Genomic DNA, 61,566 nt, shown 5'->3' on the forward strand with positions numbered 1-61,566 from the left:
CTTCTTTTTTTTTGTCAACTACAAAAGAATATGATTTTATTTTGTTTTTGTTTTGTTTCAAAGGAGGTAAACTAAGTTAGAAAAATCATTAAACAGTAACATTGTATATTGTTTTTTTTTTATTTTGTATGCATTTTTTTAACTAAGGTACATTATTTTTTTATTATAATAATAATATTATCTTGTTTTTATTTCTCGGCCTTTTTTGCTTCAAAATGTTGTTAGCAAATTTCTTTTTGTTTTTTTTTTTATTTTGCATTATTTTTTTCAATATTTAGTCTACAATGAGGTCTACACTGCTATGCGGTGTTTGAGTGTTTTTTTTTTTTTTTTTTCATTTTTATTTATATATAATATATTTTTTTGTATTCTTTCTTCTTTTCCTTGATAGTTTATTGTTTTTAAGCGGGTCTTGCAATTGTTGTTTTTTTTTTCTTGAAAAGTGAAGGGCTGGGCTGGAGTGGTGGGTAAAGGCAAAAATTACAGCAGTATTTGTTTAGAAGAAAACGAGACAATTGGCTGAGGAAATAAAGAAGGGGACAAATAAAAATTATTTTGAAAATAAAAGAGTAAATGTTTCCCTGCATTGCACTTCATACCAAATTATCGAATTAATACAGATAAAATGATTTTGAAATTAGGAGTGATTTTGAAAAACTGCTCTTAGTAGGCAAGAAGTAATAAAAAGAGTTGGAGTGACAATTTGGCAACTGATCTGACAAAATATAGGTGTAGAAATGTTCCCTCCTGCCGCACAACCTAAAACAAATGTTGCTTCAGTTGAGTTTAAATCAGATTCGACCAGGATATCAATTCTTGTTCATTGAAAAGGTGAAATAAAAACTTTTATAACATCCTTGTGTATGCACAATTTTATTATATAGTGTGTTCCAGAACCCCCTTTGTGAAACTATGTTGTACTAGTTGTACAATTTTTTTCTTGAAAAACTTTCTGGCAAATCAAACCCAAATGGTAAAAAATATTAGCATGGTTGCAAGCTTCTGATTGGCTGAGATGCTTATTTTGGCAAATCAGAGCGAAAATGCTCTCTTTTACTATTTCCACCATTGAAAGGTACGGGAACGCAACAAACATTAAAAAAAATTGGATATCTAATTTTTTTCGACGCAACTTTTTTTCAAAAAATTATTTTTAACTGTCGTTGATTTGAGTAGAGCTGATGGACATGACGGATTTTAAAAACTAAGCAATCCATTTCAAATTATTAGAAAACAAGTATTCAACGTGAGTAATTTTACGAATGTGTTGACGAAGTTGTTCGGATATTCAACTCATACATTCCCGTGAACATTTTCTTTTTCCCACACACATGCTGTTGGGTCTGGTCTCATTTTGGTGGACTCTGGTTTAAATTCCTCATTATGATACAACATTCCTTCCTTGAAGTCTTTAATTCCAGCGATAGAAAACAATTTCTAAATCAAATAAGAATTTTATGTCAGTATAAGCCTGAAGACATTTGTGCCACAATATGATGGTAATGGCTATTTTAGATTTGTTAATGGCTGGAAATCCGAGGCCCTCAAAAGACGTCATATTTCAGGCTATAAATGTGAGCTATAAGAACATTTTTTGCAAGAAAGTCAAGTGTGGAACTAGTCTTTTTTTTTTTTTTGTAATAATTTTTGACATGTTCCAATTTTGGCTGATCCAAATTGAAAATGTTTAGTTAAAAAATTTTCCCATTTTTTTGCCAATCAAATTGTTTACATTGTTGTTTTGAGAATCGGAGATGTTTTTTTCTTTTTTTTTATTTCGAACTACAATTTTTCAGATGAAATTCGAAACATTTTATTTAAAATTCAAGAATTTCCTTTAATTGAAAGTTGAGAATTCCTTTTGTATATCGTAATTTTTGTATTCAATTTGTTATTTGCGACATTTTATTTTCGATTCGAGAATACTATTCGTTATTCGTAAAATTTAATTTTAATTTCGAATTATTTCATTTGTAATTTAAATTTCATTAGAAATTCGAAACAATATATTTTTGTATTGGCTTCATATTTGCTTTTTCGAATTACAAATAAAATGATTCGAAATTCAAATAAAATATTCGCTTAAAAAATATTCGAATTACAAATGAAATATTTCGAATTTCAAATGGAATTTTACGAATAGCAAATGTTTATCTCAAATTACAATTGAAATATTTCGAATTACAAATGGAAATTCTATTGGGATTTTTCGAAATTCTCGAATTTAAAATGAAATTTTGCGATTTACAATTAAAATGTTTTGAATTGCATTTGAAAATGTCTTGGAATAATTAGCGGGAAAGAAGACCCTGTTGGGCTTGATTTTATTGAGTTATTTCAAAATTTCAAGAAAGTCCAAATAGGGCATTTTAAAAATTCATTTCGATCGATTTTTTTTTATCGAATCGAATAAGATAGTTTATTCTCAGTTCGAATCTGGCTGCTATATTCGCCATTTAAGTTCAAGGCCTATGTAAGGTCGGCCAGTAAGACCATCTGTAGTGGAATTCTTTGTTTTTTTTTTTTTTTTTTGAGTTGCCGAAAAAAATTCGTAAAATTAAAACGCTTATAATTTCGGTAATTAACGAAATTTGTCGGTTAGTTACCGATGGAATCAAAGTAGTCTCTAAGACCTGCCGATTGATACCAATGTTGTCAGCCTTAACTTGATTTTTTTTTTTTTTTTTTTTAACAAAATGTTGAATTTCAATTTTAAAGATTTTTTTGTCACTAGCTCAAAAAATGAGGTTGCCATCAAAAACATCATTTTAATTGAAAGAAAGTCAAATTACAAAATTTCTAGAACGAATAAATTTATTGTCAAATTGTAGTCTTTTTGACTGACCTTATATGGGCCTTGTTTTGTCGTCTTAGTTAGTTTTAGTCGTCCAACTGTGGGTAGAAAAATTGTTCAGATCTTTTCTTTACGCCTAAAGCTTAACAAGGAAACACATGGGGCAGGAGTTTCTAATAGACCATTTACATATAAATCTCTACGTGGGTTAACCTGAAAATTCATCACCCACAATTGATTTAATTTTTTTTTGCTATAATCTAATTTATTTTGATTTCTCAATTAATTGGGTTAACCCGAAAAATATAATTAACTTCCGGAAAATCACTGCCTTAACTACTGTGTAAACCTGGGATAACGAAATACTAGATACAAGTTAGTTCCTATTATTAAACAAGTAAGCAAAGGCTACAGTCGAGCGGGGCCGACCGTTGAATACCCTACAACACTATAATAAACGATACAGTTTATATAGGCAAGATACTCGAAAGAATTCCACAAGATATTGTGACAAATAATAAAAGAAAACCATCAGGTTTCGTTCTCTAATTTTCGAATAATAGCAACCTTAACTAATTTGCTTATTTCCAATTTATTGGTAGATGTTGCACTTAAATGGTCTTCCTAGATCTGGAACGAATATTTCCCAAAGACCTATAATCTCTCAGAAGTGGCAAAAGATTAACATTGATTATTGGTTTTTGACTAAAACGCATCTATATGAGATACAGTGATTTGACTATATTCTTCAACGAAATCAGCGCTAACGAAATAGTCAGAAGTGCGAAATCTCCAAAAAGTCACTGGAATGGACATTTTCGTGTTTTGTCTATAAAAGTTGGCAAACTCCTTCACACATTGAATATTTTTGATGGCCATCCAAAACTGCTTGGTTTTTGCAATGTCCGGTAATCCCCATTCAAATGTGCGTGAGGATTGGGCGGTAATTACGACCTCCTGACAATTTTGCAGTTTTTTTGGTCCATTTCAACCCCTAAATATATGGCGATCATCTCCAAAAAGGGTAGGCTTCTATTCTGACCCTCATCTGATCCCCATGCCAAATTTCGTTAGGATCGGGCCATAAATGCGATCTGTATATGATATCCTGATATCGTAACTACTTAGTTTTGTTAGCTGTAGAAATATTACCAAATGTTTAATTCAAAATGAAAATATGCCAAAAATATGACAAAATTGAAAAAATATGAGAAAATTTTAGAAAATCAATATTTTCATCTTTAAAGAGATATTTTTATGCGATTTTTTTAGACGTTTTTCCTTTCCTGCCAAGAGGCCATTCTGAATTAGTGAGAACTGTCGAAATCAGTTCAGCCGTTCTCGACATATATGAGATCTTTCAAGCATATCTCCTTTGATAGACATATATATCGCACATATTTTGCTATATATCCGATTTGTTGGGTCTTAACATCAATGTAAAGGTCAGAAGTAACCTTGACATGGCTTTGTGATTTCCTCAGGATATAAAATATTCCCGATTTAATGAAAATTTTTAAATTTTTCAACAAAAAAGATATGGTCTATTTTACCCGCTAAATATTATCCGATGACCACCCAAATTGGTAGGCTTCTTCCCCGTCCTAAACTCTAGCTACATGCGAAATTCCGCGTCGATTGGTCTATAATTGCGACCTGTATAGCTACTGCAAAATCCAAAATTTTTTTAGTATTTGGTCCATTTCAACCCCTAAACATTTGGCGATCATCTCCAAAAGAAATAGGGTTCTATTCTGACCCTAGCCCCACCTCCATTCTAAATTTCGTTAAGATCGGGCCATAATTGCGACCTGTAGAGTGATTACAAATTAACATGGACAGACGGACAGACGGACGGACGGACATACATAGCTAGATCGACTCAGCTCGGCGAGCTAGGAAGATCCATATATACTTTCCTATGTGGGAAATCAGTATTTCGTGGTGTTACATAATTTTTGGCCCAATCAAACTTATAATACCCCCAACACATAGTGTTGTAGGGTATAAACATTACATTCGAAATAATGTACGATTTTCAATCACAAAATTTTACAATTAACAAAATTTGAAAATATTTATTTTTCTAATTCGTGTTCTGTTTAGGTTTTACTGATTTTTCGGGGATTGGAAACTGCAGGCTCTGGAAAAGAATGATTCTGAATAAACAATTAAAACATAGTTAATTGTTCGAAGTGAAGATTTTTACATTGGTACAATTGATTTTTAAGGTGAGAATACATAAAATGCTTTTTTGAATGGCTTAAGTCATCGACTGTCTTCTTCCTTTTTTAGACTGACTTAGTTGGATGTTGACCCTTTGCTACTTTGTTGTTTTCCGAAGATGCCAGCCGATGACTTAAGCCATTCAAATAAGCGTTTTATGTATTCTCACCTTTATTTAGTTACCTCAGTCCTTGCCCATTTGAGTAATAAGGTCGTATGTAACTGTTAACCTAGTGACTCAGGTAAGCATTTTCGTACCGCATGTCAAATTTTAGGTTGCAATCTAATGTGTTCTGATTTCTGTGAGATATATTATTAAAAGGTTTGAATGCAGGCAAGAGAAAAAGTAATTCTTTTTTCGAAATTATTTATAATAGTCGTAGTATTCTCTAGAAATCTGCACGAAGAAGCCTAAAGGGAATGAGGAATCCGATTTCATTCTGGGCTTTGTGTTTCGTATTGCCGCAGCTAAATCAATGTCAAGCACTTTAAAAGTACTGCCATCTAATAGTCAACCAACGACGAAATCCTAAATCCCCCCCTTCTACTTATGTTTTTAACGAAAAAATACGAACGAAAATGTCAGAAAAACGGAGGAACTCTGTTTCGGACAGAAATTGTATGCGTATGTTAGGGAACATCAAGATTTTGCTGACGCATCTTGCTGGTCCGTTTCCATTAAATGTTTTCTCGACATTTTTCAATTTTATTTTACAATTTTTTTTTTATAAATTTTGAATTTATTGGGGTTGCCACAACCATCACAACTCCTAATGAAATTAAATAGAAAATTTTAAAAATATCAAAGCTTTTTGAGAATGGACGAGAGCTTCCAAAATATTTGCAAAAAATTAAAATGAAAGGAAAAATCAATAAAACAACAACATCGACTGTCGTTAAAAAGTTACGGAATAAGCCAACTGACCTTTGGACTCCTCTGTGTACCTTTCTAGAGATGTTTTCACATATTTTTGAAATAAAAAAAACCAAATCAACTAACAAAAGGGGCACATAAAATGAAAAGGCTGCTTCTTTAATTAAATTAAAACCGAAAATGCCATAATTACTTATGTCTCTTTGGGGAATATTGATTTTGCCATAGCATAACACTCGCTTAAAACTTCTTCTCATATTTAAATATGGATTATTTATGTGTCTGTTTCGTTCTGATATTCAAGGAAAATAAAAAAATATCTATCAAATCTGCCAGTCACCTAGCCTAACGTACCATGTTTCATTTTCACAATGGCTGTATGAAGATGTGAAGAATTAAACCAATACTCTTAAGATATTTGTTGTTGTTCTTTTGTTTTAATTAATATATATATATTGTATAGCTCTTGATCTTTTTCCTTTATAATAGTATATTTAATAATTCATTTATTAAATAGGTTTTGTATTTGTTTTCATTTTGTTTTTCTATGTAGTTTTCTTTTTAAGTATTGTTGTTGTTGTTGTTGAAGTTTTTCTTTATAAGACGACAAACCAAAATTAAAAAATAATTAAAAATTAAAAGAAAAAAAATCTAAAATAAAATATTTAACATTAACATTTCTTCGCACGTTTTTTTCTTTTTTGAGGAAAAAAAAATAATCATATATGTATGTATGCATGTAACAGTAACAGTAGTATACAGTTTAAATTAAACTTATAAGTGTAATTGTGTTGTTTGAGGTTATAACAAGAAATTTTAACGTAAACAAATTATAATAAAATAGTGGCTGTTATTGTTGTTTTAAAATTTTAGAAATAAAACTAAATGTAAGGGGGGGGGGGGAAGAAAAAGTACAAGGTGGGATATTTGGAGTTGTTTTTTTTTTTTTTTTTTGCTTTGTAGAAGCTATATGATGGGGATAGAGGATGTTTGGGGAATAGTTGGGGTAAGGGCCAGAAGTATGGTTACAAAGTATTTCAGTTTCGGGTCTCAAAAGTTAGGAAATTTTCTAATTTACAAAAAAGTATACAAGTTAAGAAAGTTTTGTTGTTGTTGTTTTTTGTTCTGTAGTTAAGTGGCTCTAAATATGCGACAGATGTGTGTGTGTGTTTAGTTATTACGATTTTATTCAAAGAAATGTAATCATTTACACATTAAATTTCCCGATTTCAAATGTGTACAAATTTGAATTAAAATCATAGATTTTGAAAAATCCAATTAAAAAAATTTTGCATTTAATGTCTTCTCCAAGTCGAGTAAAATCACAAACGATAAATTGGTCAACAAAAAGAAGTCACAAGATTAACATTTTGAATGTTTCCAAACACGTTGAGAACTATAGATAATAATCTAAAATTAAGAATTAAAATCAAATATTCAGTTTTGTAAAATCTTACATTTCTTGAAAAATCATAAAAAATTACAAAAATTACAACTGAGGCTTTCTGATTTTGTTTTACAACATAAAATCGCATGGTTTCTTGTATAGATTTGAATTTGTTTTTATTTTATTATATTAATTTGTAATTTATGTTGTAATTTCAATAAAACATGTTTTTTTTTAACAAAAAACGCAGGTGGTGTTGTTGTTGTTGGTTGGTTTCTTGGTTGGTTTCTTGGTTGGTTTCTTGGTTGTTCTTTGTTTTTTTTTTTTTTTTTTGTATTACTCAACTACATATTTAGTTTTCTTGTTCTTGTTGTTGCTGTTGTTATCATTATTCGTTTAATTTTTTAATAGTATAGGTATTATAAATCCAGACAGAAAAGAAGTGTTGTGGTTTTTGTTATTAGTATACATAATTTATGTAAACCATAGTTATTTTCTTGTGTTTTTATATGAAGAAAGAAAATCAGCATTACACATCCTGGAATTTAGAGAGACGTGCACGCAAGTCCATGTTCTCCTGTTTAAGCTGTTCCACCTCTTGGTGTAATGTGGCATTCTAAAAAAAATAAAAAAATCATGAATTCCAAAAATAAACCTCATCAACTTGACATTTCCACCTACCTCCTTTTCCAAATATCGCGCCCGCATGGCAATTTGATTTTCCTTTTGACGGCGTGCATCGCGTGAACGTTTGGCAGCAATGTTGTTCTTTCGTCGGCGAGCCCAGTATTTGTCATCCTTGAGTTCATCTGGAACAAATTGTTTGCGTGATTTTTTGATCATGGGTTGCGGTTTGAGCTCTTCATCAGAAAATGCTCGTGTGCGCGGATCGAAATCTCGCCCCGATGATGCAAAGGAAAATGCTGGAATATCAAATACTAAATGTTAACAATGTTTCACAAACTGTCCATTGTAAACTAAAATTATCGGAGTTTCAAAAAAACCAAACCAAACAAACAAAAGAAAACATAAAAAAAACAATTCAAAGAAAAATATAACAACGCAGGTCAAAATGAAAAAATCTAATAAATTGGCAAAATATATTTTATTTCCAGATCCTCCACAACAAGAATTTATGTTTTCTTCTAAAATCCAACATTTTGTTGAGGACACAATAGTAAATCTGCTATGTTTTTATAACGTTAATATAAATAGTGTTCTCCTAATTGTAAATTGTACTTTTTTCCAGCGAATTTTTTTAAAACATAACTCCTGGAATAACAAATTACATTTCGAAACTATATATTACAGATTTTGGAAAACATTGTAACATAAAATAATCCTTTATTTTCGATACCATTGACGTAGCCGATCACAGTTCCAAGCCATTTTCTAAATATTGTGTAATATTGGAAACAGTACCAAGTACCCAAAAATTAATTTCGAAACCATTTCGGGGTGGTCCAAATAACAAAATATTGAATCCTCCTTGTAAAATATTCAAAACTTTCAAAAAAGAAACCATTTCGGGGCCAGTCTCCCAACACCGAACCTTGCGTAAGTCCCTAAAGGAATAAATGGCTTGAGAACTAAAACTGCATTTGGGGGGGGGGGGGACCTTAAATTTCTCAGGTAAGATGAAAAAAATATGGATAATCTTGAACATTTTATGTTCTGTTCCTTAAGAAACCAAAATACTCAATTACGGCCAAATCGCATGTAAATGCCTCAAATCGGACCGTTATGGTACATTTTTAGTGCCAAAATAAAAAAAAACGTTTGAGGACCTATACTATTTTTGAGTGGTGTATAAAAAACCTTTAAAAATATAGGCTGTGAAATTCAAACTCTTTTAAGGTTTGCTCAGTTGCCCTAATACCTCAGATTGTAATACCCTAGATCGTTACTGTAAAAATTAATTATTTTGCTAAAAGCGCAGTTTTAATATAGCGTGCATTGAAGAAAATGGCAAACATCTCGTGTTTGTGGGAATCTTTACTCAATTTGCGTCTTGCGAGAGAAAAATACTCGCCAGTGGGAGTACTCGAGTTTTGCAAGATAGTTTACTCACCACTCTTTTGTTTACGAAAGATAAAAAAATCTCAGTAAATATAAACTTAAACTTGTTTCCATAAGTCAAGAAGAGAAAAAAACAGAAAGATTTTGTGTACAAAAACAACAAAGCAAAACTGCAAGCAAAAATATCCCGGAGGTGACTTCGAAGTCACATCTAGGCGATAGAAATCATCGCGGCTGATATCGCTTTATCATCGTGGAAATTATATCCTTCGGGAAGAAATGAACCATGTCCGCCATAGCTTTAAGCGAGACTAAATAGCGAACACACCGTTACTTCTAATAATCACGGAAATCAATTCCTCGACAGTTATTGGAAGTAAAAAAATAATTTTATTATTTTTTAATTTTTGTATTGTTATTAGTACTTTTTCAGAGAAAAGCGAGTATGCTACTATTTGAGTCACAGTCACGGTCAATATTTGCATATGCTTCAATCACAAATTTATATGGCCTGCTCTATCGATTTTAATAAAGATCTCATGCATTTTTATAAAATTTGAGCGTTTTTGTCAACAACGTTTCTGTCTCCTAATTTTAACAATTTTGAAAGTTTCAAACGATTTCTTGATGTTTGAGGTTCCCTGAGATTACAAGCTTCAGCCTTCCTGCTGAAATGTAGGTTCACTGCCATGCCCAGATACTCCTCACTTCCTATATTCTTCAGTTTTGGCCAGAATTTCCAATCAAAATTATTCCAATTAGGCATCTTGGAATTAAAATGCGCCTTAAGGTGTGGGCAGCTTGAAGTCTTCGCATGGCATATTTTGTGAAATATTATAAAGGGATACCAGAGCCACACGCTAATCCTGCCGTCGTTTTTCCCTTATACTTTGACATTAATATGTCTGGTCATGATGCCAAGCTGCTCATGTATTCACACCTTTAAGAATGTTTTTTTTTTTCAACATCGGTCAAGCTCTCGACATAGGCCCATATAGCGTGACCTGTCGATCTGTAATGTTTGGAAGGCTCCAGCCCCTACTGGTGCTCTTAGTGGCCGGAATTTTTATTGATAACATTTTTTCCAACATTTTTTTTAATTTTATTATTTTTTATAGCACACAATTAGGCGGTTTTCAGAATTTGTATACAAAAATGAAGAACTTTGTGTATACAATGCGATAAATTCAGGCTCGTCTCATAAAAATGAGGATTTAAAATGCTAACGCCAAATTACCAATAGCACCGAAAATTTTCAGTCTTCAAAAAATGTAGCCCATCAATGAGCTACGCCAATAACTAGCAACACATTACAAAAAGATTTGGCCGAGAGAGCTAATGCTACTTGAAATCGTCAGCAAAGGCAAATTTTTAAACCTAAAAGAAATTTAAAAATTTAAAGAAATTCTATTAAAATATTTTTTACCTTTCATTTAGTTTCAAAATTCTGGGGAGCGTCTAAATGTACAAAAATCACATTGCATATAACTCAAATCGGGCCTTTAAAATTTGTACACATTTCGAGTCTACCTTCAGTGCTGACACACACGATTTTTTTTTTGTGGGAAATGATATGTCTATATTTTCTGACTAATCCTAGCGAACATTTAAGTTTCCATATATTACCTAATAATTTTCATCCTTAACCTAATAAAATCGCTCAAAACTTAGAATGCAGCTTACTACATGTTTGTTTAGTTTTTATCCAAAGAAATGTTCAAGCTATCTATTTTCAATATTTCAAATAATCGAAAAATAATTAAACTGGCCCTGAATTTTCATTTTCCAACCAATAACAGTTTATACATCAATTTTAACATTTAGCATTTGATGGATTTCAGTATAGTCTCTTTAAATATTTTATGTAAATAATTATTAGATATTTTACAAGAGCAATAAAACATTGCAGGACTCCAGAATAAATCGTCATGAAATTATAAAATTATGGAATTTATATTTGTTTTTTTTTTTAGTTTTGGTTAAAAATCTAATTACTATTGTGTCCATACCAAAATGTAGTTCAATTCAAAAAAATTTTGCAAATTTTGTTCCACAGAAATGTTAGTAAGAAATAACTATTTTACAGGGATTAAATTGAAAATGTAATTGGGGCAAGAATAAAGGAAAGGAAACCAAACAAAAGTAAGTAAAGGGAGGCGGGGTGATCAATATCATTATCTACTCTAGCGGTAACCTGGTGTCTTTTCTTTTGCTGTTCTTTTTTTGTTCATTTTCTTTGCGTTGGTTGGTACTCACTTGACTCAGCTGGTGATGGTGGATTTAAGGTATCCGGACTTATGCAGTCTGACGGTGACGGCGATCGTTCACGTTTTGTTGTTATGTGTCCGAGTCCCAGGGACAGACCAGCTGCATGACTTAGGGAATCTGAACGATGACCCAAACTACTCGAATGACCCAAATGGGTACCAGGCAAGCCATCAGGTATATTGTTCTCCGACAGAAATTCATCTAAATCGGCATACTGTGCCAAAACGAAAAGAAAATGCATAGCAAAAATGTTCGATTTAGGATATGTTTGAATGTTTGCGTGTGAAATAGATATATATATTTTCAAATAAAAGTGTTTGTGAAATAGATGTTATACAAATACAACATGGGTGGTCAAGTTCACTTTTCGTTGTCCACATGGTGTGAAAAATTATAAAAAAAAAAAACAAAATAAATGCCTATTCTCAATATATAGTTCTTTTTGGTATTTGAAATCAAGCCAGAAGAAATTATTTTTAAGAATCAATGCGCTTATCCAAAAAATGCAATTCTTTTTTTTCTGTAATTTCCTTTAAGCATCGAAGTGTATTTTTATATAATTACGGGTGTTCCTTCCATTCAAGTCTTGATTAGTAAAAATTCTCCATTAAACATAGAGAGAGAAAAAGTTGCAGCTATATTAAGCTTGAAAATTGGCTATGTCTGCCCAAAAATTCGGGGTAGCAACACATTTTCTAAAGAATTGTCTCTTTTCATGAAATTTGGAAATCCAAATATTAAAGGATTTACAAATTTCATGAAAAGTATTTCTATATAGACTCGCCCTGGCATAGGGCACTTTCGAGTTTCTTAAAACGGTGATTGTTATCAGGAATTTCAAATTGTCGGTGTTCAGAAAGCTTTCAGCTTCTTTGGACTAAAGAGAAGTTTAAAGGTAAAAAATTAGCTAGTCTTGATTACTTATTGAGAGATTCTGATAATATTTTGAAAATATCAGCTTTAATGCATGGAAGCCCTTCATATGCTCAAGGCGGGCTCGTAGTAATGACCCGATAATTTTCATAAGGAAATTTGGCTGAAGCGAAAAAACACAGGAAGTCGGTGGTTTTACTTATATAGCCCTCTTACAGGAAAAAGAATACCGGTTTGACCCAATTATTATACCCTACACCTCGAAACATACATTTTACACCCCACATAGTATATGTCGATGTCGGATAATCTGTCCCTCTGTCCGTCCGTGGAAATCATTCTAGCTTTCCAACGAAATTAAGTAGGTTGTTGAGATTTTACTCAGATCTGTGTTAGGTCTGCAGAAATTTTGGTATTGAAAAGTTTTGAATTGCCCCCATTTTACTCAAAATATTAACCCAAATTTGCTGTAAATTGACAGCTGTTTTCTCATCATATAAGAGACGTCGTTGCATAGAACTGTCAATATAGGTCTATGTTCTGGTATAGTCTCGGTATTTTAATTATTTATGTCATACTTTACCCCGGAAACATTTGAAATTAAAAATTTTAAGTTTCTAATGGATACAACATTCAACGACAGAAGATTTCTAAAAACAGGTCCAAGTCTTCGTATAGCCCTGCTATAACTGTACCTCACTATATTCGGTATTTCGATGACATTATTCACGAGAGTTGTATCAAACTTCGTATTTAAAATTTCTAATAGGTACTCGAGCCTATGACAGAAAATTGTCTATGCAGGTCCAGGTCCCGGTATAGCCCCTATGTAACGGTAACCCCCAATATTCGTTATTTTAATGATTTTAGCGAATTTATTCAACGGAGTTGTTTCAAGTTTTGTATTTGATTATCGTAATGGCCTATGGCCAAAATTCGACGTCTTCGTATAGGTTTCAATATAACGGTAACTCCCTACATTCGGCATATTTGTGATTTTAGCACTACTTTTTAAATATTTTTTTTTTTTTGAAATTAGGCCTGCCGAACTTACTACCTTTTCACTTAATTTTCCAAAGTTTTTTCCAAAAATTTTCTGAATTTTGTGCAGATTTAAATTATTGTGAAATTTGGAATTTGATCATATGTTCAGACATGTAAAAATGCTTACTTATACAGAGTGAGATAAAAAAACTACAACTTATACAGGGTGAGATAAAAAACCCCAGTCACAATAGGCCAACGGATTGGTATCCGGAGATTTTGATGGTCATTGTGCGCTGGAAATGAAGCGAGGAACCTTAGTTTGTAACCATTCTTGGGTGACGCGTGCTGACTGCGATGGTGCCGAGTCCTTTTGGAATGTCCAAGGTCTGCGGCCAAAATATTTGCGTGCCTAAGGCTTTGTGTGCTGGAAATGAAGCGGTGAACTTCATTTTGTAACCATTCTTGGGTGGCGCATGCTGAGTGCGATGGTGCCGAGTCCTTTTGGAATGTCCAAGGTCTGAGGCCAGAATATTTGCGTGACTAAGGCTTTAATACACCTTTCAGAATATTTTCGCAATAATATTCGTCATTTATTCTGATGCCACGGTCGAATAATACGAGCGAAGAGCTACCATAGGCTACCGCCATAACGGCCCACACCATCACCATGGCAGGGGCTTGAGTTCTGGTGGCCAACCGAAGGTGCACATTTTCAGCTGACCTCTTTAGCAAGTAAACACGATAATTTTGTTTGTTTACAAACTGCTGGACAACGAATGTTTTCTGATCGGAGAAAACCGAATTCGACAGTTTACCACTTTCGGTCATGCGAAGCAACTCTTTAGCTTTTGTGAGTCTATTTTCTTTCTGTTGCGGTGTAAGTTCTTGCACTTTTTGGAATTTCAATGGCTTTGACCCGAGCTCTTTTTTTAATATTTGCCGAATGGAATATTGCGATGTATTCATCCATTTTTCAGCCACTGCGACGCAGGTTTCTATCAAGTCACTTCTTTACTTTTCGAACCATTTCTGCTGATGTTGCTGTTTTCTTATATTCACTTCCTTGACGTCGGGCTGCGCTACCAGTATCACGGTAATGAGCGATGGTACGAGACACAAAAGATTTATTCACATTTATAAGCTGGGGTGCTCTAACGATAGCCACTTGTGGTTTTCCAGCCAATTGTAAGGAAATCACACAATCACGCTTGAATTCCATCACGAATAACTTTTGGGCTGGAACATTTTCACCAAAATGATTTTGTACGCTAGTAAACAATATAATGAACTGTCACTGGAATAATTTTAACAGCTGTTGGACGAGTGGCTTAGAAATGAAAGCAGTCTGAAATTGGTTGCCGTTTTTTTTTTATCTCACCTTGTAGACGGGAAGATCTTCGAGATAAGTTGCCATAGGGAAAATACATGTCAATTAACTTCCCATAACCTTAGAAAAATATAATTTGGTTTCCTACCCTAGATTACCAAATCGAAGAATCTCATTTGGCATTTCACGTAAAAAGAACTTGTTGCATTCTCTAAAAGAACATATTGAAATTTTTTAGCGAAAAATATAATTTGGTCTTTAATTGAGAAATACTTTTAGAGCAGACCAACTGTTCTCGTATGGAAGAAACCCATTTGTCCTCCCTTGGAAGATGATCTTTCTTCTTCTAAAAAAAGCGGTTGACCTAGTCTCTCAGAGAGAAGTTACGGTAATCTGTAATGAGAGAAGACGACAAAGCTTCTATTAAAAAGTTTGCCCATTTAATGTCTTGAAAATAAGGCCCTTGACCATTTAATCTTCTAGAAAAAAGAAGTTATGTGGTCTTCTACCACATTTTTTCAGAAAAGAAGTCTCTTTGGGAATGTCTTTTGGAAGAAGATCTTGTTTTTTCGGGTTTCTTCGAAAAATAAGCTACTCTTTCTTAAATAAGTAAATAATTCGTTGTGACTGATTTCAAAACTATATATTGTTAATACGTTAGGTTATTTACAATGCATTTTTAGAAACAAAATGTCGACGATTGTGTTTATATTTTGATAAAATGTTTTTACACAAAATAACGATGAAACAAATGCAATGGTATGCCACTACTACAAAAGCATCAATTTTAGTAACATTTCACGTGAACACTGTGTGTGTGTGTGTGAGAGAGATGTCTCGTTTGGGTTGAGTAATAAAATTTACTCATTTGGAATACAAATTTTATGAAAACAGTTTTGTGTTTTAATTTTGAAAAGAAATTTCCAAATCAAAAGAATAATAGTTAAATTTTGTAAACATAGATGAATGAAGATATGGACAATGCATTGGAAGTTTTCTCCCTCACAGCGAAGATAGACATACTTCATTGGCTTGCTTTCTTAGTCGATTTGCTGTTTTCGAGAGCAAATTTAGGCTTTCAAGGAATTCATATGTTTGTTTGCAAATTTTCAAAGTTATTATTTTTTTTTTTATTATTATATTATTATGTAATTATATAATATGTCATATAATATCAAAGCACAATATATATTAAAATTGTCTAATCTTTAAATTCGTGAGCATGAGTATGTTCAATGGGCTCTAAGCTGTGAGAACATTCCGTAGTCGTCTATATCTTCATTAGTCGGCGGTGTAAATTTCTTAATGAGTAAATTTCATTATTTTAATTAGTAAAATTTATAGTGAACAATTTTTTTCTGTTATAGGTATATGTTTGTACGTGTGTAGTCGATTTCACAAACAATCGGATTACAATGTTGGTCATAAAAATAGCAACTAATTATTTTAATTTTCATTTAATTAATGATTTAAATATCAAATATATTAATTTGTTTGTTTTACTTTATTAAAATGTTACTATTGTTAATCGATTTTGAGATCATAGAGTGAAGGCCAAATTGTCATGCGAGCCAAAATTTTTTTTCGGAATAAAAAATAGGAAAATGTTTACTTTTTAAATCAAAATGTCGATAAATCTTTCATTTTATGTTGAACGAGGACAATATTGCACACCTACATCCAAGGGACCTCATACATGTTTTATGTCCAAATCGATTTCAAAGTCTGTAAACCTAGAAGCCTACAGTGTCCTCAATATGAAATTTCAGTATTTTAGCTCTATATCTTCACCCTATACAAAATTTAGTAATATATAGTACGCATATCCGAAACAATCCACATGCCTCCATCCTAGACACCAACATTGCTTCAAAATTATTACCATTTAGTATTTTTTGAATAATTGTACTACGCATTTGCAACTTATTATTCCACTAGAACATAAAAAGTCAAATCACTATCATTGCGTTTTGCCCACACTTTAAAACATTTGAAAGTATCGCATTGGAAATTTAAATACCAACTAAGAAATCAAAATATTAAAAACTTGTGGTTCAAATGAAGAAATCGGGAGTAGCCTCCGAAATATCCAGAATCGAATGACGATGTTATTAAAATGTTATAAAAAAGCAGTAAGTTCGGCCGGGTCGAACTATAAATACCGTTCTCCATTTGGAGGCATTTGGAAATTAAAAAAAAAACCTGAAATCTTAGAAATACCGAATATAGTTAGTTATATTGGGGTCTGTACGAAGTCTTGGACCTGCATAAACAAGTTTTGTCATAGGTCATTACAATATTCAAATACTAAACCTGAAATATGTAATTCCAGTGAATAATGTCACAAAAACGTAAAAATACAAAATATGGGGAGGTACTGTCATATTGGGGCTAAATGAACAAATGGACCTGCAGACACAATTTTCCGTCCAGGTAGTAGTACTCGTTATGCACTGCAAATACGAAATTTGAAACGATTCCGGTGAATAATATCCCGAAAATCATCAACATATCGAATTTAGGGAGGTACCGTTATATGGGGGCTATACGAATACGTTATCAACCTAAATCAATTCGTTCGGAAGCTAGAGTGATTTCCACAGACGGACAGATAGATGGAATTAAGAATTTTATGCTGATCAAGAATATATATACACTTTGTGTGGTCTAAAACGTGTGTATATTTCGAGGTGTTAGAAACAAAATGACAATCTTAATATGCCCTCCATATTACGGTGGAGTGTATAATAATAATTGTGATGCAATATTTTTAGGCTTAGCCTTTTTCTTAAAGTACAGACCTAAATAATTTTACAGATTTGATATATGGTTATTTGCAAGTGTTAAATCTTAAAAAAAAATTGTATTCTAACTGTTTGCTATTTTTATGACCACAACTGTATGATGAGCCTAAAATATGGGTATGTTGACCTTTTGTTCTTTTTGTTCCGCCATCCATATCCATATTTTATTCTGAAAAATTATATGTACAACAATAAGTTTATGTATTTTGACTAAGAAAAAAGAAAACACTGACGCAGCCACTACAGAGCGAGCGATGGTGATGATACTAACTTGTGTTACCTTAAGATCAGCATCGTAGGGCAGAGTTTTCTCCCACAGATTGGGGCCCAAAAATGCGGTCTGAGCCTCAACATTCCAGAGATCACCTTCTTCTTTGTATTTGTCATCGGGACAAATTACCTCTTTGCTATTCGATGTGGATTTACCTGTAATTAAAAGAACACAAATAACGATTAGCCATTACGGGAAAGCAAACATTAATTCCAAATAGCTCATGCAGGAAATATTAGAAACAGAAACAATTTTTTCCAACAACAGTACTCGTCTGTGACTTTGGTCATTGTCTGTCTCGGTGGCATTGGCCTTTATTCCATAAACATTTTTTTCTGCTGTTTTATTTCACACTTGTTCATACAATTTCATTATTCCTGTTTCTATTCCATTTCAAGTTCATGTTCAAGTTCTTAAAGCTTTGGCGATTTACATTTTGTTTTGCACTTTGTTTTATTCTTCGAAGCGGTTTTGTGTTACTACTGAACATTTTACAGTTGTATTAGTTCCTTTCTATCGCTATCGTTTATTAGTTCTTTAAGCAAATATGAATGTTTTAATTACTTTGTAAGGTTTTTATATTCGTTGTTGCATCGTTGAGAAGATAGCCCACTAACTGACCCCTCTCACCACCCATTTCTCTTAGGTTATCTATATTGTGTACAACATTGTGTATTTCAACTGCTTTTGAGGGAACAAAATTCGCACACTTGGTCAAATATTGAGACCCATATAAAATAGTGATACCATAGAAGAAGAAGAGAAGATAACTAAAATAAATAAACTTTTTTCTAATAATAACAAATATGAGAATTACACGCAATTTACGAAATGAAACGTTAAACGAGAATATTGGTGAAAAGTGTAACTAAGTTTAACGGGTTTTTGAAAAATACTCTTATGAATTTTTGAGTGTACACTTATCAGGGGTTTTGTAAAAAATACAAATAAACGGAATACAAAGTGAGCAATTCATTATTGTACAAGGTGAGATGAAAAAACTGCAACAAAGTAAAATGCCATCATTTTTACGTTTTCTTTTTTTTTCAATTTTATTAAATGAAAGCAAAAAATGTCGGAAATAGCATCAAATTTTAGAATAAGTTTAGATTTGTTCGAATTTGTCACCTTCGGCACGAATTATGGCCTTCGAATATTTTCCACGGTCGATTAATACGACCGGAGTGCGACCCATCGACTGTGAAGTGAAGGCTCACACCATCACCATGGCCGGCGCTTGAGTTCTGGTGGCCAACCGAAGGCGACGAGTGATGGTACGAGACATAAAAGATTTATTCACATTTAAATGCTGGAGTTCTCTAACGATGGTCACTTGTTGTTTTCCAGCCAAATATAAAGAAATCACACTATCACGCTTGAATTTCATCTTTTTTTTCTGGAAAATTCTCACCAAGATGCTTTTGTACGCTTGTAAACAATGTAATGAGCTGTCACTGCAATAATTTTAACAGCTGTCGGACGAGTGACTTTAAAATGGCAGCAGTCTAAAGTTGGTTGCAATTTTTTCATCTCACCCTGTATTTTATGTCAGCTGGACTTTTGGTATGTACCATATTTTGGTATAGGCCTCATATGACTGTACCTCAAATGTAACTTTGTGTTCCCCGCGTGTAATAAACTTCCCTGCATAGAACTTTCTATATAAGTCCAAGTTTATGACTGTACCTCCAGATATTCGGTATTTGAAAGATTTAAGCTGCATTTTTAAAAGAAACATCTCAAATTTGGTACTTGGCGGAACCTTCTCTGGCAGATAATTGACCATTTATACAGTACACTGTAAAAAACTTCTTACCAATAATTGGTATTTGGCGGAACATTATCTGGCAGATAATTGACCATTTAAGTCCACATTTTAGTATAGCTCCATATAACTTTAACACCCGGTATTTGGAATTTTGAAATTATTGCAGATTTTTTAATAGATTTTTTTACATTTTACAATTTCCTTCTAAATGGAGCAGAGTATTAGCTGCTTTTTACTTGTTAATAGCAAAATTGACAAAGAAAAAGTTTCGTACAAATGTTCATGAAAATCTCCTTGTTTTCTCCTATTTTTTTTTTCTTACAAAACACTTTGTTTCTATCTCCTTTTGGCTGATAAACGAGTATTTTTTCCTGTCAAATGTCATAATTTATTACTTGACAGATTTATTAGCAGAATTAGGAGTGTATGCTGAGCAGTCTATATGATAAATTCTGTAATCATAGCGGATTGGTTTTCCTGTTGAACTAATCTGTAGTTTGGTGTGTTCACCACCATCTCTTAGCAAAAATAAAAAATAGCAGAAAAGAAAGCCATTTTGGGTTTCCCTCTCTCAAGTTTAGCTCCAAAGTTAGTTTGTTTCGGGTGCATGGGACTGCTTACCTAGCAAAAAAAAATGCTAAATTAGTAGAATATTGGCCCGCAGAGTCGCTTACCTAACATTGAAGATATCTGCATTGTTGTGCAGATAAGTGGGATTTTGCTCAATAGCTTCTGCTAGAAAATTTGCACTATTAGGGACAAATTTTACAAAAATTATAGAATGTAATTAAGACCCGAATACACACATGGTGTTAGAGTTCTTTGTAAATCGACTTTTCATATTTTATTTTTATGGCATACTTTAAGGAGTTGACGCCAACAATTTCCAAGTCTAAAAGTTGCGCTGTATTTCATAAACTATATATTATAAATTGCCATAAAATACACTTGTATTTTATTTTATTTTTTACTTTTAGTATATTATATTAATTTATTGTATGCTATAATGCTATTTCTTTTCAGATTACAAATTCTGGGGAGCGTCTGAAAGTATGCTATAAAAATGCAAAAGATAAACGTAGAAAATCGCGCTTTACGTATGACTTTAACATAATGTGTACTCTGGTCTTAAGTAAAATCCGACAAGAAAACAAAATGTACCTATCACATACCTATCTAATTTTTGAAAAACCCGAAATGAAATGTAAATTTTTACAGTTAAAAATGAATTATTTCACGCTATAATATAATGTAGAAAGTTGAATATATGAAAAGTAATTAAAGTATTTAGATTAGTGTTTAAAATTTACAAATGGTGCCACATCATCTTCAAATGTTCAATTTTCAAACTCATAGTGACACACAGCGTTGCCAGTATTGAGGAATTTCCCCCAAAAAGGGGATGTTTTTTTCAAATTGGGGACGAAAAATTCAAGTTGGGGACTTAAGGATTTAGTGGGGATCTTTTTAAAACAATGTGGAATTTGTGAGGATTTTTTTTAAATAAAATAATAAACTAGTCTATAATTTGAATTTTATGTACAAATATTTTTTCAAATAAATAGTTCTGTTCGTTTTTTTTTAATGTTTGGGGATTTTTTTTTTTTTTTTTTTTTTTTTTTTTTTTGAGGAAATTGAATCAATTTGAGGAGATTTGGGGAAAACGTTTTTTTGATTTTGAGGACGAGAGACAGAAAAATATTGGCAACACTGGTGACACAATAGCAAAGATTACTCTCTCCCTCCCTCTCTCTCTCTCTTTGTGTTATCCAACAGTTTCCAGAAACAATTTGTACAAATTATTAAATTTTCAAATACCTTTAATCTTATGTCAATTTATCTGTGATTTTGTGTGAAAATATTGATTTGAAATGATCGACCGATCGCACTTCTATTTCTAAACTAACTTCAACATTTTTCTTCAAAATTTCAACTAAAAATCTCCCAAAATTTTCCTTATTTTCTCTATTTGTTTATTTACATGAAATATAATAGAAAAAAACTCTCATTACACCTTTGAATACAGTGATGATGTTAGCATTTCAAATATTGTTGTTTTTGGGCACTCGAATAGAAAAAAATATAGAAACACACACACACCAAAGTCCAAAAGTCATGAATTTTTTGCACATTATTTCCGCATACGAAATGAAAAATACAAAAGGAAAATATACTTGAAAGAGTAAGAAAGAGAAGAAGAGAGATATGAAAAGAAAAATATAAATTTACACACCTTCTCAAATCCAGGGAACAAGCAAACCGGTTAGATTTCGGGTCTTATCATTACGTTTCCGAGGATGATAGAGGAGGTAAAGAAAGCATGGCATGACTGATGTAAAGAAAGATACATTCGAAGCTAGTCTACACGATTACCGGCAATGGTAATATTTTTGTCATGACGGCACATATACATAACAGTACATGTGCCTGCATAAGTGTTTGTGTTTCTGTGTGTGTTTATCTTACACTCTAACATAATATTCCAGCCTGTATTAAGTCACAATTTCAAATCAAGAAGCAAACGTGAAGGCAAACCAACCAAAGAAAGGTCGAAACAAAACGAACGAAAAAAAGAAACTCCATCCCAAAGCAGCCGCAACATTTGTAAAAGCGAAAGTGAAATTTTTGTACAAGCTTGACTGAATATCATTTGCTTGCTTGTGTTTCCATGTCCAAGTTACTGTACGAGTCGTTGGTTGTATTCTTTTTGTCATTAGGTATGCAAGAGGCCGACACCAGCCGTAGACTGGCAAAATTAACGCAAATGTCTTTTGAGCTTTGTTGTTCTTTTTTTGTTTTTGTCCAACTGATTCATCATCCATCAATAATGGTCCCGTGAGACAAATACCAACATACAGATCTCGGCAAAAGACATGAAATGAAGCTTTTAATGATCAAATTTAAATGCTTTTCATGTTTTCAAAAGAGATTTTTCAATTGCTTGGTATTGTTGGTGTTTACAACTGAAGGCCATTTTGTTGGAATAAAAAGTAAACTGTAAAAAAACTGCTTACCAAATAATGGGTGTATTAAGTAAATTTTGGCAGCAGTAACTACTTACAAAACAGATAGAAAGTAAGTGATTTACAAAAATGTTGCTGGTTTAATCTTCTGCTATGTAGTTAACTTACTAAACACTTGTTGTGTGCCCGTACTTTTTAAAAGTAAAACTAGTTGTTGAGAAAAAATTTAAATTTTCGCTCAGAGAAATTCGTCCAGAAAATACGTGTGCGGAACAACATTGGTAGAAATGTCAGAATTTGATGGCAATTCTAAAAAATCAAATTTTGCCTAGCTTCGTGTTTGAGAACAGTAAATCGCAGTAAAAAAGCAAATAAGTTCAGCCGGGCCGACATTTTAATATTCCAAAGAAAAACCCATCGAAAATAATGCTCAAAGGAACACCGTTTATAAGGGCTTTACGAAGACGTGGTCCTGCGTAAGTATTTTTTTTTTTATCATAGGCTGTAGTACCCATTACGAGCTTCAAATACGGAAATTGAAACACTTCCAGGAAAAAATGTTGATAATATCATCAAAATAGCTAACAAATGGGAGGTGCCGTTATACGTGGATCTACATAGGCACTTTTCCGCATTAGGTTGTAGTACCCATTACGAGCTTCAAGTACGGAATTTAAACCATTACGGTGAATAATGTCCCTAATCAAAATACCAAATATCGGGGGATATCGTTGTACAGGGCTATACGAATACGTAGATCTGCATACACATTTTTTTGTCATAGGCTGTAGTACCCATTACGAACTTACATTTAAACAATTCCGGTAAAAAATGTCGTTATATCATCAAAATACCGAATAAAGGGAGGTGCCATTATATGTGGGTTAAATAAAGACGTGGAACTACGTAAGCAATCTTCCGTCATAAGTTGTAGTAACCATTACGAGCTTCAAATACGAAATTTGAAACAAGTTCAGTTAATAACGCACCTATAATCAACAAAATACCGAATATCGGGAGGTATCGTTATATGGGGGCTATGCGATATCGTGGGTCTTTATAAACAACTATCTTCGATATTGTGGACCGATATAACCCATCTTCGAACTTGGCCCGCCTGCCAACACTTTTATAGGGTTTACCTGATTTTTATCGATTCAATGTACAAGGAAATGCTCTGCAAATGATTTTTGAGACCATGAGATCAGATATGATCTGTTGCCTTTTCTTCGCAGTTTTCCACAATTTTTATACCCTACACCACATTGTGGTAAGGGTATTATGTCTTTGTGCATTTGTTTGTATCATGGAGAAGGAAGCGAGATAGATCAATAGTTACTTTTGAGAACCTTCTGCAGGTCGCAGTTATTATCCGATTGAGATAAAACTTTCCAAACAATATTTTTTTTGGCACAAGGACGAACCCTTTTAAATTGGTGAGAATCGGTTCAAATTTAGCTTCCATATATATCGTCAACTGATTTCAGGTTTATTATTCATTAATAGCTAATATCATTCCAAATCAACTGAATGGTTGGCACATCCAACAGAATTCAGTCTAGAGCAAGTACATCAAATTGGAGAAAATTGGTTCAGATATAGCTATAGCTTCATGTATATGTTGTATCCGACTTGGTGTTTAAGTTCCTCACGTGCGTATATGCACTACAGAACAACGATATTTGATATCGGGCATCAAATACTGCTCAAAAATATCTTGGCCACATTTTTACTTAGATCGGGTTAAAATTAGAATAGTGTTGGCATGTTTGTTTAGGATACCGTAGTATTTTGTTTTTGCAAAAATCGTCAGGCTTAATCCTATTATTGTTGTTTTATAAAAACAACATTTGTTTATTAGTGGAGAACGATGGTAATGTTTACCTTACCCCTTGGTAAACATTACCATCGTTCTCCACTAATAAAAAAATGTTGTTTTATAAAACAACAACAATGGGATTAAGCCTGGCGACTTTTGCAACAACAAAAGATCGTTAAAATTTTTTTATACTTCGATATACAGGATGAGATGAAAAACTGCAACCAACTTCAGACTGCTGTCATTTCTAAGTCACTAATCCGACAGCTGTTAAAATTATTCCAGTGACAGCTCATTATATGGTTTACAAGCGTACAATAGCATTTTGGTGAGAATTTTCCAGAAATAAGTTATTCGTGATGGAATTCAAGCGTGATAGTGTGATGTCTTTATATTTGGCTGGAAAACCACAAGTGGCTATCGTTAGAGCACTCCAGCATTTAATGTGAACATTTTGTCTCCCGTACTATTGTTACCATAATACTGGTAGCGTAGCCCGACGTCAGGGAAGTGAACGGAAGAAAACAGCAACATCAGCGACGCACTGGCCAAAGAATGGCTCGTGAGCTGCAAATATTGAAAATGAGCTCGGGGCAAAGCCATTGAAATTCCAAAAGTGAAAGAACTTACAACGCAACAGAACGAAAATAGACTGAAAAGATCTAAAGAGTTGCTTCGTTGTCCAGCGGTTGGTAAGCAAACAATATGATCGTGTTTACTTTCCGGCCATGGTGATGGTGTTGGGCCGCCATAACAGCCGATGGTCGCTCTCCTCTCGTATTAATCGACCGTGGAATCAGAATAATGCCGAAGATTATCGCGAAAATATTCTGGAGGGCGTATTAAAGCCTTGGGCAAACATTTTGGCCGCAGACCTTGGACATTCCAACAGGACTCAGCACCATCGCACTCAGCACTCAAAATGAGGTTCCTCGCTTCATTTCCAGCGCAGAAATGCCATCAAAGTCTTTTAAGACTCCATAAAAGATACTTCTTGTTGGAATTGACATTTTTCCAGTAATTACAAATCACACCGACGAAGTAACAAATTTTACTACAACATTTCAATCATAGATGACGAGAAACCAGTTAAAGCCTCTAGGCGGGAATTTTCCAAAAGATTTCCTGACACTCACAAACCGAACGTCATCATCATCATCCATGGTAATGTCATTTCTAATAGGTTGTTCACAAGGCCTGGTGCAGAAGCTGTTAAGTTATATGCCGCTTTTTTTATTTTATTTTACTTAATGATCATTGGTGATATTTCTGTGTGCCCTGGAGTTAGGAAGTCTCGTCACGTCGAGTTGTCTGCTGGCTGAGTTACTGTTCCACACGTCCGTCCTTCATTCGGTCGATCGGTTCGGTTTGTTTGGGTAGTTGGCTACCCGCTTTCATGTAATTTCAGTATCTGCATCACAAGATCTTTTGAAGTTTCCGCTTTCTTATTCACTCTCACTTTCAATTTTATGCTGTTGTGATTTTTTTTTCTTTCGGCACCCCCCCCCCCCCCCCTGCAACTTCTGTGGAGCAGTGCTGCGCGCTTGCGATTAGTTAATGTTGCTGGAGTTTTAGTTTATTTTTTTTTTTGTTTTGTTTTGTGGCGAACTTTGACGTAAAACCTGCCTTCATTTCTATGGGCGAGTGCCTGTGTGTGTGTGTGTTTGTGAATGGGAAAAGCTTTCTTTTGCAAAATATTGCGAAATTTTTTGTTTTGGCCATGTTGTTTTTATGTCATACATATTTATGTTTACCAGTTTCTTGTGACCGCTTTGCAAGACGTTGTGTCTCATTGCTGGTGTGTAGCTGGCCAAGCATACGATTACAGTCTTCGTGTACTTGTGCAGAATTTATGTACTAACTTGTCTAGCAAACATGGTTGAAGACAAAAAAAAAAAAAAAAAAAAACGACAGGCCACCGGTTGAGTAATAATAATTTTTATTTTTTGTTGTTTCTTTGTTTATTTTCCGTTGAATCCCTCAACACGGGTTTTGCTTTCTGGGCCCCAGAACGTGTTCAATATGAAGTAATACTTGTTGACGGTTTTTTCTTTCTTCTTCTTCTGTCGTATCACACATTAGCTTAAAGAAATGAGGATTTATGTCATTGTTTTATGACGAAGTTTGTATTCTTTTGGCTAAATGATGCAAATGCATATTCTATAGCATAGTCTTTGTCAAATATTGTTCTTGTTGTTGTTGGGGGATTTTATTTTTGTTTGGAAGTCTCATTTTAGGGTTTGAATAAAACAACACGTTTTGCTGTAGTGAAATGATTTGTGGTCAAACAAAGACTTTTTTTTTTTTTTTTTTAAGGAATTAGTGGTCTAATTTTCTTTCAAGCCGCATGAAATTGTAGGAGTTTAAGCTAGGCAAATATTTATACATTTACCCTCTACCGTATATATAATATGGTATTGTGTATAAAGATTGCTACAATTAAATATCATTGGGTTTGCATGTACTGAAAGTGACCTAGCTACAAGGTGGCTCAGGAGTAATCTTCCTATCAGAAAATGCTAAAAATTCTACGATTGGCCCCTAATGTCAGTTCGATATTTTTGTACTAAACACATGCTAAATACACGTTAATAAACAATATTACTCTACACTGCTACAGAACGCAGAAAATTTGTGACTATTTATTTGACAATAATCCGTGGGTGACTTTGGCACAACGTGCATTTTGTCGCAGAAGTCTTGGCCGTCAAACACCTACTGGTGAAGAGACTGTTACAACACAAGATGCTGCCAGGCGTGGCAGACCCCGGATATCCGTTCTACAGAGAATATTGCTGTTGTTTCCGAGGTTGTCATGGAAGCGCCGACGACATCGACCAGAGGACATGCCACGCAAATGGGTATCAGTCGACGGTATTTACAGCGAATTTTGGTACAAGATTTGAAGATATGCCTGTACAAAGTCCAGATGGAGCATCAGCTATTAGCTGCTGACCGTCAATCGCGTGTAACATACGCTGAAGCCCTCCTTAATCACCATGAGGCTCATTTTCATCTTAGCGGATACGTATATAAGCAAATTTACGCTTCTGGTCACCCTGATGTAAAAAAAAACTGAAAGACCAAATAAAAATAATCCACAGGAAGATGAATGAATTTAAGTTGTGGGCATGGCTTACAGCTTAAAACGCCTATTTCTGTTACTTTGGAAAGTTCTTACAAATGTCTGGGAGAATTTAAAGTCAATTCATACCAGTAAAGAAAGTCTTAAAGTCGGGCGGGGCCGACTTTATGATACCCCACACCACTTTGCTAATTTAGTAGAGCTCCGCATAACAATTAAACCTTTTAATGGGAGAATTCAACATACACGCTACAATTATAATCATAATTATAATTATATATAATATAATTTAAAGTTCAAAGGACTAAATATGCCGATGCATTTGTATCTTTTAAATTCGGACTTGTATTGCCCATTTGGTGCACAATTAATTTGAAATCGGATAAAGATATATATGGCTATATCCAAATCTAAACCGACTTCAATAAAATTTGGCAAAGATATTTCTGATCTGCATTTGATATTTTCCCTGAATATCGTTGTTAAGGAGTGCATATCGGCTGTGGGTAACATATATAACAAATCGGATGAACAGTATATATGGGAGCTATAGCTATATCTGAACCAATCTTCACCAAATTTGACATACTAGCTTCTAGACTCAATTCGGTCCTAAGTGCTAAATTACATCCCATTTGGACAAATATTAGACGTTTGGTGCACAATAAAACGTAAATCGGTCGAAGTTTTATATGGAAGATATATCCAAATCTGAACCGATCTCGAAAAATAAATTTGGCATACTTATTTTCAGGCCAAATTTGGTTGTATGTGCAAAATTTCATACTATTCGGGCTGATATTACACGTTTGGTACGCAATAAAAAGCAAATCGGACGAAGATATATATGGGAGCCATATCTAAATTTTGACCGATTATCTCCAATTTCAATATTGTTCGTCCTTGGGGCAAACAAATGATCGACTCAGAATGTGATTCTATTTCCAATAATTTGCTCTTTACACTTTTTTATATGAGAGCATTCCTGGCTCACTCCTCCTCGAACTAGGGTAAAGGTTTAGTCTGAGAATGAAATGGAGTTGAAAAAAAACTATTTTTTTTATCATAAACATACATATAAACACAACATATGTATGACGAAAACTAAAAAAGTACTCGATTTCGAGCGGCTCAAAAACGAGCAAGCATTCTCGCTCTTATTCGAGTGACATCGATAAATTGTGTATACTCGATTTTTTCCTGCACGAATTTGAAACCCATAGAATTGTTGGTATTGGAAATAGGAGATATTGCTCGGCGGTTTGGTATCGCCTCCATATAATGGTAGCACCCGAATTAAGGTATTCTTGTGGGGTTAGTTACTTTTCAGTTTCAGTTTATTTTCCCAGCGACGATTTTCCATACAGTTCCTAATTATCAGCCATTTGGCTAAATAAGATATATATATCATTTGATGCGGCCAAAACGAGCCTCATCGAAATAACGGTTTCAGGTCGCTTTGGACCACACCTTTTCAGGACATTTGCAGCCGATTCAGTGGTGTCCGTCTGTCTGTGTGGCTTGACAGCTTTTACACACTATAACTCTTGAAGGGAGCATCCGATTTGGTCCAAACTTGCCACATAGTAATATTATTATCAAACTTAGATCGAGTTCGGAGATGGGCTATATTGATTCACTCCTTCCGGTATCTTCCCCACAAAAGATGAAAATTGTCAAAGTAATAATTTACATCATAGAAAGAGAAAGGTTATTAGATTTTCTTTCTGCAAACTCCACAAAACCTAATGTTTTTGTCTGTACTAGGTCAGGTGCGAAAAAGGACAATATCGACCCACTCCATCATATACCTCCCCCACAAAGGGTCAAAATGTTGAATAATTATAAATTGTAAATTGTGAAATAAGATAAAATTTCGCACATATCATTTTTATCAACGCAAGCTTTGTTATGAAAATGAATAGAACAGGTCATTGCCTCTAGTACCTCCCCACAAAGGATCAACATTTGAACAATGAGAAATCTCCGATCGGTAGTAAGACCCTGCCATTCAATTTTGTTGCGTTTGGGCAGAAATGCATTTTAAAACCATTTCCAAGGGGCTCGACAAGCAAAAATTAAGCTTCCCATTTGAAATTTACAAGAAAAAAATCAGAAAATGAAGATTCGGACCTTAGGTTCTCCTTCCGTATATTCATGTAAATAAGGCATGTAAATAGGGTCCTTAAAAATAGTAATTTAGTTCAATCCAATAAATCAGCTCCTCCACAAAGCAATGCGTGAAAGTTCGCTTAAAAGCGAATGCGATAGAACGGCTGCCACCGTATTTCACAGACCTAGACCCACGTTTTAATAAAAGTAAAGAGAATCATAAAGAATCGACACTGATCTAGGATTGAGAAGAAGAAAAGCATCAAAGAGCCGAATAAGGTAAAAAAAGTTGATATGAGGCTAAAAATACTAATTGGTATAAGAATAAGATAAGAGCATAAAAATCGACACGTGCTGTGTCCTCTTAATGGTAAAACTAGCGAAAGAGAGAAAGGAGGAATTCGGGAACGGAAACTATTAAAAATGTAAAAATTAGATGGCATATCAGCCTATCAGCTTCTGATCAACATATCAGTCCATCAGAAGCTAACAGTGATGATACTCTTTTTTACCCGACCAAATGTAAAAAGTTGGTAAATATAACCATATTCGCTTATTTTCTCTTAAATCTGTCTAAAACATGAACTAGTTTTTCGAGTTCGGGAACAGGTTTGTAGTATAAAGTTAAAAAAATCGTAAAGTGGTATATTCTGGCACGTCGAAGCTATCTGCAGTCCATAAATATGTGTGACTATTTCCTAGCTTAAGATATAGCTTGTTTCCTAAATTCCATACATATTATCGACACCAGCTATTACCGTTTTGTGAGGCTTTAGGCTGTTTTCCCCGATTTTAGAATTGTTACCCTAAAATCGGCACCTTAATAACGCGTTTCAAAGGAATTAACAATCTAAATAATGTGTAAACATTTTTACTACGCTACCCGATTTTACAGTTATGGTATTGAAAAAAAAATTCGCAAAACTAGTAGGTTCTTGCTGGTTCTGGAACATAGCACTATTTTCATAGATTTAAAACATATTTGAAAAAAAAATTTGTTTAAAATACCGAGCAGCACACCTTACATTGTATTATCATGGCATATTACAAAGAAACCACTTATCATTAACAAATTTAAACAAAATGCAAGCTAGCATTAACAAAAAAAACAATCAAATATAAACAAAAAAAAAAACAAAACTCAAAAAAAAATAGAAACTCAAACAAGAAATTATAACAGAAAAAAATTTACCGTTTGTTTTGCAAATGAACCCCAAAAATGGAGATTTCCTGCCTGGAAAAACAAAAGAATTCAAGAAAAAAAAGATAAGTGAACAGAAATCATTGGGAAAAATTAAAGAAAATGAAACAACAAAAACAAATAATTGGCACGCATGTTTGTTTTTGTGTTTTTTGTTTAAAAACATTTTTGGCAAACGCAAACGGACATAACGGTGGTGGGTGGGGAGAAAAGCAAACTTAACGACATTCGATTTAAATGAATTGAACGATTCAGAAGATGCTGGGCAACAGATAATTGTGATGAAGATGATGACGATAACGATGATCTTTATATCTGGCATGGCATAGGGATTAGATGATGAGTGTCAATGGCGAAAAATATTAATGAAGAATGAAAACAAAGACAAAACAGAAACGAATATATTATATACATATAATTTTTGGAAACACGCACAGCACCCAGTAACAAAATGACTCAAAGTTTTGATACTTTTACTTTTAATAACACTTTCACTGCAAAATGTATCACGAAACAAAGAATGGATTTTTTTTTTTTTTGGTGTAAGAAATTCAGATGGAGAGTTTGTATGCACAAAGATAAAAGATATTTTAAAAAGGGTTTTATTATAATCTCAAAGAGTTTAGCTTCGAGAAAAACGCATTTTAAATTACAAAGACATTTACTTGCAAAGGGGTCATCAGATATTAGTGCTAAACTTCTGTTCAAGGTCAAGCATGGTATTTAAGTGCTTCATATACACAGTGTAGATCAAGTTTGGACAATGTTTCAGGCTATTAACATTTATTAGCGGTGGCATCCACGAAGTTTCCCAATTAAGAGTAATCCATATAAAACGTACTTCACCATAGTATGGAGGGTATATGAAGTTTGTAACACCTCGAAGTATACATTCTTAGTCCGCACAGAGTTTATCTATTTTGATCAGCATAAAATTCGATGTTGTCTTAGCGATGTCCATCCGTCTTTCTGTCCGTCTATGGAAATAACTCTAGCTTCTGAACGAAATGCTTCATTTGGTTGATGAAATTCAACTCACATGTGTTTTAGGTGTACAGGACCCATTGGGCAATATATGTCCATGTGTTGGTATAGGCCCTGTATAACTACCGGTGGATTTTACTTTTTTGGGGGGAATTTTAGTCACAATTTCAAACTGATTTTGCTGCAAATTGGTATTTTGTGTTTCCACAATATAGGAAGCATCTTTGCATAAAACTGTCCATATACATTTAAGTTTTGGTATAGACCTCATATAACTGTACCCCCAGATATTCGGTATTTTGATGATTTTTGTCACATTTTCCCCAGAAATTATCACGAATTTGGAGTTCACGTGGAGTACTACCTACTATGACAACGAAAAAAATTGTGTACAGTTTTCCACGCCATTGTATAGTTCCCAAGTTTCCCAAAATTCGATATTTTGATAAACTTGGTATTTGGAGTTCGCAATAGGGACCGCCATCGCTGGCAGATAATTGTCTGTAGAATTTCACGGTTTAGTGTAGGCCCACATAACTTAACCTCCAGATATTCGGTATTTGATGATTTGTGTCACACTTTTCACCGGAATTGTTTCAAATCTGGTATTTTAAGTTTGTAATGGATACTACCTTCTATGACAAAAAAAGTCCTATACAGACTTCCACGGCTTCGTATAGTCCCCATATAATAGTATCTCCCAAAATTCGGTATTTTAATGATTTTAGCTACATTTTTCAACAGAATTATTTCAGATTCGAAATTTGGAGCTGGCCCACTTCCTGTCACGGAAAATTGTCCATACAAATTCATGTTTTCGTATAGCCCCATAGGTAACACCTGATATTCGATTCTTACCGGCATTTTTCAATAGCCTTTTTTAAGTTTTGAAAGCTCCTTCCAGATGGTGTAAGGTATTAAAGTTTCGGCCCAGCCGAACTTAACACCTGTTGCTACTTTGAAAAAAAAAAACATTTAATTGATCCCAACAAAAACGTGGGGGCTATATTAGTTGCATAACGCCTTATAAGGTAATGCAAACAAACGACCTTCGACATCATTAGTAGGTTGAGAATAATGCTTTATTCTTTTAAAAAATTTAAAGCAATTTTTTACTTTTCTCATTACCAAGTAATGCTGTCTTAAAGAGTGCACATCCTGCTCAATACCGAAAGTTGTGAATTTGAGACTCAGCGTCCAATTGATAGATGTAAGATTTTTTTGTGAATGCATTTTCTAAACTCACAACTGAAATTGAAATGAAAACAACAACCGAGTATTGTCGCAAATTTCCTCCAAAAGAGCATATTATGTTTTTATATTCAAAAGCCACCAGTCTTTGCAATACTCTTTTGCTACTGTTCTCTTCTTTGCATTTGTAAACGATGCCAACAACAATAAAACTTGTATGCTACTACATATGCGCACACACACAAAGCTGAAACACAATAATTTTTTCTACTCGACTCGTACTCTATTTCGATCATTTTGACTTCCGCTCTTAGTTTTATAAACAGGAGTGCTCACTTACGCTTGCATATAAAAGACTAGGGGGGAGAGTAAACTTTGTGTAAAACTCCTACGAGCTTTCCCGCTTGCGAGTAATATTCACTCGTGAGCAAAACTGAGTAAATCGGAGCTCTGGTTTAATTACAAATCGGAGGATTGAAACTTAAATTCCAGCAACAAACAAAATAAAAATTGGAAAGTGGAGAATATAACAAGGACTCCAAAGAATAGATTCGCAGTGAGTCAAACTTTTGAGTAACGGCGGGCTGACAATGCCTATTTCTGAAATGAACTGTAAATTGAATTAAAACATTTTTGTTCAAAATTTCGTTCTTATATCTCATTTCCTTCTTTTTTTTCCGACACCGTCGCAGATGTGCCATAAGATGAGATATTTTGACTTTAAAATACCATTATGCCGACCAAATGGATGCAATTTTTTCTTGGCAGAGAGAATTAGCTATGCGAATGTTTGATCCGGGTATTCAAATATGAAACCCGATTAAATCCGGTTTTATACAATTGATTGATTGTCAAAAATATGATTTTAATTCGACAATTAAAGTAAAAGATAAAAGGTAAATAGGACGAAGTTATATATGGGAGCTATATCCAAATCTGAACCGATATCGATAAAATATAGCAGAGGTATTTCTGAGCTTCATTTGATATATTTCCCCAAAATATTGTTGTCACAGAGTGCATACTACGGCTGCGGAGGACAAAGATAACAAATCGGATGAACAATATATATGGCAGCTATAGCTATATCTGAACCGATTTCGATCAAATTCGGCATATTTATTTGCAGGCCTAATTTGGTTATATGTGCACAATTCCATACTATTCGGGCAGATATTACACGTTTGATGCACAAAAAAAGGCAAATCGGACGTAGATATATATGGGAGCTATATCTAATTTTTTACCGATTATCTCCAATTTCATTGTGTTCGTCCTTGGGCCAAACAAATGTTGTTTGGAAAATTTCATCTCAATCGGATAATAAATGTGACCTGCATTTTGTTCACAAGGATACATGGACAGACGGACGGATGTACAGACGGACTGACATGCATAAATCAACACAGAAAGTGATTCTATGAAGATCCTCAAAAGTAAATATGGGTCTATCTCGCTTCCTTCTCCATGTTACAAACAAATGCACAAAGACATAATACCACTGTGTGGTGTAGGGTATAAAGCAGTTTAGTTAGTCGACTTCAATCTCAGTAAAGTATTTATAAAGTAGTAGTGCAAATAAACTATATTTTGCATTACATGTAGGTTGAAAAAAGTGTGCCTCTTTTTATACCCTACACCACAAGGTGGTCAGGGTATTATGTCTTTGTGCATTTGTTTGTAACAGGCAGAAGGAAACGAGATAGACCCATAGTTCCTTTTGATGATCTGCATAGAATCACATTCTGAGTCGATTTATGCATGTCCGTCCGTCCGTCCGTCCGTCTGTCCGTCCGTCTGTCCGTCCGTCTGTCCGTCCGTCTGTCCGTCCGTCTGTCCGTCTGTCCATGTATTTTTGTAAACAAAGTACAGGTCGCATTTATTGCCCGATCCAGATGAAATTTTGCACAGATCATTTGTTTGGCCCAAGGACGAACCCTATTGAAATTGGGAATAATCGGTCAAAATTTAGATATAGCTCCCATATATATCTTCGTCCGATTTGCCTTTTATTGCGCACTAAACGTGTAATATCAGCCCGATTTGTATGGAATTTTGCATATACACCCAAATTAGGCCTGAAAATATGTATGCCAAATTTGATCGAAATCGGTTCAGATATAGCTATAGCTCCCATATATATGGTTCATCCGATTTGTTATTTTTGTCCACCGCCGCCGTAATATGCACTCTGCAACAACAATATTTGAGTAAATATATCAAATACGGCTCAGAAATATCTTTGCTAAATTTTATCGAGATCGGTTCAGATTTGGATATAGCTCCCATATATAACTTCGTCGGATTTACTTTTTATTGTGCACCAAACGTCTAATATTTGTCCAAATGGGATGGAATTGGCACTTACGAGTCTATTGAGTCTAGAAGCTAGTATGCCAAATTTGATGGAAATCGGTTCAGATATAGCTATAGCTCCCATATATATTGTTCATCCGATTTGTTATTTTTGTCCACAGCCGCCGTAATATGCACTCCGTAACAACGATATTCAGGGAAATATATCAAATACAGCTCAGAAATATCTTTGCCAAATTTTATCGAGATCGGTTCAGATTTGGATATAGCTCCCATATATATCTTTATCCAAATGGGCAATACAATTCCGAATTTTAAAGATACAAATGCTTCGGCATATTTAGTCCTTTGAACTTTAAGTTATAATTATAATCATAGCGTGTATGATTGAATTCTCCCATAAAAACTTTTAATTGTTATGTGTAGCTCTACTAAATTAGCAAAGTGGTGTAGGGTATCATAAAGTCGGCCCCGCCCGACTTTAAGACTTTCTTTACTGGTTTTACCATAGAAGTGTTTTCGGGATTACTGCTTGAAAATCTGAAGACCGCAGCCCGGATTGTAGCATTTTTTTAGGAAAGAAAGTCTGTAATGTATACATTAAGAATGCACCTACACCTGAAGGTAAATATCTAATCGTAGATCTGTGCCCAAAATTATTAATGGGCATAGGTGTCCTAAATCCCAAAATCTTTGGGTCTACATTTATCCTCAGGCATTGAAATCACTCGATTGCTTGACAATGACAAATTACAATATTCCACAAACTTCGAGTTTTATTTATTTGGACAAAGGGTCAGTCAGTCTTTTTTACCATTCTTTTGTGATTTCATTTCTTTGGTTAGTTTCTACCTAAAATGGAATTTCTTAAAAGAAAGTAAAGCCTACCTGAGGTATATATGTATACCACAGAAAAGTGTATATATAACAAAAAAATAAGGTGGGTATAGAGAAATGCGAAGAGAGCAGTGAATGGTTGTTTAACATGAATTTTACGACGCGCAGTTAAGCCGAACAGAAGAAGAAGAATATGAGAGAAGAAACGGTTAACACATCAAAAATTGGGTCATTGGTTGAAAGCCAATTCACTATGGCCAGAAAGCAACACAGCAACAACAACAAAAAAACAATAAAAACTGAGATTTTGTCGTTTTGTACATTTCATTTTCTGAATTTCCCATTTGAATATCATTGTTTTAATTCGAAGTGAGATCGTCCAGCAGATTTAACAAAAAATCTGACAAGTTTTGTATTTGTGTTTTTGTATAATTTTCTTTCTTTTAGTAAATTTTGATTTCGGTCATTAATATAATTTACATAATTTGTTTATTTAGCATATAAAAAATAAGCATTATGTGTGTGTTGTGGTTGATTCTTTGCTGGTGCTTTTGTGTTACCGGTTTTTCAAGAGCTTTGTTTCAACTTGTTCTCTTCTCGGATTTTTGTTTCGTTTTCACTTTCATTGATAGCCTCAGAACTGAGAAAGCATAATGGAATTTTGGATTGTAGTTCGTCTTTTTTTTGTGTGGCTAACATGGAGTGGGACTACCTTAACATAATTTATGATGAGTGTATGTTTTGAGAAGGTAGCGTAACAGTAAATTAAGGCTTTGAGTACGGGAATGTTTGCTATGACCGAAATAAAATCTTTACAGACAATTTTATTTTTTTAATTTATACATTTTATGTAACAGTTTTATAAAAATTCTACAAATTGCAGGATTCGGGATGTACACTCACTATTTACAAAGAAATGAAATGTGGCTACATTTTATTGATCTTACTTTACAAATTTAACCCGAATTTGAAATGAACAAAAAAAACAATTTAAAAAGTACCCGGCGGTTTATTCGACCTATACCCTTAGCCAATATTTGATTATTTAAATATGTTTTGGCTTCTATTATGGCTACAAAGGAAGGGGCCAATATTGTAAATTTCCTATAGGACCTAAATAAATATGATATAAGTATTGTGACGGTTGGACCATATAAACTACTTCCTTCACTTTATAAGAGTTATGTTATAATTTTTATAAACTTTTAAAATGTGCGTTAGCTGTCAGATATCGATGGTCGACCGAAGTATTCCATTTCAATACTTCATCTAATACAGGAAAAAATTTTGGTTATGGCAAAATTACAGCAAATTGAACACTTACAGGGTGAGATGAAAAAACTGCAACCAACTTCGGACTGCTGTCATTTCTAAGCCACTCGTCCGACAGCTGTTAAAATTATTGCAGTGATCGTTCATTTTATTATTTACAAGCGTACAAAAGCATTTGGTGTGAATTTTCCGGAAAAAAAGATATTCGTGATGAAACTCAAGCGTGATAGTGTGATTTCTTTATATTTGCCTGGAAAACCACAAGTGGCTATCGTTAGAGTACTCCAGCATTTAAATGTGAATAAATCTTTTGTGTCTCGAACCATCGCTACGCAACCGTGATACTGGTAGCGTAGCCCGACGTCAAGGAAGTGGAGGGAAGAAAACAGCAACATCAGCAGAAATGGTTCGAAAAGTAAAGAAGCGACTTGATCGAAACTCGCGTCGCAGTGGCCGAAAATGGCTCGTGAGCTGAACATATCGCAATATTCCATTTGTCGAATATTGAAAAATGAGCTCGGGGTAAAGCCACTGAAATTCCAAAAAGTGCAAGAACTTACAACGCAATAGAAAGAAAATACACTCAAAAGAGCTAAAAAGTTGCTTCTCTTGGACGAAAGTGGCAAACTGCCGAATTGGTTTTCTCTGATGAGAAAACATTCGATGTCTAGCAGTTTGTAAACAAACAAAATGATCGTGTTTATTTGTCAAAGAGGTCAGCTGAAAATGTGCACCTTCGGTTGGCCAGCAGAACTCAAGCGCCGGCCATGGTGATTGTGTGGTGTGGGCCGCCATAACAGCCGGTAGTCGCTTTCCGCTCGTGTTAATCGATCATGGCATCAGAATAAATGCCCAATATTATGGGGCACGCAAACATTTTGGCCGCAGACCTTGGACATTCCAACAGGACTCAGCACCATCGCACTCAGCTCGCGCCACCCAAGAAAGTTTACAATATGAAGTTCCTTGCTTTATTTCCAGTGCACAAAGGCTAGCAAAATCTCCGGATACCAATCCGTAGGACTATTGTCTGGAGTATTTTAGAAAGTCAGGTTGGCACTAAAAAACACCAAGTGTCGATCACCTCAAGCAAGCGCTTCGCCGGGGATAGGCCAAAATACCTCAGAACAGCGTTCGGGCGGCGTTTGACGGTTTCATTAGCCGTTTGAAGGCCACAATTCGTGCCAAAGGTAACCAATTCGAACAAATGTAAACATATTCTAATATTTGATGCTATTTTTGATAATTTTGGCTTTCATTCAATAAAATTGAAAAAAAAAAAAATTAAATAAAAATTATGGCATTTGACTTTTGGTCTATTCCAGAATTGCAAGAATGTAAAAGTTTCTACTATGATAACCGATTTTCCCTTTATGATATCGAAAAAAAAATTGCCAAACTAGGAGATTCTTGCTGGTTCTGGAACAGCCCTTTTGTTGCAGTTTTTTTATCTCACCCTATATCTGAACCGATTTTCACCAAATTTGATGTACTTGCTTTAAGACTGATATGCCAAAATTCAGCTCATGTGGATATTGACCATTTGGTGCACAATTACCAAAAATCGGTTTAAGATATAAATCGGAGCTATATCCAAATCTAAACCGATCTTAATACAATTTGACAGAGGTATTTCTGAGCTCTATTTGATATCTGGTACCAAATATCATTCTTGTGGGGTGCATATTAGGAATGTGACAACTTAAACACCAAATCAGATGAGCCATAACTATATCTGAATCGATTTTCACCAAATTTGATGTACATACTTCTAGACCGAATTCGGTAGGAAGTTCAGGTAATTTGGATTGATATTGGCCATTTAGTGCACTACCAATCCGAAATCGTTTAAAGATATATATGGGAGCTATATTTAAATTTAAATCGATTCTCACCAATTTCAATAGAGCTCGTCCTTGGGTCAAATAAATATTGTTTGGAAACGGACGGACGGACTAACAGACATAAATCGAAAGTGATTCTATGAAGATCCTCAAAAGTAGCTATGGGTCTATCTCGCATCCTTCTCCATATTACAAACAATTGCACAAAAACATAATACGCTTACCACCATGTGATGTAGGGTATGAAAATGGTTTTAATTTCAAATGGAGATATTTGGAAAAAAACATTTTTCTAATATCTTTTTCCAGATTTCGAAACTGGAACCTGAACATACTATCATTACCGACTCTGCAAAATACACGATGAGATAACCCCAACATGATGTACCTGATGGTAGACCAATGTATTCCATTTTCCCAATATAGCCTAGAAAAAAATAATGAGTTCATTGGACTCTACAACGAACTGTCAGATCACATTCGTTACCAAGTTGCGAAAGATCTAACACAATTTCATTGGCAAGCGATGAAGGTAAATTCCATAGCAGCAGCTGGTCGCGTGAGTGTTACAATTGTGCACTGCACATGTGCAATGGACTACATTTTTTTTTGTTACACACAAATATCCCTGCTCTCCCCTCCCCACCACAACACAGTAGAAAATAAGCCAACTACTGCAATCTCGCCAACAAACAATAATGGAAACATAGTAGGAAATAGCAACGAACGTGATTAGATTTAGCCTCGTTTGATATCAAGGCAAAATAGAGGTGGCACAATGTATCGCAGAAAAAGAAACGAATGCAGCCAGCTACTCAGCCATTGAATGCAAAGTGGTTTTGCCTGAATTTGGCCTAAGCATTTGTTGCTGTACTCTGCGTATGCGCAACAAGTGAAAATTGATTTGTGTGTCGGTTTTTTACATTACACTGATGTTTTTTTATTGTTTTTTTTTCTTTCTCCTTTCCCCCTCTAGAGTGCAATGCATAAACAAGGGTTATGTAATAAATATGAAAAAAATCTACTCGCTATTTTGTTCAACCAACCATGGCATTATATTATAGTAATTTTATTGGATACGGCGGGAAAATAATAAAAACCGATATTCGGTTCATGTACGACAAGAACATGTTCAAGCCTTTAATTCGATTGAGAAATTTTTGCACTTCTACTAATTGTTCCTATTAACAAATACGAAAATGGTGATTTTATCGACTAAGAATTTTTTCTATCAAGAATAAAATATTTAATCTTTGAAGAGACAATAACATAACCCCCATTAGGATAAGTAGTCGATTTTCGATTGATCGACTAATGGCCTTTTGAAGATCGATTAATCCACTTTTTATACATTACGCCACAAAGTGACATGTCTTTGTGCATTTGTTTGTAACATGGAGAAGAAAGCGAGATAGACCCATCATTACTTTTGAGAACCTTCATAGAATCACTTTCTGTGTCGATTTATGCACGTCATTTAGTCTGTCCACCCGTCCTTCTGTCCATGTATTTTTGTGAAAAAAATGCAGACCGCATTTATTATCCGATTGAGATGAACTTTTGAGAATAATTGTTTGGCCTAAGGATGAATCCTTTTGAAATTGGTGAGAATCGGTTAAAATTTAGATATTGCTCCCATATATATCTTCAACAGATATGAGGTTAATTCTGCACCAAACGGCCAATATCAGCCCAAATGACCTACAATTTGGTACATCCGATGGTATTCAGTCTTGAAGCAATTACATCAAATTTTGGAGAAAATCGATTCAACAATATAGCTATAGCTCCCATGTATATGTTTCATCCGATTTGGGGTTTTAAGTTCCTCACATGCGTAATATGCTCTCCACAAAAATGATCTTTGGTAGCAAATATCAGATACAACTCTGAAATAAGTGTATCAAAATTTGTCAAGATCGGTTCAGATTTGGATATAGCTCACATATATATCCTCAACCGATTTCGGGTTAATTGTGAACGAATTGGTCAATATTAGTCCAAATGACCTGAGTTTTGGCATTTCCGACCAAATTTAGTCTAAAAATCGGTTCAGATAAAGCTATAGTTCCCATATATTGTTTCATCTGATTTGGTTTGTAAGTCCCTCACATTCGTAATATCCATTCGACAACAATGATATTTGGTACCAGATATCTTATAGAGCTCGGAAATACATTTGCCAAATTTTATCGAGAACGGCCAAGATTTAAATGTAGCTCCCATATATATTCTTAATCCTATTTCAGGTTTATTGTACAACTAACGGCTAATATCAGCCCAAATGGAGTGAATTTCGGTGAATGTGGCCCCGTCCGACTTTTGACTTTGCCTTACTGATTTTATTGCAATATTCTATTCTTTTAATAAAAGTTGAAATACCGATCTTATGATTTATTGGCTAAGTCCCACAACAAAGAGTCTAAAATCGAAAGCGACTTGAGGTAAACGATCACAATTTAAAAGTCGATTTTTATCTGATTTAAAAGTGGGGTTTTCCCCTGAAGTCAAAAAGTTTAAATGTTTATTTGTGTCGACTGCTGGTATTCATACAGTAACCGATTACCCACATTTGTTACTGCAATTGCGGCCAACAACATTGCAGTTGCAAACCGCAACAAAGCGAACAAATGTTTGTGTGAATAAAAAAGAAGCCCGGAAAGTGTACACTTTCATTCATTTCTTTTGCTGCTATTGTCGGACTGTGTGTCTGTCCGTCCGTCTGTCTGTCCGTCCGTCTGTCTGTCTGTCTTTCTGAATACATGTATTTATTACTACCATTTCTTGTGAATTATCATCGTGTTTTGGCCAACTTGTTTTAACCTGAACATGTGTATGCCAACACACATACACACGCACACACACACTGAGAGATTCGCTCAATGCATTATTATGCAGTTTCTGATTATTATTGTTTGGTTCATAACAACAACAAAAATAGCAACAAGTAATGCCATAATTATTTAAGTCTACAGTTGTTGTTATTGTGTTGTTTTTTTCTCATAGTATTGTTTGCATTTGGCACTCTTTTTGTGTTTTACAAACAATGTTTTGAATGAATTGAAAACGAAATGAAGTTGCAATTATTCCGCATTTGTTGGTAAACAACAAAAGCAACAGCAATCTTTATATTACGTTACGTTATATATTTTGTTTTTGTTTTGATGCTGAGCGGAATTGAAAGAAAGTGTTTAATCTATTTTGTATGGCGGTATTTTTATGTGGGAACATTCATCTAATTTTTTTAGTCAACAATGTTTGGTAGATTATTAGAATTGAGGGTACTCGGTTCTTGACTAATGTTCCAACTGAAATGGAACATAAATTAAAAAAAAAAAATTGGATCAGTTGGCAATTATACCCAACATGATTCTGGATATGTAGCAGGATGTTTTCCGCATCAAATTGATAAGAATATTTAAGCTTTATATAAATTAAATGCGATATTGAGGGACAATATTTATAAACTGGCATGAACCTAATTGAAATGACGTATTCATTAGGTATATATATTCTAATAAATCAAGTCTCGGTTTGACCACAGAGGCATAACCTCAGCCAATGTTCGATTATTTACATATATTTTGACTTCTGGTATGCGTATTGCAAATTTTTTACCTTCTATAGAGTAGGTTCCGAAGGAATGGACCAACATTGTCCAGTTGGTATCGGACTTAAATGCATATGATAAAAATATTCCGACGTGCCAGGTTTGACCTATATAGGTTGCGTCCTTCACTTTATTGAATATGCAAATTTACAAGAAAATCGAATATTTATATTCAATTTTATGTGAAACCATAAATTTCATATTCATCTCAGGTTTCTGGTGAGAGAAATATTTAGATATAGCAAGTTGTAAAGCATCGCTGAATTGTTTCGCATGTTATAAGAGATACAAATATTGGAATTGTGACTCTTTATGGTTGAGGGTACCAGAAGAGGTTCATAAATATATATCATCTTCTTGCGTTAGCAAAAATATTTGGATGTGTAAAATTTGAAGAGAATTGGATGCTTATTTCGCTTTCTTTGAGCGTTTGGTTTTTCAAATATTGAACCCAACGTGGAAGAGGGTACCAGGAGAAATGGTTCGATCTCTACCATCTTTATAATAGATCTTGTGTTGATGAAAAATATGAGTTATACAAGTCTGAATGGAATCGGATGTTAATTTCGTTTTATGAGCTACATGGATATTCAAAATGTTGACCCTTTGTGACGGAGGTATCGGAAGAATGGAACGATATATCCCCATCTTTACAGCAGATCTAGTGTTAGTATAAATAATGGGATGTGTGAAATATGAAGAGAACCGAATGTTTATTTCTAATTTGCCAAGTCTGAATGGATATTCATAGATATTCAAGATGTTGACCCTTTGTGGAGAGGTACCAGAAGGAGTTAACAAAAATATTGTGATGTGTGTAATTTGAAGAAGTAATCGGACTCTTACAACATATTTATATGAGTTATAATTATTCAAAAATTTTCTCTTTGGGGGGAAGGTACTGAATGGAGTGGACCGATATTGTTCATTTCCGCACCTGACCCAGCACTGATGCAAATATTGGATTCGCCAGTTGGAGCAAAATCAGATTATCCTTCCGAGTTGTTAATAATATTACGATGTGCCAAGTTTGACCAAACCGGATACTCACTTCGAGAGTTAAACTGCGCACCATCGAGCCAGAAAGACAGACGGACGGACTTCGCTCGATCCAAATGTCCTGAAACGGATTGGTCCAAAGAGACCTGTGGTCTAAAACCTTTATTTCGATGAGGCACGTTTTGACCGTATCAAATGATATGTACCCTCTATAGCCATATGGCTACGGGCATACAAATGTTGTTTGCTGTGAACAGTATAATAGGGGCCGATGGATTAGAATACCAAAGCAACAACACTGCCATATGTTTTGTATGTGTAGATTAATTACAATTCTCTTCCACGCCTTTGTTTTTCTCGTTTATTCAGTATAGAATTCTAAGTTAGTTTATATCGTCGATATAAAGAAAGAGATTACAATTTTCGAAAAAATAGACGATATCAGTTCACCTATAGCTACAGGTTATCTCCTTATTTTCGGTATTCGGAAGTTTTGGACGCAATCTCCAACCAAATCACTTGTAATTTGACATTTTGGTTTCCCAGTGGATAGTTCAACTTCATATACTTGAAACAGAAATTTCCACTACACCTTCAGGATTTCCTATGCCTGAGAATCTCTGTTTGTTTTAATTTACTACAAACAGCAAAGTCTTAGTGTCTTTGCCATAATTTTCTCTTAAAAAATAATATTTGTACTAATTCCGAACTAGCCGAGCTTTTTGGCCATTTCTGACACGTACACTTTTTAACAATTTTGATGGTTTAAAACAAAAGAGTACAAACTCTATTTGTTGCTAATATACGAATATATTTATTCATATGTGTAGTATGTACGTGTGCATTGATTTTTGTTTAGTCCACCACTTGGCAAGAAACTAGCATTGCTTCTCCCATAGACATTGTCATGGACTACGAACTGCAGCGTCTTATGACCAAAACATGTCTTTGCACAGGTTTTCAACTTTTATTCGTGACGGTTACTGTGCCTTAGACTTAATATGGAAGCGCAATGCCTACTAACTGAACGGCCGCAACCATATATGGACACATAATATTGGTGCGCAATCGCAAAGAAAAATTAAACCAAACATCAAAACCAGAAAAGAAATGCAATGCAATGGAAAGGAAAGGAACGAAAAGAAGCAAGGAAGATATAACTCACAAAATGCATAGCAGTGTATATTAGGGTAGTCCACGAAATAAAAAAAATACATATACATTTTTTTCTAAATAACAATTACATTTATCAATTAATAACAATGAGATTTTGAAAATAAAACCAGGGCAGTTTGTTTGCGCAATTTCTTAAACATGCGGAAGGTGTTACTTCTTCAAGGCTAACATATTTCGATTATAAAAACAGCTTTACATTTCCCTTCTAAAAATATTTCAGAAAAGAAAATGAATTCATTTTGTTCAAATCAACCTATAGTGGGGTGTCTACGATTTCTTGTAAAAAAAAAAAAGAAAAAACAAGTTAAAAAGTATCAGTCGGTTTTCCCTACATATGTATACCCTCAACAAATTTTCGATTATTTAAATATATTTGGACTTCTGCGAAGACTATTCAAAATGTTTGACCCTCTCTACAAGTAGATTCCGAAGGAATGGGCCAATATAGTCAATTTCGACTACTTCTTTCACTTTATATGATATACGACAATTTTAGAAATGTTAAAATGTGCGTGAGTTTCGAGATATAGTCTAACGAATTATTCCACTTTTCATACTTCCCCTAATAAAGATAAAAATATTGGTATGGACAAAAATACAAGAAACTCGAACAAATTCATCCAATTTTATGCGAATCATAAATTCCATGTACATCCAGGTTTCTGGTTGAGAGAAATATTTAGATATAGCAAGTTGTAAAGAATCGCTGATTTGTTTCGCAAGTTTATGATGGATAAAAGTATTGAAAATTGTGATGCTTTGAGGGTTAAGGTAGCACAAGGGGTTCGCAATATATATCATCTTCACAACACATCTTGTATTAGCAGGAATATTGTATGTGTGAAATTTGAAGCAATCAATCATTTCGCATCCAATCATTTCGCTTTCGTTGAGCGTTTTGTTTTTCCAAATCTTGACCCCAACTTGGCGACATACCGGAAGAAATGGTCCGATCTTTACCATCTTTATAACAGATGTTGTGTTGACGGAAGTATTGAATTGTGCCAATACTGAATGGAATCGTATATTCATTTGGCGTTTTATGAGCTTCATTGATATTCAAAATGTTGACCCTTTGTGGGTGAGCTACCAGAAGGATTAAACCGATATATCCCATCTTCACAGCAGATCTTGTGTTAGTAGAAATAATTGGATGTGCGAAGTAGTGAAGACTTCCGGATGATTTTTTTCGATTTTATTTAATACTAGCTGAACCCGGTGCGATTCGCTACCCCTGTTTGATTTTATATGCATTCAAAATTTTATTACGAATATATGTTGGTTAAAAAAAAAAATTATTGCACTACTTTAATGCGTAAATAACCAAAACATTAGAAAAGCAGTAACATGGCATACATACACGAAGGGTTTGTCCTTCGGATTTATTTATTTCATAGCAAATACCATTTCTATTGCAATTAGTGAATTGGAGATAGCAACACACTTCGCCGTAATAACGGTATTTCAAATCAATTGTTGTGTTGTTTTTTGTTAGCCTAAGGCGTTGTGGGTCAATGGTTCTATTAAAATCATATCCCAATCCGATCCGATTTAAATATAATTTAAAAAATACTTTTACACCAATCTCCGCCACACCTTTCATATTTCATTGAAATTGGTGCGTCAAAAATGTGAATCGGCCGATAATATATATGGGAGCTATATCCAAATCTGAACCGATTTAATATAATTTGACTAATTTATTTTCTAATCAAAATCCCGTCACACATTCCCAATTTCATTGAATCGAACCATACATATCGTGTTTGGTGCATCAAATAAACGAAATCGGTTGAAGATAGATATGGGAGCTGTATCCAAATCTGAACCGATTTCAATTTAATTTGACAAATTCATTTGGCTCCCAATTCCGTTACTTATTTTAAATTTCATTACAATTGGAAATACATATCGTGTTTGGTCCACCAAATACATGAAATCTGCCGAAAATGTATATGGGAGCTTATATCCAAATCTGAACCGATTTCAATATAATGTGGGAAATCAATTTTTTTAGATAAAATCTATCACACGTTTCAAATTTAATGAAATTGGGGATACATAGCGTGTTTGGTGCATCAAATGCTTGAAATCGGCCGAAAATATATATGGGAGCTATATCCAAATCTGAACCGATTTCAATATAATTTGACAATTTATTTCGGATTAAATCCCGTCACACATTCCAAATTTCATTGGAATCGAACATTCATATTGTGTTTGAGGGCATCAAATGAACGAAATCGGTCGAAAATATATGGGAGCTATATCCAATCTGAACCGATTACAATATAATTTGGCAAACTTATTTTTGTTCCAAATTCCGTTACGTATTCCACATTTGGAGACTGTATCTTCAACCAATCAATATATATGTGCACATAAAATCTAAATTTTTGGGAGGTACCTCCGATTCTGATGCTATATCTCTAGTTCCAAGTGGAAATTCAAAAAATGTATATAGCCTATGTTACTTTCAGGCAATGTTGCAGTATATATGGGAAATTTTCAAGAAAATCTATTCAGCGGTTTCAAGTCCATAAATTACAACAAACAAACAAACATACAACCATTTCCTCTTTTAGTAGATATAGATTTTGACACTTTGTGGGGAAGGTAACAGAAGAAATGGTCCAAATCTCTACCATCTTTACAAAATGATCTGTGTTGATGGAAATACAAATTTGAGATGTACTGAATTGAATCGGACATTAATTTTTGTTTTATGAGCTTCATGGATATTCAAAATGGGGCACTTTGTGGGCGAGGTAACCAGAAGGAATGGTCCGATATATAACATCTTAATACAGATCTTGTGTTGATAGAAATAGTGAGATGTGCCAAGTCTGAATGGAATGGTATGTTAATTTCGTGTGTTATGGGTTTCATGAATATTCCAAAATTTTGACCCTTTGTGCCGGAGGTACCAGAAGGAGTAGACCGATATACTCCATCTTCCCACCAGACCTTGGGTTAATAAAAATATTGTGATGTATGTAATCGGATTCTAACATAACATTTTATAAGAGTTATAGTTTATTCAAAATATTGACCCTTTGTGGGGGAGGTACTTGGTGAAGTGGACCGATATTGTTTCATTTTCCGCACCTGATGCAAAATATTAGGATTTGCAAAGTCGAAGCAAAATCGAATTATCTTTTCTCTTCTGTGCAGTACATCAATTTCTTGGAAATTGTTGACATTTGGTGGGGGGAGGTACCAGAATGAGTGGACCGATATTGGCCATCTCCTAACCGATCAAATAATATTATGATGTACCGTGTTTGGACCGACTCGGATACTTCCTACGAGAGTTATCGTGCGCACCAGGCAGTCATACAGAGGGACAGACATCGCTAGATTGACTCCAAATGTTCTGTAACGGATTGGGTCTAAAGAGGAATAGAGTCTAGAACCGTTATTGCAATGAGGCGCGTTTTTGACCGTATCAAATGATATATACCCTCTGTAGCCATATGGCTAAGGGGACAAAAATCTGTAACTTTCAAGAGCAAAATGTTTATGAGAAAAATAACTTACATTTGACAAAATGTTTAACAATTGCTATTTAGCGATAATTGTCGTAACCTAGTTAGAAAATCGAGCTACTGGTGGCAATTCTGTTATATAAAAATGTGAAATGAAAGTTCTAAAATGTGAAATGAAAAGTTTTTTTTTTTATTTGCTAATAAAATATTTCTCATTTTACATATTCATAGAACAAGAATTCAACCTCTGATAATAAATATTCGCATAAATATTTTTTTGTTTTAATTTTAAATTTTCATTGAATCGAGTCACATAATACAACACCCTAATATTATGTATTATGTACTTACATATATAAAATTTGCACCGTGGTGGCTATGCAAGCAAAATCAGTGAAAGTGTAATCGGAGAGCTTAAATTTGTTATTTTTCCCCGTTGTATTGCTTGATTTTAAACCTGTTCGTTGTGGCCAAGAGCATAGATTTGCGTGAAACGGTCCCTACATTCTCTCAGATATATTCCAGGTTATCACACAAATTCCTTGTGTTGGGTTACTTAGTTTATTTCGATTCACATTATTTTATTACAATTCAATCATTTTTGTTGTTGTTGCTGCTGGTTTAAAAATTGTGTTACTGTAATTTATATTGTTGTAGTTGTTTTGCTTTTCTTCATTTGCTGTTACGCATTTTTAATTGAATTAAACACTAATGAAAATAAATTAACAAAGCACGTTGAACAAAAAAATCGAAACACACTCACAGATATTTAGTGTGAATGCGTTAAATTTGTGCCTTTTTTTAAAAAAAAATCAATTGTTGTTATTATTCATATGCCAATAATTTTGTTATGTGGCGGATTTTTCAAATAATGTATTAAAAACTCGGCAAAAAGGTTGATTTAAAATTAGCAAAATAATTCATTGAAATGTAATGTAACTTACTGCCGACAGTGGCAGTCAATGTTCGGTTATTTAAATATATGATGTAATTATAATAATAGTTATTTAAATTTCGACCCGTTTATGGGGAGGTTTCAGAAAAAGTGGGCCGATTTTGCTCATCTCCGAACTGGATCTTAGTTTGACCATAACTACTACGATGTACCCAGTTTGTACTAAATCAGATATTACTTTCTAGTGTTTATCGTGTGCACGAGCCAGCCAGCCAGTCAGACAGACGGATAGACATCTCTGGATCGACTCCAAATGGCCTGAAACGGATTTGGTCCCTTTGTAGCCTGGCTGAGGGTATAATAATAAAAAAAATTACATGGAAAAAAAAGATCTGACTTATTACCAAGTAATGAGTTAAAGTGGCAGAGTTTATGACAGTACTAGTACAATAATGAATATTAAATTTGCTCTAAGGAACCGCTACATCTAGAAGGCTCGTGAATCTAGTAAAATAGTAATACCAGATGAAATCTATCAAAACCAAAAATATCTGCCAATAATATGTTAGCAACCAAGTTCGACATACGACAATAGGAAATTTTTTTATTAGTATATATATATATATAATTGAGTGCCAAAATTAAAATATTAGTGTGGTGAATTCACATAAATTCGAGTTGAAAATTTGCAGAATTTGTTAGGTCCAAGAACAACTCCTATTGAAATTAGTGATAATGGGTCAAATTTAGATATAGCTCCCATATGTATCTTCGTCCGTTCTGTTTTTTACTGTGCCCCATAATTGCCCAATAGGATGGGATTTGCACATGCGACCAAATTAAGCCCAGAAATAAGTACTCCAATTTTTCTGAAAATCGGTTAAGATATATATAGCTCCCCTATATACAGTTCATATGATTTATTATTTTAGACCTCCGCTTCCGTAATATGCACTCGATAATAACGACATACGGGAAAATACATCAAATGTAGCTCAGGAATATATTTCCCAAATTTTATGGAGATCGGTTCAGATTTGGATACAGCTAGCATCTTTATTCGATTTGTACTTAAGTCACTCACATCCGAAAAATGCAATCCACAACTGTGATATTTAGGACCAGCTATCAGAAATACATCTTTAAACTTTTATAGAGATCAGTTCGAATTTGGATGTAGCTCCTATATATATCTACATCCGATTTTAGGTTCATTGTGCCTAAAAGTGTAATATCAGCTCAAGTTTGGATTTTGGTGAAAATCAGTTCAGACACAAATGCCCTCTGTCAAATTTAGTGGGAGGTCGATTCAGAGTAGAATATACCTCACATAAATAAGTTTCTTTTGGTTTCAAATTATAACTGCTCTAAAGCCATAATACGCATTCAAAATCGATTACGGTTGGTATGATCTATATCACAGAAATTCTCAAAGTTTATTTGTTACCAGTAACTCTACTAAATATGGTGAGGATCACATCTTTTGACTTTTCCTTATTGTATTTTTGTCCAAAACATTTGCAAATTGTCATTCCTGGTTTTTGGAGGAAATAAGTTTCTACCCAAAACGATGACACTGCTCGATTTTTTCGCTCATTTACTCAAAGGAGCACTTTCCATATTTTTTTTCTTTTTTAGGAAATTGGTTTTTATGTTACACTGCTCTGTCGAAGAGGAGTGCTCTTAAAAATTTCTGCTATTGTTTGTAGCGGTGAGGAAACTGTACAGACTCGGCAGGAGTGGAATCCGCTCGATTTCGAGCGGATTTTATGCTCATTAAAAAACAAAGCCTCTCCGCTTTCTTTTTTAGCTCACAGGAGTACTTCCACTCGAATTAGAGCAAGTTTTAATATTTAATCGATTTTAAGTGAGTATTTTAAAGCTATAGTTGTGGTATCGTACCCATACAAGAGTACCCCCCCTATGTTTGCCATTTTGGTGACTTCTGACACGTTTTCAAACACAATGATTTGTAATTTAGTATATTAATTTCCCAAAAGTTAGCAAACCATCTGTAAGTAAACGGTGTAGAAATGTATACAAATGAAATAAAACAAGTAAAAAGTATCGGTCGGTGTTTTGCCGACATATGTATCCCTCAGCCCTCTTTTGAAGAATTGGTCAAGATTGTTCAGTTCGTATCGGACCTAAATAAATATGATATAAATATTAATATAGCAGATGGATAAATAAATTTATGACAGATAAAAATATTGAAATCTTCAAAACAGATCTGGTGTTAGCAAAAATGCTTGTATGTGTGAAATTGAAGAGAGTTGGTTCTTACTTCGATTTCCTTGAGCGTTATGTTTTTCAAAATTAATTATTACTTCCCTTTTTGTGCAAAAAAATATATATTTTTAAAATTTCGACCATTTGTGGGGAGGTACCAGAAGAAGTGGACCGATATACCCATCTTTACATCAGACCTTGGGCCAATAAAATGATTGGGATATGTGAAATTTGAAGACAATCGGACTCTTACATCACCCCTTTGTGGGGAGGTACTTGAAGGAGTGAACCAATTTGTCCATTTTCCCTTCGAGAATTATCGTGCGCACCAGCCAGACAGACAGACGGACGGACATCGCTAGATCGACTCCAAATGTTCTGAAACGGATTTGGACCAAAGAGACCTAGGGTCTAAAACCATTATTTCGACTACGCACGTTTTGACCGTATCAAATGATATATACCCTCTGTAGCCATATGGCTGAGGGTATAATGATAACGTATTCAGATTCACGCCTTCGTATATCAACCATATAACTATACCTCCCGATATCCGGTATTTTGATGATTTTAGAGACATCATTCACCGGAATTGTTACAAATTTCGTATTTAAAGATTGAAATGGATACCTTCAACCTCTGACAGAAAAAAAAAAAAAAATGCTCTCAGAAGGTAAAATACGTGTTTACAACGAGCTGTACATAAAGGTCCCAGTTTGGAATATTCTACATATAATATATGAAAAATATTCAGGGCTTTTAAGTCTAGTTTTCGACCCAAACGGGTTTTGTACTTTAAATTTCTTTTTTTATTAGGTTATGATTATTTAATACTTGTTTAATTCCGCATGCAGGGTATCCTATTGATTTTGTCCATTTAGGGCAACGAAATGGTCATCAATAATACATACATCACATATCACAAATTAATGCAGCTAGCAAGTAATATTATTTAATATATTTTTTTTCTATACAAATTTCCCCATTACATATGTTACGTCATAAAACGCTGACCCACTAAACGCAACGGCTGGTGCGAGCAAACACAACGCTTGATTATGGGTAAAAGTAAAATGCATAAAAAAATTATCTATTACCTTTCATTTATAAAATAATTACATATTTTCTTACTTTCTTCTTTGCTTGCAAAAAACAACAGCAACAACAACAACAACATCAATTAATATGCCGTGCATTATAGCATTTTGCAGACTGGCTTCAAAGTTGCTATTTTCATTTTTGGCTCAACAATTACGTTAGCTTTGTGGCGCTGTTGTACGACGCGATTATATTATACTTATACACTTGGCAGCGTATCCACTTTTCTTTGCTTGATTTTAAGTTGCAGTTGTTTTTTTTTTTTTTTTTTTTTTTTTTTTTTGCACAAGAATATTGGTCACTTCCTTATTTTCTTTTTTAATTAGTTTGCTAATATAAAAGGTGTTTGGCGTTCAGTTAACATTTTTTCTGGTGTTTAAAAAAAAAACTGGGTTAACGAAACTAAGTCAAAGATGGTGCGTTTTCATGCAACCAGACTTGAAATTACTGCAAATTGGAGTTGTTTGGATGATAACAGCCATCTGTGCGAATTTAATCGCCACACCCCGTAATAGTGCCATAGTTATATATTGTGGTGTATGGTGTTTCTTGGAATGCAACGTTGTATCGATTTCAAATTTTTAAGTAAACTAGATATTTGGGCTTTCTTTGGTTTTAATAAATGTATATGAAAATGGAAGTAACATTTGCAAAATGTTCATTTTTCATATTCACATTCTGACAAAGTCCATGCAGGTCCATATCCATGGAGAGTGGAGCAGGGACCGTCTTCTCTGGCAGATAATTGAATATAGAGGCTGTCGTTTTCATAGAGCCCTCTAACGTAACTGTGTCGCCTAATATTCAGTATTTTAACAAATGGGCATTTTTTCCAAGTATTTTTTGAAAATTAACAAGTTTATTCCTCGCGGTATATCTTAGGTTCGGTTGGGTTGAAGGAGGGGCGAAAATCACCACATATCCTATGGAGAGGCCAGAATAGACCTGTTGTGAGCTCTAGACTAAAGTTATTGAAAAAAGGCCAATTTGTAGATTTCAGTTTTCAGGTATGGAGTCATTCCTTAACAATTGGGGTCTGATATTTACAAAAATTTGGGCATTGACAAAAAAAATGCTATAACGTCTCATCATATTCCCCTTGCATACAGCGTGAGATGAAAAAACTGCAACCAACACCTGTTGTGAGCTCTAGACTAAGTTATTGAAAAAGACGGGCAATATGTACATTTCAGTTTTCTGGTATGGAGTCATTCCCTAAGAATTGGGATCTTATATTTAGAAACATTTGGGCATTAATGCTATAACGTTTCATCATCTTCCCCTTGCATACAGGGTGAGATGAAAAACTGCAACCACATCAGACTGCTGTCATTTCTAAGCCACTCGTCCAACTGCTGTTAAATTATACCAGTGACAGCTCATTATATTGTTTACAAGCGTACAAAACATTTTGGTGAGAACTTTCCAGAAAAAAAGTTATTCGGAAATGGAATTCAAGCATGATAGTGTGATTTCTTTATATTTGGCGGAAAAACCACAAGTGGCTATCGTTAGAGCACTCCAGCATTTAAATGCGAATAAATCTTTTGAGTCTCGTACTATTGCTCGGTAGCGTAGCCCGACGTCAAGGAAGTGGGCGGCAAATATCCATGCGGCAAATATTGAAAAATGAGCTCGGGGTAAAGCCATTGAAATTCCAAAAAGTGCAAGAACTTACAACGCATCAGAAAGAAAATAGACTCAAAAGTGCTAAAGAGTTGCTTCGCTTGACCGAAAGTGGTGAACTGTCGAATTTGGTTTTCTCCCATGAGAAACATTCGTTGTCCTGCAGTTTGAAAAATGAAAATGTGCACCTTCGATTGGCAACCAGAACTCAAGCGCCGTCATGGTGATGGTGTGGGCTGCCATAACACCAGATGGTCGCTCTCCGCTCGTATTTATCGACCGTGGCATCAGAGTAAATGCCGAATATTATCGCGAAAATATTCTGGAGAGTTTATTAAAGCCTTGGACACGCAAACATTTTGGCCGTAGACTTGGACATTTCAACAGTAGTCAGCACCATCGCATGCAACACGCTCCACCCAAGAATGGTTACAAACTGAGGTTCCTCGCTTCATTTCCAGCGCGCAACGACCACCAAAATCTCCGGATACCAATCCGTTGGACTATTGCGTAGAGTATTTTGGAAAGCAAGGTACCACACAGCAACATTTGGGCAGCATGCGACGGTTTTCATTGGCCGTTGGAAGGCCATAATTCGTGCCAAAGGTGAACAATTCGAACAAATCTAAACGTATTCTAAAATTGAATGCTATTTCCGACATTTTTGCTTTCGTTCAATAAAATTAAAAAATAAAAATTAGGCGTTTAACTTTGTTGCAGTTTTTTTTTTATATCACCCTGTACGATGTTATCTGCTCATCTAATATTGTATAAATTAGCTTGCAGGCCCAGGAATGTATATACTTTATGGGATCTACGACGAATATTAGGGATGTTACAAACCAAATAACATCATATACCCTTCTTTCCAAGGTGATATAACTTTTCATAAACCTTTCCAGCAACAAAATCTCTTCACCAAATATTAGGTTTACTACGTTCATTTCGGTCGCCAGTAACTACCTACTGAAAAGCATATCACGCTTATGTTTACATAAAACATCAAAATACGTGAAATTAGGGCTCTTCTACAAGGCTTATTTTGGTAATTTTTAGTAGTGTTCTTTGTCATCACTGCTAAAATTTGAGCATTTTCATTTCCATCAACGGCGAGAAATTCCCTTAGAAGCATCCTCATCTTTAATCAAAACCCAACTCCAAATCTTGAATATCAAATCAAATGCCATCTCAATGAATAAATATATTTTTGGGTACCAAACCGAAAGAGGAACAACAACATTTAAAATACACACACATACCATTACACACAGAGCGACATGAAAATGAAAAAAAAAAAAAAAAAAACGTTGCCGAAAAAGTGAAAGTTTCACGTAGTTTGTGAAGCACTCACAGTCATATCACTCAAGCGTTGGACGACCAACGGCAAGGCAAGGCAAACAAAACTATCCCCCCCCACCCCCCAAACTCTGGTCCGCTCTCGCACATTTTCTACATGTATACATACAAATTTACTTTTTTTGGGAAGGTTGCTATGCCGGCATTACCAAAATATAGAGCCCACAACAATCCCAAGAAGTGCTGAGCCGCATGCGCAGCAGCTCAACACATTGATGGTTATTACGTCTGAAACGTAAAGAGATTTTTTGTTTTTGTGTTTGACCAAAATAGTTGTCATGTTGATGGGTAATGAAAGTAAAACTGATCCAACTTAAAAGTAAATGTTGTTTTTGTTCTTCTTCTTCTTCTCTTTTCCGGCAAAAGCTGATGAAATTTGATGGTATTTTGATAAAAAAAGAAGGTTTATATTTAGACATTTCAGCTGTGTGAGTGTTTCAATAAAGGCACAATGCGTCTAAAAGAGGGCTTTCCCCGGCAAGGAACAAAAAATCTCTTTTTTTATGATACGCGAGTGAAAGAGGTCCACAACAAAGACTATTGTTTATTTTTCTTTCCTTGTTGAGTAGGATTATCATGGGTTAAGTTGAAGTTCAAACTGATATTAATGGTCCCTGTTATTGTTTGGAAAAATACGTTGAATAACTCGTTGAAAGTGAATGGAGGATCGATTAAAAAAAACAAGGTCGCCTATTTTCCAATTTCGAACAATTAGGACCAAATAAAGTTTATAGGTGTCAAAAAAAATTAGTAAGATATTGATATTTGAAAAATTAATGGGGGAATTTTAAAACATTCTGAAGCAAAAATTTGTCATTTAATTCATAGCACTTCAAAAAAAAAAAAATAAATAATAAATGGCAATCCAAATAAACAATTGCTTTTTGCATGGAGAGCATCTATCCGCTCCAGAATCGTGAAAATCTCAAACTTAGTTCAACATTCTGAGCGAATACGATATTAACTTACTTACATGGCAAAATTATATACATCTGAGAAAAACATATCATTACCAAGTAATGTGGCTATAAAGGCATATAAGGCACTTGTTTTGAAATGGACTTGTCATAGGAAGTAAGTACTTCAAAATCGACATCCGTGCAAAACATCTCATTACCAAAAAAATGTTTAAAGGCTCATAAGGCATTTCAACGCCTGTTTTGACATGGACTTGTCGTTGGAAGTAAGAACTTAAAAATCTGCCATCAAGAGCCAATAAATATTTAAAACAAGTAAAAAAGAAGCTAAGTTCGGCCAGGACATTTAATACCCTCCACCATTCGGAAGGCACCTAATATCTTCAAAAAAAACGTTGAAAAATATCGCTCAAATAAAAACCGTATAGGGGCTGTACGAAGACGTGGTCCTGCATAAGTATTTTTTTTCATCTTATTTTTTTTTATTTCGTCATAGACTGTAGTACCGAACTTCAAATACGAATTTGAAACAATTTCACTGAATAAAGAGACGTACCCTTATACGAAGACGTGCACTACAAAGACAAAGACTCTCGCTATACGAAGACTTGCATCTGTACAGACAATTTTCGTTATAGGTTGTAGTACCCATTACGAACTTCAAATGCGAAATTTGAAGCAATTCCGGTGAATACTGTCGGTAATATCATCAAAATACCGAATATCGGGAGGTATCGGTAAATACGAAGACGTATCGTTATAGGTTTGTAGTACCATTACGAACTTCAAATGGAAATTTGAAGCAATTCCGGTGAATACTGTCGGTAATATCATCAAATACAGAATACGGGAGGTACCGGTAAATACGAAGACGTGGACCGATATGGTCCATTTACGAAGTTAGCCTGCCTACTGTCAAAACACCTTCTTTAGCCTTCTATCTCAATTCCTTACAAAGGTAGCACGATTACAGCAGACAGATAGAATCCTTTCTGTTTATTTTGTTTGGCTGATGGTATGATAAACGTTTCCGACACATTACTTGGTATAAGAAAAATAATTTTTTTAATTCAAATGTTTCGAAAGAATAACCATTATTTTCAACCTAGAGGTGATGGAAATCTAGTTGTTTATATTAATTTTTAATAGGCTAAACGGTACACATGGCGCCCAAAGTTGGAACTATAACCAGCAGTGCACAATTTTATTTGAAATCTGTTTATATTTAAGGATAGCTACTAAAAATATATTTCATTAGATTTACCACTGCCTACAAGTAGTGTAGGGTAGTTAAATGCAGAATTTCCAACACCCTTCTAACTGAAAATAAACCCCATGCTCTGTTCCAGAACCTGCAAGAATCTACTAGTTTTGCAATTTTTTTGATATCATAAAGAAAAAATTGTTATTGTAGAAAAACTTTAACATTCTTGCAGCTCTGGCAGAGAGCACCAATCAGAATACTCGGCATTGCAAAATTAACATCACTTGAAGCGGTGCATTTAAATCGATATTTCGGAAATTGGCTAAAAAGTTTACCAAACAATAAAAAACTCCAAATAAAAATGTCATGAAATTAAAATGGCAAATATAAAATAAACTAAAATTACCCACCAAAAATTACAACAACGACAACAAATGTTGAAGAAAACAAACAGAAACAACAAAACTCGCTCAACATGAAATTAATGAAAAATAAAATCGAAAGTTGTTTTACTTTTGTCTAAAGTAATGGCGTCGACTTCGACGGCGCAGCTTTTGGAGAAATGTGAATTTTATGTTTTTTTTTTTTTTTTTTCTCTGTTATTTTTTCGGCACTCAAAATTGAGACAAAACGAAATGACATACTACTCACACAACAACAAAAAAGAAAGATACACAAACGATTTGATCCAATTGCGAGACGTACAAAACTGCTGCTGCAATTGTAACATGTGGCTGGTTGGCTAAAAGAAAACCCTTGAATTTACTTTTGTCACTGCATGGAGGTAGTTGATGTGACATTATTGTCTTTATTTACGCCCAGATAAATGTCCCCATGAAGGTGATTGCCATGCTTTGATAATCAGTTTGATTTTAGGGTTTTCTTTCTAGACTCTTTCTTTGGCTGTATGGGCGACGAGAGTCAAAGGAAAAAAGAAAAGTGTGTTTTTATACCCTACACACTATGTGTTGGGGGTATTATAAGTTTGATTTTATACCCTACAACACTATGTGTTGGGGGTATTATAAGTTTGATGGGCCAAAAATTATGTAACACCTCGAAATATTGTTTCCCACATAGGAAAGTATTTGGATCTTCCTAGCTCGCCGAGCTGAGTCGATCTAGCTATGTATGTCCTCCGTCCGTCTGTCCGTCTGTCCATGTTAATTTGTATCACTCTACAGGTCGCAATTATGGCCCGATCCTCACGAAATTTAAGTAGGTGGGGCTTGGACCAAATAGAACCCTATTTCTTTGGAGATGATCGCCAAATGTTTAGGGTTGAAATGGACCAAATACTGAAAAAAATTCGGATTTTGCAGTAGCTATACAGGTCGCAATTATAGACCAATCGACGCGAAATTTCGCATGTAGATAGAGTTTAGGGCGGGGGAGAAGCCTACTAATTTGGGTGGTCATCGGATAATATGTAGCGGGTAAAATAGACCATATCTTTTGTGTTTGAAAAAATCAAAATTTTTCATTAAACCGCGAATATTTTAAATCCCGCGAAATCACGAAGCCATGACAGGTTACTTCTGACCTTTACATTGATGTTAACATCCAACATCGGATATATAGCACAATATGTGCGATATAATATGCTATCAAAGAAGATATGCTTGAAAGATCTCTTATATGTCGAGACGGCTGAACTGATTCGACAGTTCTCATTAATTCAGAATGGCCCTTGGCAGGAAAGAAAAAACGTCTAAAAAAATCGCATAAAAATCTCTCTAAAGATGACAATATTGATTTTGTAAAATTTTCTCATATTTTTTCAATTTTGTCATATTTTTGGCATATTTTTCATTTTGAATAAACATTTGGTAATATTTCTAACAGCTAACAGAACTAAGTAGTTAGGATATCAGGATATCATATACAGATCTCATTATGGCCCGATCCTTACGAAATTTTGCATGGGGATAAGATGAGGGTTAGAATAGAAGCCTACTCTTTTTGGAGATGATCGCCATATATTTAGGGTGTTGAAATGGACCAAAAAACTGCAAAATTGTCGACAGGGTCGTAATTATCTCCCGATCCTCACGCACATTGAATGGGGTTCCGCACAATGCAAAACCAAGCAGTTTCGGATGGCCATCCAAAAATATTCAATGTGCGAATAGTTTCCCAACTTTTGTAGACAAAATACGAAATGTCCATTCCAGTGACTTTTGGAGAATTCACAAATACAGGAAAGCGCACTTCTGACTATTTCGTTGAAGAATGTCTGTATCTCATATAGATGCGTTTCAGTCAAAACCAATAATATGTTAATCTTTTGCACTTCTGAGAGGTTATAGGTCTTTGGGAATTTGGTTCCAGATCTAGGAAGACCATTTACGTGCACCATCTACCAAAATTGGAAATGAGCAAATTAGTTTACGTTGCTATTATTCGAAAATTAAGAACAAACCTGATGGTTTTCTTTATTATTTGTCACATATCTTGTGGAATTCTGTCGAGTATTTCGCCTATATAAACTGTATGGTTTATTTAGTGTTGTAGGGTATTCAACGGTCCCCCCGCTCGACTGTAGCCTTTGCTTACTTGTTTTTTTTTTTTGTTTTTACCAAAAACCCACCCATTATAAGACAAGGTCTGATGGCTAGGCAGCCACACTGCCGCCTGGAATCACTTTCCTTGCAGTGTGTGTCAATTGGGTTTCATCTACTTTTTTCCTACACAACAAAATAATCTACTTGAGTACATTTTTTCAGCTTGTCTTTGACTTTGACATCTGGCCGTGAAGGTTTTTTTGGTATTTTGTTGTTTTGGTTCCTACTTGGTCATAATACACTTCCCGGTATTATGCATCAGGCGATCAAAGTTATGACTTTTTGGTATCTTAAAAGGTTTCTTCGATTTTTTGTTTTTATATGTTGGAGTTTCAAAGAGTCTTTTCAACAATAATTTCTATAAATTTTTTTTTTTTTTGCTAATTTTGATTATTTTTTTAGAAACTGAAAACGCAGGGAAGTTCTTTTGAAATTCTCCAAAGAATTTGCTACTACATACGGGGTTAGATGTAAAAACTGCAACCAATTTCGATTGATGTCATTTCTAAGCCACTCGTTTCGACAGTTGTTAAAATTATACCAGTGATAGCTCATTATATTGTTTACAAGCGTACGAAAGCATTTAGGAGAGAATTTTCTAAAAAAAAAAATTATTCGTGATGGCATTCAAGGGTGATAGTGTGATATCTTTTTATTTGGCTGGAAAACCACAAGTGGCTATCGTTAGAACCACTCCAGAATGGTGAACAAATATTTTGTGTTTCGTACCATAGCTCGTTCCGTGATACTGGTAGAGTAGCCGACGACGAAGGAACCACAGCAACATCAACAGAAATGGTTTAAAAAGTAAAGAACAACTTGATCGAAACCCGCGACGCAGTGGCCGAAAAATGACTCGATGAGCATGAACATATCGCAATGTTCCTTCGGCAAAAGTGCAAGAACTTACACACGCAACAGTAAGAAATGACTCAAAAGAACTTAGAGTTGCTTCGCTTGTCCGAATGTGTGAACTGTCGAATTTGGTTTTTCCCTTCCGATGGAAAACATTCGTTGTCCAGCAGTTTGTAACAACAAAATGATAGTGTTTACTTGCCAAAGAGGTCAGCTGCAAAATGTGCACCTTCGGTTGGCCACCAAACTCAGGCCTGGCATGGTAATGGTTGGGCCTCCATGACGACCGTGGCATCAGAATAAATACCGAATATTACCGCGAAA

General features: G+C 34.4%; 1 protein-coding gene across 1 annotated transcript; it reads right to left on the bottom strand.

Annotated features, from left to right (window-relative positions):
- Positions 1 to 317: 317 nt before the first annotated feature.
- Positions 318 to 30,869, bottom strand: LOC131800531 (hepatic leukemia factor-like; the record flags this gene model as incomplete). The annotated part of the gene is made up of 5 exons (XM_059121060.1): positions 318 to 7,897; positions 7,963 to 8,204; positions 11,557 to 11,782; positions 17,831 to 17,985; positions 30,770 to 30,869. Coding segments are annotated over 5 exons (810 nt in total), but the record flags the coding sequence as incomplete, so codon positions are not given.
- Between the last annotated feature and the right edge of the window lie 30,697 nt (positions 30,870 to 61,566).

This window comes from Musca domestica, unplaced genomic scaffold (genome assembly GCF_030504385.1).
Source record: "Musca domestica strain aabys unplaced genomic scaffold, Musca_domestica.polishedcontigs.V.1.1 183, whole genome shotgun sequence".
NCBI lineage: Eukaryota > Metazoa > Arthropoda > Insecta > Diptera > Muscidae > Musca > Musca domestica.